Source organism: Ostrea edulis, chromosome 5, assembly GCF_947568905.1.
Source record: "Ostrea edulis chromosome 5, xbOstEdul1.1, whole genome shotgun sequence".
Taxonomy (NCBI): Eukaryota; Metazoa; Mollusca; class Bivalvia; order Ostreida; family Ostreidae; genus Ostrea; species Ostrea edulis.
This window is the reverse complement of record NC_079168.1, coordinates 74680871-74752959: the sequence shown is the minus strand read 5'-3', so window position 1 is coordinate 74752959 and position 72089 is coordinate 74680871. Positions and strand designations below refer to the sequence as shown.

Genomic DNA, 72089 nt, shown 5'->3' with positions numbered 1-72089 from the left:
AGAATCCCAGTGTCTGTCCATTTAACATGAAACACTGGCAATGAACATGCATTGATTCAGTTTGAATTTAATGTTATTGAATAATAGATTTGGCGATACAGATGTAACATTTTATCCTGAGATATTCACTGGAGTTCATTTTCTTGTTTTTCCGTAGGTGGTCCCGGACAACAGGCACATTTAGCCCCGACCTATGCTGCAGTGAACGCGTTATGTATTCTGGGTACAGAGGATGCTTTCAGGGTCATAGAAAGGTGGGTAGTGAGTTGGAGAGAAGCAGTACAAAATTGAACTACCTTTTTTAGCTGGAAGGTATTTCCTCTGTATTTCAGATTGATATACACTGTACATATATGCAGAGGCCTATAAATTACTTATTTTTCATTTAGGGAAAAGCTTCAGTCATTTCTAATGAGAATGAGGACAAAGGATGGTTCCTTCAAAATGCACGAAGGTGGAGAGGTAGACATAAGGTAAGATAACTCTAGGTGGGCTATACATTTGTAGCGTAAAATAGACAAATTTATTGTTTTTAGCCTGAGACTAAGGTTCAAGTGAGCTTTTCTGATAAAAATTTGTCCGTTTTTGTCAATGTCAGCGGCGTTGTAAAATTTTCACAATTTCATCATCTTCTACATTACCATTGGGACAATTCTTAACAAACTTTGTACAGAGTATTCATGGTTGAAGGGATTCAAGTTTGTTCAAAGGGGAAATAACCTCCCCCCCACCCCCCCCAGGAAAAAATAGGGTGAGGTAATTTAAAGATCTTCTTCATGAACCAATAGGTCAGAAAAGATGAAACTTGTGTGGAAGCTTCCTGACATAATGAAGATTCAAGATTGTCCAAATCATGGCCCTCAGGGTAGGATGGGGCTTCAATAAGGGATTATTATTACATGGAGATATACAGGAAAAATCTTTTAAGAACAGCAGGGCCATGATTAGTCATATCAATATGCAAGCATCTTCAAGTAGTATATATTCCATTGTGTTCAAATCATGGCCACCAGGGGTAGGATTGGTTCACAGTAAGGGGAACAAAGTTTGGGAATATACATGTATACAGTCAAAACTGCCATAGTGACTCACTGTATTAAGTGACTCACCGTCGTATATGACCATAAAAAGTTTCCCCTAAGACGTTACTCTATATATTGTACCTGTATTAAACGACCACAATTATTCTGGGAATTATCGCCCCTAACACTTTCGTTTTAAAATGCAGTCTGGCGGTGTTCTTGTTTAGTCGGCCCTCTGAATCAATTATACCCAAGCTGTCAACATGCAGGGCCGTGTATTTGAAGGTATGAATTTCGACAAACTTTAAGAAGCGCGGGTAGATCAGAAATGAAAATCTACCACTTGTTATACCATCATGTTCAACAGAGTGAAAAATTAACAGGATTACATTTAGAAAATAGCGAGTAAAAATAGTGGGCACTCGAAAATCTTAGCGAGTGGTGATCTACAAACCATGATCGTATCGTATCCGTTTTATACGGTGATGCGCTATTCGCTTTTCTTTAACTTGCACTCAGAATCATACAAACGCTTACATAAACGACCGATTTCAACAACCGTTTCTATCCAGATTTTTCTCTTATGATTTTTTGAGAAACTCGGCATCAAACAAATGCTTTAGAGGTCGGACATCGCGTTATGATGAAAAATATAGACATCTGCTACGAGTCCTGTTCACTTATAGGGGAGATGAAATTGAATTCCAAGTATGAGGTTTTTAGTCAATTTTATCAGAATGTCCTATCTACATTACTGTGGATTTACAGTAAGTGTGAACGAGACATATCGGCAAGTACATGACGTGCTTCAGATAGTTCATTTGGAAAGTCCCCGAGTGATTTTAAAGAGCGCTTTTGATAGGTCGGTTAAATTATAGGTAGGCGGTCCCAAGTATTTGGCATTATATTATCTCGTGCCTAACAAGTGTAAGTTTCAATATTCGATTTCAGTGTAAATTGCACCGTACATAGCGTGAGATTCAATATCGGTTTTGATTTGACAACGGAGATTTGAGATTACGTTAATAAAATGTCTTGTAAAGTTTATCTTATATATACTAGATATCTGCATGTATAAGAGTGATGGGATATCTTATAAAGAAAAAAATATAAGATGTCTTATAAAAGATACAAGATATCTCGTAAACTTTAGAAGATATACCTTATAAATTTTATCTTTTAAACAGGAATAACCGTGTTATACTTATAATCCATCGCAGTATCAATAGGTATGGGAGGGGGAATACAGGGTGAAAAAGGCGAGCTCCGATATGTAAAGAAAAGGCAGGATAGCAATATCCCAGAATTCAAATAGTGCTGAATATTGAAAAGAAAAGAAAAAGACGGGATCGAAAATGCTGCGGGAAAAGGCAGGATCCGCAGTTGCCTCTATATCCCAATAAAAATTGAAAGGTTACTCCCTTAAATTCCTGTAGATACTTGTCAGTTCTAAGTGATCAGAAATGTCAGTACATGTTTCTATAGGCGATTTTATCCGTTTAAGAACAATGCTTTTGTTTTGTTGTCTCTTTCACATTCGCAATTTCCATATCGTTATTTTAAAATAAATCTCTCAGAGGATATTTTCGAAATCTTGCAAAGCATTGGAAAAGATCATGTCGGAAAAATTTCTAAATTCAAATAGTTAGGGGGAAGAGGGGGTAAAAACTCGTAAGTTTCTGTCATCCGACATCGATTACACGTTAGTGGGAAAAAAAGACAACTGACTTTAAAACCACATAATAATACATTTTAATAAACGTTTAATAGTTTCAATGTACACTTTCATTTGTTTTACTTGTTAATCGATTAGTTTCAACATACTTCATATTTAGTTTTGTATTGGGGGGGGGGGGGGGGGGGGGGGGGTGGCGTCTTGGTGAGAACTATGTGAACTCAGTTTTCTCTAACATTGAACATTTGATCTCGCCCCTAAAATAATTTGTCAGATTAAGTAATAAGATCAATAGATATTCTGCTTCGAGAAAACATTTATTTTCAACACATGGCATGCTTTGATGTCTTTTACTGTTATATATACCCACATTTTCGTAAGAAATTCGGAAGTAACCATCGCTAGATACTGTTAATTGAATGAACAACGGCAAGTTCTGTGAATTCTAGCAAATACTAAATTCCCCAAACCACCCCTCTCCTGTACATGTAACACATTATTAAAGAAATTCAGCATTTCGTTAGCATTCTATAACGTCATAATAAACAACAGCAAAGGTCGATTGTTAATGTTGCGATACTGGCGTACCTTTGAACCTATATCACTGGTCCACCCCTAACTGTATGTCCATAGGAGTTTGAAATTTTATCAATAAAGTTAATAAAATGTACTTGATTGACCAAGCCTTGAGCTATGGTCAATCAAGTACATTTTATTAACTTTATTGATAAAATTTCAAGTTCCTATGGTATGTCCATGATTGCGATTACCCGTTGTACGAACGCGACACTCGCTTCGTCAATATATATATATATATATATATATAAAGTCTCTTTTTTGGAAGTAAAATACAGAAAAAACTCTAAACACTTTGTTGAAATATTTCGACCGTGTTACCGGTCTTCTTCACGAAAACACGACTGAAGAAAACCGGTAACCCGGTCGAAATATTTCAATAAAGCGTTTAGAATTTCTCTTTCTTTCTCTCTCTCTCTCTATATATATATATCTATCTATCTATCTATCTATATATATATATATAACTGACTCGGCCTAAATTGCAATAAAATCAGTAGCAAAGAAATTTTCAACACTTCGTTCGTGTTCAGACCACAGGGGCTCGTCACGAATTGACCCTCTCTATTCTATATTTACATTTATTTGTAAATATAGAATAGACGATGTCAAATTTTAAAAAGACAAATATTTCGTGACGAGTCCCTGTGTTCAGACGAAATATGCTTCTCTTGGATTTTCTTTGCAGTTTCTTGAAAGTCATTTCCCTAAAAATTTCTCGCAGTTCTACAAATTAAAGACACCTTTGGTACATTGTCAGGGGTACAAATATTTCTTCTTAATAAATTTTGTCTGATTTCTCTATTAATATACACTTGATTTCTTTTTAATTTCATACTCGATTAACAAAAGTACATCCGGTGTGAGCATTGCCGGTGTGAGCTTCGTTGGCGACATTTTCGGTGCAAGAGTTCCCATGATTGACAATTTTATAACGTGGCTTTTGCGACGCCTAATTTCTTACTGATTTTACCATAAAATAAACTCTCGGCATGTAATTTTAAAATCAACGTCATTGTTTTTTAGTTGGTATTGGTTTTCCCTTTTCGCAGTCTCTTCCATCGTGCTAAAAGATTATGTAATGACACGCCAGTGTAAAGACACGTGTGACCATCTAAAATTATTTTTATTCCCGCCCCTTTAAATATTGGTCCAATCGCAGTGATTATTCTTTCCTTGATGCGTCAACATTGACAGATTTGTTATGAAACCAACTATCCGAGACCTCGAATGATCTTGAGAAGCTGAGTCGTTCACACTTACTGTAAATTCACAGTAATTCATTCTCGGGTTGTACTACAACTTGTAGTGATGAAACGAGTGCACTGCTCACCGCATAGATGATTATCAAAAAAGTTCATGGGACTCATGATCGTGCTGCTTATAAACCATGAGTCCGGGATTCGCTTTGAAAAATCACTAGTGACACCCCTGATGTGGCGTGAAATTGGAAGACTTTGGATTTAGACAGGTCTGCGGTAAACAGGTTGTGGATTAGAGGTGCGATTGTCAAGAGACCTAAACATTGCACCATTTGACCTACGTAACTTAGTGTCTTGTCCAAACGATGTCTGTTGACCCACTAAGCTCAGTAATGATGGGGAAAATAATTGATTTTAAAAAAGCATGAAAAAAGAGCACTGCTTCATTATTTTTATTTTAGCTAGTAGGTTTTCATTTTAGCCTGTGGATTTTTTACCCACAGGCTAAAATTAGCCTGTGGTAGAAAAAGTTAATTTCAACCCCTGATGAGTGTATCACTGTGAGACAATGTGTCGTGTACCTTCATGACCTCCATATGACCTTGACCTCAAGGTCAAAATTAAAGGTTTTTATAATGGATTCGTGTCAGGGCCATGACTTCTTTGTTCTTTGACATAGGCATACCATATTTGACACATGAGTGTATCACCATGAGACAATGTGCTGGGTACCTTCATGACCTCTATATGACCTTGAACTTTGACCTCAAGGTCAAAATTGATTATAGGGTTTTGACATAGTCATACCATAAGACATGGGTGTATCACCATGAGACGATGTGTCATGTACATTCATGACCTCTTTATGACCTTGACCTTTGATCTCAAGGTCAAAATTATAGGTTTATGCCATGGATTTGTGTTCGGACTATATTTTCCATTTTCTTCTACAAAGGCATACTTTATTTTTACACTCAGGAATGAGGTAATTTATACCTATTAACAACACCCTTTGGGTGATTGGGGTAAGCGGGGGGTATTCTTAGTGAGCATTGCTCACAGTACCTTTTGTTTATAAGTAAAATGAATCAATTTTCCATATGGAATGCAATTTTTATGCCCTCCTTTGAAAAAGAGGGGTCATATTGTTTTGCACCTGTCGGTCTGTAGATCCAAATTTGTCAGTCTGTAGACCCAGATCTGTTGGTCTATAGACCCGTATTTGTCGGTCTGTAGATCCAGATCTGTTGGTCTGTAGACCCAGATCTGTCGGTCTGTAGACCCAGATTTGTCGGTCTGTAGACCCAAATTTGTCAGTGCATGGGAGGATCTAGGTAACAAATATTTTTTGGATTAGTCACTAAAAGTCCTGGAAGGATGAAAATATTGATGAGAGAGTTTGCCCTACATACAGATTATATTTGTTGAAATGAGCTCTGATTTCTGTAACATTGTGCTTTGATTTATTAAGGGGAGCTTACTGTGCTGCCAGTGTAGCCAGACTGACTAACATCATCACTCCCCAGATGTTTGATGGAACCCCCGAGTGGATCACAAGGTCAATTTTGCAAGATTTTTCTCATACAAGCTTTGTCACAGTGAATTTACTTTCCACAAAAATTGTAACGGTCCTTTATAAATCATCACAATTTGATCGGGAATTTCTGATTAGATGAATTCACATGAAAGTCCTTAGGTGATGATTAATATGTAAAAAGTACTGCACTAATTTTTTAAACAGCTGCCAGACATACGAGGGTGGATTTGGGGGTTACCCAGGACTCGAGGCTCATGGAGGGTACTCATTCTGTGGACTAGCAGCCCTGGTTATACTGGGACACGGGAAGCTGTGCAATATAGAAAAACTAATGGTGAGATTTCTGTTCTATACTGTAGAGTTGTCAGAGAAAAAGCTTAACAATGTTAATTTGGTAGAATAAAAATGTTAATTTTCTTTTGTTATTTAAAAGCATAATTGGGGGTTGGGGGAGGGGGGTTACAAAGTTTCACAATAATATCTTTTTATGCCCCCGAGATCGAAGATCGGGGAGCATATTGTTTTTGTCCTGTCTGTCATTCTGTAATTCTGTCTGAAACTTTAACAGTTTTTAAAAAAAATTAGCATGTTTTAAGGTAAACCATGATTATTAGATGATGTGATTGCAGTCAACACACCTTGGAAAACTTAAGTTTTCAAATCATGCAAGTTCAATTTCCAAAACATGAATATTCATGTACATGGATCGTTTTAATTTGCTTTGCAGCAGTGGACAGTAAACCGACAGATGAGATACGAGGGTGGCTTCCAGGGGCGGACCAATAAACTTGTAGACGGCTGTTATTCCTTCTGGCAGGGGGGAGCCCTGCCAATTATCCACATGATACTAGCTCAGGGTCAGAATTTCCTTTTCAAGTATTTTCATTAACCAATGTTTTGTCATTGATAAAACCTATGCTATAAAGTACATGTATATCATAGTATTGTATTTTATTTCTTGATAAAAAAAGATTTGTCCTTTCAACTTCACATGACGACCTATTTGTCAAGTAGATAGAAGGAAGAAATGTCTAGTTGTTTGCATGAAATGGAAGATATTATAAAATGATGGAAGTATAGGGTATGAATTCATTTTTGCATAATACACTGTAGGCTGTGCCCATTATTCATATCACCTCATGTTTCATTGTTTTTATACCTCCAAACTACGAATAGTCTAAATGTTCCTGAAAAGTGAACATTAGAAGTAAATATCTGTGTATATTTTGCTGGTTCCTTCAAAACAAACTTAATGGCAATGAAAGATGATTACATACAATTTCTTTTCTTTAACTGCATAATTTTTTATTACTGTTTGAATTCTGCTAGAACACATTCAGCATCAAAGCTAATAATTTAACACGTCTCTTTTAGAAGATAAAATGAACTATACACACAATGAATTTCAGATGATTTGAACACAGTACAGTAAAACATGCTTATAATGAACATGCTTATAATGAATTCACACTTATTGCGATGATATTTATTCCCCTATGCGAGGAAAATAAGCAAAATTTTCTTGAATATAACGAAGTTTGATGATAACAGTGTTTTTCGCTGGTCCTGGAGGTTCACTTTAACCGTGTTTTACTGTATAATGAAATTTGGTTATAAAAAACTGTTTTTCGCCAACCCTGAAGGTTCACTTTAACCGTGTTTTACTGTATATTGAAGTTTGGTTATAATGAACTGTTTTTTGCCGTCCCTGTAGGTTCATTATGAACGTGTTTTACTGTATAATGAAGTTTGGTTATAAAAAACTGTTTTTCACCAACCCCAAAGGTTCACTATAACCGTGTTTTACTGTATATTGAAGTTTGGTTATAATGAACTGTTTTTCGCCGTCCCTGTAGGTTCACTATAACCATGTTTCACTGTATAATGAAGTTTGGTTTTCGCTGGCCCTGGATATTCACTATGAGCATGTTTTGCTGTATAATGAAGTTTGGTTTTCGCTGGCCCTGGAGGTTCACTATAACTATGTTTTACTGTATAATGAAGTTTGGTTTTCGCTGGCCCTGGATATTCACTATAACCGTGTTTTACTGTATAATAAAGTTTGGTTTTCGCTGGCCCTGAGGTTCACTATAACCGTGTTTTACTGTAAAATGAAGTTTGGTTTTCGCTGGCCCTGGATATTCACTATGAGCATGTTTTGCTGTATAATGAAGTTTGGTTTTAGCTGGCCCTGGAGGTTCACTATAACTGTGTTTTACTGTATAATGAAGTTTAGTTTTCGCTGGCCCTGGAGGTTCATTATAACCGTGTTTTACTGTATAATGAAGTTTGGTTTTTGCTGGCCCTGGAGGTTCACTATAACTGTGTTTTACTGTATAATGAAGTTTGGTTTTCGCTGACTCTGAGGTTCACTATAACTGTGTTTTACTGTATAATGAAGGTTGGTTTTTGCTGACCCTGGAGGTTCGCTATAACCGTGTTTTACTGTATAATGAATTTTAGTATTTGCTGGCCCTGAGGTTCACTATAACCGTGTTTCACTGTATAATGAAGTTTAGTTTTCGCTGGCCCTGGAGGTTCACTATAACCATGTTTTACTGTATTTCTTTTTGCATGTACAGTGCTTGTGTATTATCAATTGGAACATATTAATTTGTAGACCACAATGACTGCCTCAGCTCTGAGAAATGGATGTTTGACCAGGATGCTTTACAGGAATATCTTCTCCTCTGTTGTCAGCATGCTGGGGGAGGACTGATTGACAAACCAGGAAAGTAGGTCACGCAACTCCTCAATCTCTTGCATGTAGATGTTATGATTATTTCATGTTTTCTTTCATTTTCTCTTTGTTGATGAAAACTGTTTTATTTGGTTACTGTATAGCAGGTTTTTATGCCCCCGAGATCGAAGATTGGGGGGCATATTGTTTTTGTCCTGTCTGTAATTCTGTCTGAAACTTTAACCTTGCTAATAACTTTTGAACAGTAAGTGATAGAGCTTTGATATTTCACATGAGTATTCCTTATGAAAAGACCTTTCTGTGGGTATCAACATTTTTATACCCCCCGTGGGGGGGTATACTGGAATCAGGCTGTCCGTCCGTCTGTCTGTAGACGCAATGGTTTCCGGGCTCTAAAGCATTATCCTTTCCACCTACCGTCACCATATCATATATATATGGACTACCCATGGGATGAAGATGTTCCCTATCGATTTTGGGGTCAAAAGGTCAAAGGTCAAGTGCACTGGACATCGAAGTAGCAATATGGTTTCCGGGCTCTAAAGCATTATCCTTTCCACCTACAATCACCATAACATACATATGGACTACCCATGGGATGAAGATGTTCCCTATTGATTTTGGGGTCAAAAGGTCAAAGGTCAAGCGCACTGGACATTGAAGTAGCAATATGGTTTCCGGGCTCTAAAGCGTTATCCTTTCCACCTACAGTCACCATATCATACATATGGACTACCCATATGAAGATGTTCCCTATTGATTTTGGGGTCAAAAGGTCAAAGGTCACGCGCACTGGACATTGAAGTAGCAATATGGTTTCCATTTAAGTTCTTTAACGGCTTTTTTCATCGCATGGAGATCCTGTGTTCCTAGATAATCCATTTCTCCCTACAAACGAGAATACCCAAGGTTTGTCATGCCATTTGTTTTTTACACTCAGAAAAGAGGTAGTTTATACCTATTACCAACACCCTTTGGGTGATTGGGGTAAGCGGGGGGTATTCTTAGTGAGCATTGTTCACAGTACCTCTTGTTTACCCTGTGACTTCGACCTTGGAGTTTGACCTACTTTTTAAAAACTTTAACCTTGCTAATAACTTTTGAACAGTAAGTGATAGAGCTTTGATATTTCACATGGGTATTCCTTGTGACAAGACCTTTCCCTTGGTACTAAACCTTTTGACCTTGACATTTGACCTACTTTTTAAAAAATTGACATTGGTCCTAACTTCTAGATGGTAAATATTAGAGCTTTCATATTGCACATGAACATTTCTTGTGACAAGATCCCACTTTCTACTGGTACCAAGATATTTGTCTTTGTGACCTTGGCCATCTTCGGAATTGTCCATTATTGGGGGCATTTGTGTTTCACAAACACATCTTGTTTCAGTGGGGTGATAATTAGATTTGGATTATTTTAGCAATTAGATAGCTTTCCACCAAAATTTCACTCGCCATATATGCATCATGTTGCGACTTTGGTATTTGCAAGAGATATAACGCTTCTTGTCCACCAAAATTTATCCCGCTAAAATTATTAACATATCTTTGAGCCAGCAAATCGCCAAATTTTCGACCCATGGAAAAAAAACCGCTATACGGTATTATATTTCGGGCGAAAAATTAAAAATTGAATTTGTTAATGTGGGCATGTCCCTAATATCAAAGACAGGGGCATAATATACAATTATGGACTGTTTAGCAGGGAGACATCACACTTTATCAGGTCTTAGTAGGGTTATTACCCGAGGGCACCTATGCCTTAATCTTGTGACATTGTATCATGGTTATATTGTGATCTTATGGAGTAGGTTGGAGCCACAATATGGGGTCAAAAATAATCATGGGAATAAAGGTTGCAATTCTTTTTTTAAAATCACAATAGCTGAATAAAAGCAGGGCCAAGGTGACTCATATTAGCAATGTGGCCCATGGGCCTCTTGTTTCAGTTGCCCCATCCCTACCATTGACAGGTTGGGTTTGAAATACATTTTCCCACAGTCAGTTACAAGTTATTATAATAGATGAGTCACATTGTGTATTTTTCATCAGGGCTCGTGATTTTTACCACACCTGTTACTGTCTGAGTGGAATGGCCATAGCACAGCACTTTGCTGGTGGAAAAATTGCCCACCTGCAAGTACTAGGAGATCCTCGAAATGAATTGGTAAGTTGGATAAGGTTATTCAGATTTAGTGCATGTTCTAACATAAAATATCATGCTACAACTGCCACAGTCAGTTTTAAAATGCATTAAATCTTAGAAAAAATCCTTTTCTTTACTTCCACCATAGTGAAAGATAAACTGAATGCATGATTATGAAGCCTTAATCTACATGTACTTATATTGTGAAATGTATTGCCCCCAGCCGGGTCAGGGGTTCACACCTAGAATGGGGCCAATGTTATGGCTAGATATAGTGAAAATGCATTAAATCTTAGAAAATCTTTTTCTCTACTTCTGCAGCATAAATCTCCTTTAATCTTATGTTACTATTTTGTTCATAATGATTATGATGATATCCATGGCCTTAATGGTCAGGTCAGTTGAGAAGTGGGGGGTGGCTAACTTGGTCATTTGGCCATATTATATTGAATATTGTGCATTGTAGGATTGTAGAAATGAATTGTAAGCATGTTGTGTGCATTAATTATTAATGAAATTGTGAATAAGGGAATGAAAATTTACACAATTTTATACTGGAAATATTTTTATCTAAAACTTATAGAGTATATAATGCTTAAGAAATCTTCTTTTGTTCCTCTGATGTTCAACGAAAGATAGAATACACACATTTATTTAGAGGAGAGGATGCATCAGCTGTCTATCAAAATTACAGATATAAATCCTTGTGAAAGGGGGGTTTGAATAAGGGCTGATTTAAATGCTTAAAACCCCATCTTTCCTTCTATTGTAATTGAATGGGAATTGTTCTGCACAAAAGACTTCAGAATGAGGCTTAAAAAATGCAAATACGAGACTCCCTGACATGTCATTGTATGGGCTATGGTACTCAGATGACCGTTAAAGTTAATAGCCCTCAGTCTGAATTTTTTTTTTATAAAAATGTTCTGTTACTATAGTTTTGTATGTAACTTGAACCACAGTCATTGATAAAATCAAAATTAAGTTTCAGATTTTATCAAAATAAAGATCTTGGTTTTATTGAATGTATAGAATTATATAGAAATCAATTTTTGTACAGGAAGACAATAATAATATTTTATTTCATTCGATAGGTTTTCTAACACAAATACATTGTATTAATAACAGAAGTTCATAAACCTAATTTTTTCTGTCATTGAAATAGTAAATTACAATTTTGCAACAAAAATTTTCAACACAAAAATTGACAGTATAAATTTAAGGCCTATGGGCCTCTTGTTTAGCTCAGCTGAGCTGAAAGCTTTGATCTATTTTTGTCTGGTGTCTGTTTGTCCAATCTAATTTCGTAAACTTTTTACATTTTCGACTTGTTCTAATGTAGGGCCAGGCCCCCTTTAAAGGGGAGATAATCACAAAAATAAGTAATAGGATGGGATCATTTAAAAATCTTCTCAAGTATCTAAGGGCCAGAAAAAGTTCAAATTTATATGAAAGCTTCCTGGTATAGTGCAGATTCTTGATTCAAATCATGGTCCCCAGGGGTAGGGTGGGGCCACAATGGGGATCAAAGATTTAAGTGCTGATATATATGGAAAATATTTTTTCAAATATCTCTTGAACTATTCAAGCTAGGGCTTTCATATTTTGTATATACATTCTTTACAACAAGACCTTTCATGTGATCCAATGATGTGTGATCTTGACCCGGAAGTTTGACCTACATCTTGACCCGGAAGTTTGACCTACTTTTAATGAAAATATGACCTATTCAGTATGTCCTGAACTATTTAAGGTAGACCTTTCATGCTTTGTATATAAATTTCATATGGCAAGACATTTCTTATCATGTCCTTAAACTTTGAACTCGGAGTTTGACCTACATTTTAAGAAAGCATAACATATTAAGTATCCAGAACTATTTTAGGTAGGACTTTCACATTTTTAGCTCTTCTGAGCCAAAGGCTCAAAGAGCTAATGCTATGGCCATTTGTGCGGTGTGCGTAAACTTTTTAGAAAAAGGGCTATAACTCAAGAACCCCTTGGCCAATTTTTTTCAAATTTGTTACAGGGTATCATTGGCCCAAAGGCTTTCATACATACTAAATAGAGGGATGTGACCCTTTAACAAGGGGAGATAATCAGGAAAATACAAACAAAAGTAGTGGTTGCTAAAAAATCTTCTTCTCAAGAACCACAGGGCAGATTATCACCAAACTTACACATAAGGATGAGGATATGTTGTAGATTAAAAATTGTTCAAGGCATTACCCTGGGGCAAAGGGCGTGGTCTCGAGGTCACTTCAAAGTTGACCTAAATTAAAAAAATTTTTAAATTCCTTAAATCTTAGATATTTTAGTCATTATAAGGACTAGGATCATCAAATTTTGACAGTTGATGCATCTTAGGACCTTGTGTTAAGTTGTCTCAAAAGTAGGTCACTGTGACCTACTTTTTGAATTTTTCAGGTATTTATTTTAAAATTAATTTTGATGCATATCTTGGACACTTTGAAGCCTATGATTATCAAAACTTGTCAGTTGGTGGATCATGAGACCTTGAAATGCGTCAACTGAAAAATAGGTCACCGTGACCTACTTTCTGAATTTTATGGCTTATCATTTATAGATATATTTTAAGTTGTTATTTCAAATACCGAGAGGTTTAGAATCATCAAATCTTGTAAGTTGATGCATCTTGAGGCCTTGAAACATATTTATAAAAAAGTAGGTCACAGTGACCTACTTTTTGAATTTTGCAGATATTCAAATTTCACATTTTCAATTTGAGATGCATATTTTGGGCACTGTAAAACCTAGGATCATCAAACTTTGTCAGTTGATGCGTCTTCAGTCTTTGGTTTGTGTCGACCAAAAAGTAGGTCACCATGACCTACTTTTGGTATTTGACAGCTAAATTACTATATTTCAGACACTATTTGACCTACAATCATCAAACTTTGTCAGTTGATGCATCTTGAGTCTTCGGAGTGTATCGACCAAAAAGTAGGTCACTGTGACCTACTTTTGGCATTTGACAGTTATATTTATATATTTCAGTCACTAATTGACCTACAATCATCAAACTTTGACAGTTGATGCATCTTGAGTCAACGGAGTGTGTCGACCAAAAAGTAGGTCACCTTGACCTACTTTTGGAATTTGACAGCTATATTTATATATTTCAGATACTATTTGACCTACAGTCATCAAACTTTGTCAGTTGATGGGTCTTGCATGTTCGAAAGGGTGTTGACTAAAAAGTAGGTCAGCTTGACCTACTTTTGGAATTGGATGGCTATATTTACATAATTCAGATACTATTTGACCTACAGTCATCAAACTTTGTCAGTTGTTGGGTCTTGCATGTTTGAAGGGTGTTGACGAAAAAGTAGGTCACCTTGACCTACTTTTGGAATTTGACGGTTATATTTATATATTTCAGATACTATTTGACCTACAGTCATCAAACTTTGTCAGTTGATGGGTCTTGCATGTTCGGAGTTCGCTGACCAAAAAGTAGGTCACCATGACCTACGATTGGAATTTGACAGCTATATTTCAATATTCAGATACTAAATGGCTTAAAATCATCAAACTTTGTCAGTTGATATTTCTTGGGTTCTCAAAATGTGTAAACCAAAAAGTAGGTCACATTGACCTACTTTTTTTGAATTCTTAGGATTTAACTAAAGATTTAGAATACTAAGAGGCTGAGAATAAAAATGGTGGGGTTGTACAATTTATCAGAAGAGCGATTCTAGGCCCTTGGGCCTCTTGTTTATATAGATTCTTTATGGCAAAACCTCGTGACACAATGGTGTGTTTTATCTTTTGACCTAAGAGTTTGACCTACTTTTAAAAAACTTACCTATTTACCATCTCCTGAACTATTTAAGGTAGGTCTTTCATATTTTTTGTATAGATTCTTTATGGCAAGACCTTGTTATACATTGGTGATTGACCTTGAACAATGGCAGGCCAAGGTGGCTCAGGTGACAGATGTGGCCCATGGGTCTCTTGCCTTAATATAAATTAGAGGACAAACAAGCAGATAGTGAATACTGGGAGCTGGTTCATCACTAACAGAAAAAGCAGAGGTCTTAAAGAATATAGTAAAAGTTTCTTCATTGATTTAACTATTAGAAACTACCCTGCCATCTTATCATTTTGTTATAAACTAAATCTTTCAGTCAAAAAAAAATTATTTCAGTCATTAGGCTTGGATTAATTTACCAACAAAACAAAAGAGACCTGAAGAATTATTCACCAGCCATGATCACCAAAATGTAGAGATCAATTCTTGATTGTGGCAAAGTCATTGCTTATAAATATGTATATCTTCTATTGAACAGAAACCCACCCATCCAGTATTCAATATAGGACTAGAGGCTTTCACCCATGCCACACTCTTCTTCAACAAGCTACCAGTACCGTCCATGTCGTAAAGAAGCCCAGCTTTTAATATCCTTCCAGCACAGTTGTACATTTGCGATTGGTCAGTGAACAGGGAACATTATTGTTGTGGTACCCGCATGTGTGTGCATGTAACAAAGCATGTGAAGAGGGGCTGTACTTATTTTGAAGATCTGGGTTGTTGCACTTCGATATTTGACAAGAAAGTAATCTTTAGATGATACCTAGCCAATATATGATTTATTTCTTCATTGTTGATTTTGAAATATTTTCTGAATTTTTGTATCAATTTACCAGATCAATGGTGAATGTGACCTTAAGATTAGAGCATTTTTATTTATTTTTTTTTTTTTACTTATTTGTACTTATTAAAATATTGCATCATTATACACTTGATAAGTTGGTATTATATTGTTTTCTTTTTTATCAAGATTGTGAGAATATTGTTTGACATTTTGTTCATTGAAGCAGGTTTTAAGTTAATTTACAAAACAATAAGAACTGTAATGTAACATTGCTAAAATAAGGCCTAACACATTGCAAATGGATATGATACATACAAGTGTAAACTGACTTTTTTAGTAGCGTGGATCGAAAGAAAATAAAAAAATCAAAGAGCTATGATAGAAGTTTTGTGTCCTGCACAGGAATAATGATGTTTGATGTATCATGATTAAGAGTGAACTCTAATTTGTGAGTTTATTTCATTACTGTAAGAAAAAATTTTTAACCATCTTTTTTTTTTTTTTTTAATTCATAGAGATCCTGGTACAATACGAGTACTCTCCCTTTATGTAGGCTGTACAAGGAGATTTCTCTCATACTATAAGAGCATTGTTGTAATTGTTAGGTATGCAAGTATATTACTTGCAGTTTATCGACAGACATTGTACAATGTATTTCATGGCAATATTCTTCTCATCTCTGTTCAGGAGCACCATAGTAGTGCATTTCGTACTGGTACCCCTCCTCTGCCACATTGAAGGAGCTTGCCATCATTTGCTCATTACACCATGATAGAAGACGAACTTTCCATGGCATCATTTCATTTTTGCCCTGGATTACTATCAGAATGTGTTGTAGGTTATTAGTGCCATAAGTGTGTAAACATGTCGTGAATTGATGTCATTTTATTCCTATCTCTTTGTAAACCAGAACCAAAATACAAATCAATCCTTCAGGCTTCTGTTATCATTTCAGTGTGCAAAATTATATACTCAGTCCAGTCAGTTTATATAATCTGTAGAATCTACACAGTCAGTTTATATAATCTGTAGAATATACTCAATCCAGTCAGTTTATATAATCTGTAGAATCTACAGTCCAGTCAGTTTATATAATATGTAGAATCTACACAGTCAGTTTATATAATATGTAGAATCTACACAGTCAGTTTATATAATCTGTACAATCTACAGTCCAGTCAGTTTATATAATCTGTACAATCTACAGTCCAGTCAGTTTATATAATCTGTAGAATCTACAGTCTAGTCAGTTTATACAATCTGTAGACCACACAGTCAGTTTATATAATCTGTAGAATCTAGTCTAGTCAGTTTATACAATCTGTAGACCACACAGTCAGTTTATATAATCTGTACAATCTACAGTCAGTTTATACAATCTACAGTCCAGTAAGTTTATACAACCTACAGTCCAGTCAGTTTATACAACCTACAGTCCAATCAATTTATACAATCTGTAGAATCTACAGTCCAGTCAGTTTATATAATCTGTAGAATATACTCAATCCAGTCAATTTATATAATCTGTGGAATCTACACAGTCAGGTTATACAATCTGTAGAATTTACAGTCCAGTCAGTTTCTACAATCTGTAGAATCTACAGTCCAGTCAGTTTATAGAATCTACAGTCCAGTCAGTTTGTAGAATCTACACAGTCAGTTTATATAATCTGTAGAATCTACAATCAGTTTATATATTCTGTAGAATCTACAGTCCAGTCGGTTTATGCAATCTGTAGAATCTACTGAGTTTATACAGTGAACTAGGCTTTGTGGCCACCAACTCATCAAAATCTCAAACTCGGACTCAAATTCACGTTTTTCACCTCGGCAGAAATTTTGCTAAAATGCGACGCCACCAAACTTTCTCGCGCAAGTTGAGATTTGAGCTGAGTTCAAAAATATTTTGGTGGCGCATGAATTTTAGAAAATTATCAAATGTGAGAAAAGACTAAAAAACATATCCGAGTTTGAGAAAATATTCATTTGGTGGCACAGTTGGGTGAGTAAAACTCAATTTTTGTGAGAAATCTCAGATTTGAGAAAATCTGTGTTGGTGGCCCCGAAGCCTGGAATGTTATGGCTATATTTACTCTCTAAGTCTCGTCTGCTCAGTATCAAAACAATCCTATGCTTGACGGTGCCAGTAACTTGGTACAGTGGTTGTCCCTAGAGAGTGTACCTCTATTGTTTTTCAGGTCACAAGGTCAAACTGAACATAGTAAGATCTTTTCTGCTTGGTATCTTAAAATTAATTTGCTTGAAATATGTCAAACACTGGTACTACTTAAAGGGACTGGTTCACGATTTTTGATAAAAATATTTTTCAGTTTCTTCTGAATGCAAGAATAAAAGCAATATTTTAACCTTAAATCTGTGTTATGTAAACTAAGACTCGAGTCTTTTTATGTAAACAAACAAACAAGTGAAATATTGATTTTGTAATATAAAGCAATTCAATTTTGCATAGTCTCAAATTTTAACTTTTAGATGACATATTTTACCCCAAAATGCTTGAAATGTGAAAGAAATGATAAACTTGGATCAATATCCATTTCTTTTGAAAATTTTGTAAACAGTAACATACCGCAATCTTTGTTTACAAAACAAATAATACTCTCTAAAATGAGCTTCTGTGATAATGTATAACCTTAATTTTTATGTGAAATTTTTAAACACATTAGACAGTAGATTTTGATCATTAAAAGTGAAAAAGAAAATTTTGTGGAAAATCGTGAATCAATCGCAATCCCTTTAAGAAGTAGATGTCTCATCAATTATGAGATACAAGGGTCAAACTGGACAAAAGTTGGTCTTTTTCGATATTGCCACATACGTTTTTAAAATGTTTCTCGTTTCTTAATAATTATTAATCAAATGTTTTTCTAAACAGACCCGGAATTATATAGAATGAAAGCAATTTCAACTCAATTTATGTGATATAAAGTAAATTGGCACTTCTACAGTTTTATAAATTATGAATGCGTTTTAAAATTATATCATAAAATTAGTAGAAATTACATTAATTCCATAAGTTGAAACCTTCAAGGCATATTTCTAATCTACAGTTACAGGGCATACCGAAGTGCTTCAGAATATGGTAAAATCACTGTAGGAAAAGGGCCATAGAATGAACAAGTTAAATCTTAAATACCTGAGGATGCTTATACATCAAATGGACAATTTCATATCTTGTGGTAAAACAGAACCTATACTGTGGCCCACCACATTATTTCACTTCCCTTTTTAAGAGGTAATGTGGTCTTTTATTTGAGGTGTAGTAGTTGGGGCTATATATACTGTGGATATCAGCCTGGGTAGCTCAGTGGTTAGAGCACCTGACTAGTAATGCAGGGGTCCTGGGTTTGATTCCTGGTCCAGCCATAGATTTTCTCACTCTCCTATACTACAATTGGTGCTGTTGACCATCCCTGCACTGCAGGTTGTCCTGCCAGGGGTGAAAAGAATTTGGTTTGTACGTGTTTGAGAGAGAATGACGAATTAAAGGAGGGAGGTGTGAGGTAGTTTGGGCTATATCTTTTCGACGTGAAGAATGTTCCGCTGAAGGAGCAGGCAGAAAAAATATATAACCACTGATCAATACATACTCTGCATCAAGGAAAGGTGTTTAATGTCCTACAGAATGAACATTGGGATCGGTCCTCTGGTGCTCCCAAAAGAAGTGTGCGTGAAAAAGACCCCTTTTCTTTTAGGATGTGATTTTTTTCACCTTTCATCCTCCCCTTTCTTTTGTCACCTATCAAGTTTTCTCTTGCCACCTGGATTGTGTGTATGCCTATTAAGCGGAACCTATACCAGTCTAATTTTGAAGGGTATGTAAATCCAGAAAATGCTTTCATGAAATTCCTCTGCTTGTCTCGCATTTAAAGATCAATAGAATGGGACAGAATAAAAACAGACCTTTGAAATTTTTACAACCAATAGAATACAACTTCCCCTTCCGAACTATGACAAATATGTTATATCATCCTCCTCCGGGGCCCACAATCTGTTTTTGGTCATTATGCATTTATATGCTACGGCTGTTGAAAGGATATGGACCATGAATATCGGCATGCTTAGTTCAGTGGTTAGAGTACCCGATTGGTAATGCAGGAGTCCCAGTTCGATTCCTGGTCCATATGAGCCATAGATTTTCTCTTCCCTTATACAACAGTTGGTGCTGTTGACCACTGCAGGATGGGGCAAAAGGAATCTGGGTTGTGTGTCTTTGAGGGTGAAGACATGAGGAGTGTAGTAGTTAAGGCTATACGGACCGTGGATATTGGCCTGGTTAGAGCACCTAACTATTCTAATGCAGGGGTCCTGTGTTCGATTCCTGGTTCACCCATAGATTTCCTCCTTTCCTTTACAACAGAACTAACTTGAATCCCCTTTTAATACCCAAAAATGCTTAAAGTTTGGTTAAAATTGGTCATGCAGTTTTTGAAAATGTTGAAAGTTCAATAATGACAAGAGAAGATCTTGTTTTAATTTGATTGGTATGAAACATGTCCAGTTTTGAGCAAGGTTCATTGTACATGAAGTAAATTTGAATTTCAAGAGGAAAATCTCCAAAAATCAAACAGATCCATGCCAGTACGAATCAATATTTATTGCTACACATGACATTAAACAATGATGAATTGATAACAGACATAAAATGAAAATGTATGTAAACTTGTATAACATGTAAACAACACTCTGTCAGCATTCATAGAATTAAGATGGATTTCAGTGGAGGCCACGTTTAAAGTACTAGCTACTATTTCAGTTGTATCCCTGTTCTCCTGGGAACCCTTCACAGTGAATACAAAAAAAAAATCCTAGGTGGGATTAAAGTACAAACTGCTAACTCTCTCCTTACTGAAATTAGCTGGCCTATTTCCTTTGTAGCATTACTATGCTGGTTGTACTGTTTTGTTGTATGTAAAACTGAACCAGATTACGATGCAGTTAACTTTCCAAAACCCTGAAAAGTTCACACAAAATAAAACCTGGAGTAAAATAACCAAGAAACAAATAGATATATATATTGATTATATGACCTTAAAACAATGAAAAACCTACTTCAACATATATATCTTTGTATTACTGTATAAAACAAAACAGTTTTCTTATATACAAATATTTCTCCCATTCACTTTAGATTCCTAAATATTAGTGGGAAGAACCCTTTCGAAATTAAATTACTCGATTTTTTTTCATATTGTGAAATAAATGTAAAAATTCTTGATAATCAGTCCACCTGCGATTTCATGTTCTCGCAATTTGACATCTACGAGTCATTTTTCATGATAAACTCTCGTAAAATAAGGAATCTACTGAAAGTCTCCGAAGGTGTACCTAGGAAACCTGTCTGTTCATGACATTTCTTAAAATAAAATTTTATTCAGTCACTGTAATGTGAAATGTTTCCAATGGTACTTCTTCCCAGATCCCTAGTGAAATGACGTAACATGGGATGATATATTAACAATTTTCAATCACACACATGCACCAATACGCTATGACATCTAGAAATGATGCACTGTTGTGGCATATGACAGATCGTTATTCACAAATCTTTTGTACGCTGCCGACTAAGAATTTCCAGACGTTAATCTGACGTTTTTAACTTTTTCCGACGTCCATGACTTATATCCCCATCGATTGAGCTTTCAGATTCTGATTCCTCAAAAGCTCCTGCTTGTGCATTGACAGCTGATGACACTGCAAACTGCCCTGTGCTTTTAGCTTTCTCTAAAGCTCGAACTGCAAAAACATAAATAAATTACAAAGTGAAAATTAGGACAGAAATATCAATTCAAACTGAAGTTCAGCCACCCCTGTTGGGCTCCAGACATGAAATTTCACTGTTAAGATTACTCTCCCTTTACTGCAATGAGATAGGATTCTTCCTAGCTGAAATAATAGCCCTCCCTGATTCATAACATTCTGACTCTTCAAATCAGGGAGGGCTATATTTCTTGCAGCTAGGTTCTCCCACATAAGACAGTTTCTCGAGATTGAACCGATCAGCTCACCTCGCATAGCCATATCATTCATCATGACGGAATGAATTTTGACACCTCATGATATTTCAACTTTTTAATCTAGAGATACCCAATACGTTAATCCTACAAGTAATAAAGAGTTTCTGTTAAGATTTCCTTATATAGCTCAAATGAGGGATTCAAATATATATACATAATAACTAGCATTGATAACACAGAATATAAGTGTCGCCATAGAACCTCTAGGGCTGGAATACGTGTTCTAGGAACAACTAGGGTTCATACATCCAGTAAAACACACTCATCAGTGAAATGCTGGGGACAAATAATTCTGATTCAATAACTTTATAATGCTGCATTTTACAACTATGGGGAATGTAAATTACTTTGCTGCAAGCATTTATTCATTATATTAAGCATGTTTGCTGTAACCATGTATTACTGCACACAAAAATATGTGTTAATTTTGTACCATGTGTTTCGCTTTCAAAGTCAGTTTTGAAAATGGAATCTTGGAAGAATCGTTTTATTATAGAAGAAACAATGCCACGGTAACACTCCAAAAAGTATCCATTACTGAAATATCTTGGTTTAAACTTTAGATTTAAAATAAAATGACACTAAAATTTGAATATTCTCATGCAGATATCAAATAATCATTTACACGCAATTTCATTAACATTTACTTTATTCACATGTTTGTAAAATCAAGAACCATGCATATTGAATTAACTATATATGCTAGCAAGAAGTTTCATCATCTTAGGCAACTATAACCGGAATGAAATATTTATCATGACTGCTGCATCGTGTATTCGCAATGTCTTTGTATGTTACACGTTAAAACAGGACATCTTGGCCCTTCAGTACCTCATATAACATATAGTTCCAGACAAGTAAAAACCATAAATCTTTATTTCACAACTGAGCAGATCTAAAATCATAGGAGCCAATTTTTTGAGGTGTGTAATGTAATGCGCTATGTTGTGTATATACTTACTTTGTTGTTCTAGAATAGCATTATGTTTTTTGAGATCATCTATATCTTGTTGATGACTATGATTTTTTCTTCTCATAAATGAAATATAATCTGCTGCCTTTTTAAGGATTTGAGCTCTGGATACCTGAAAGAAATTGAAATAGAAATTTACATGAAATTTTGGCCATAAAAGATGTTTTTTTCTGAATCCTCAATGGATTCCCTCATTTTATCAACATATCTAAATTTCATTACTTTCATATTATGCATACTCAGAAAATGTTTGTCCATGTTTTCATTTTCCCCATTTATCTTTATCCTTAATTGGCCAATTTAAAAAATGACCCAATACAAAATAAATAATTAGTCTAAAAATACCCCAGTAAGATTGATTGATTGATTATTGTTTAACGTCCCTCTCGAGAATATTTCACTCATATGGAGACGTCACCACTGTCGGTGAAGGGCTGCAAAATTTAGACCAATGCTCGGCGCTTAGGGCCATTGAGCAGGGAGGGATCTTTATCATGCCACACCTGCTGTGACACAGGACCTTGGTTTTTGTGGTCTCATCCGAAGGACCGCCCCATTTAGTCGCCTCTTACAACAAGCAAGGGGTACTGAGGACCTATTCTAACTCGGATCCCCACGGGATAAAAAAAAACAGTAAGAAACAAGATGTGTTTGTGAAACACAAATGCCCCCGATAATGGCCAATTCTGAAGATGGCCAAGGTCACAAGGACAGATATCTTGGTACCAGTAGAAAGATCTTGTCACAAGAAAAGCTCATGTGCAACATGAAAGCTCTAATATTTACCATTTAGAAGTTATGACCAATGTCAATTTCTTTTTAAAAAGTAGGTCCAAGGTCAAAAGGTTAGGTACCAACAGAAAGGTCTTGTCACAAGGAATACTCATGTGAAATATCAAACCTCCATCACTTACTGTTCAGAAGTTATTAGCAAGGTTAAAGTTTTCAAAAAGTAGGTCAAACTCCAAGGTCAAGGGTCAAAAATGTTGGTACCCACGCAAAGGTCTTGTCACAAGGACTACTCATGTGAAATATCAAAGCTCTATCACTTACTATTCAGAAGTTATTAGCAAGGTTAAAGTTTTCAAAAAGTAGGTCAAACTCCAAGGTCAAAGGGTCAAAAATGTTGGTACCCACGGAAAGCTCTTGTCATAAGGAATACTCATGTGAAATATCAAAGCTCTAGCACTTACTGTTCAAAAGTTATTAGCAAGGTCAAAGTTTCAGACAGAATGACAGACAGGACTAAAACAATATCCCCCCCCCCCCCCCCCTCCGAATCTTCGATCTCTGGGGTATAAAAATTGCTGTAAGTGAATGAAGGTAGTCAATACACAACAATATTTTGTTATTGTTTAATGGCATCATATCTTTGGGATCAATTTGAAGAATTAGCAAACAGAAATAATCCCCAAGAGATTATTCAAAATTACCCCTAAAAATTATCAAACAGCTGCAACATTCATGTTATTAAATAGGAAAAACATAATTTCTGCAATTATCTCCGAAACAAAGCCAAAGTATAAACACGAAAAATAAATCTCCTGGTAAAATGTTGCAAATAGCCATTATTTACTTAATTTCAAAATGATATAAGAAGGTTGTCATACAAAAATATAGGTGAAATTTGTAAGTTTTAGTTCACCAGAACTGAAAATTTGTGAGCATGTCTGATCATAGTCTATTTGTCGTCTGTCATCTGTATACTTTTCACATTTTAGGCATCTTCAGACCTACTTGATCACTTTCAACTTAATTTGGCACCAAGTATCTTTGCATTAAGAGTATTTCATTTTGTTGAAATGAATGCCAGATTCCATCCATAGGAATACTGTATAATTAAGGAAATAGTGAAAAATTGGGTCAGGTCCTCTCAATAACCACTATGCCAGAAAAGCTTGAATTCAATATTTAAAGTTTGTTTGAACCTTGACTCCTGGGGCCAGGGTGGGGACTTTGTAGAGGTAACCACAGGGTACCTTCATTTATTGTAGGTTCCAGGTAACAAGATCAAGATTTGGTCTAAAGTTTTACATATGAATGTAAAAAGCAGAGAAAAGTTCTATTGCTGTCTGAGATGTGTCATATGAGCAAGTCTGGTTTGTATTACACTTGATCTAAAACTGGGAGCAGACCAAAATGCTGTTCTTAACTGCATCACTAAATTAAGCCTATAATTATCAAACTATTAGTCAAGCATAGCATCTCAAGATGTCACATCAGTTAGTGTTGGTTGTTCTTCACACATACCACAAGATGAGCACAAACCTAAACAATGACCTTATTCTCTTGTTCACAGGTCACTTCACACACATCCCCCCCAGGCCAATTTCAAATACCAACAATTTCAGTTGCAGTAATGCAGTAAATTGAGTACTGCTGACTAAAGGCTTCACTCACCAACAACAGAAAAAATACTCACATGATTAACTGATTTAATATATTTTCATTGATGATTACTGAGCTTGAAATGTTAAATTAATGAAGTGATTATTTACACAATCAGCAACCAAGTTCCCTCATCTGCCTCTATTCAGATGTCCTACTTTTACAGCCTTTCCATTGGAACACGATCCCAATGAATATAAAACGTAACAATATAAAAATTACATTCTTTTACACCTGTCCATCAAACGCTATGAACTTGATATATAATTTGCCACTCTAAAACTAAACTGCATGATTCAAATGAATCCTAGCAGGCATAATGGAAAAAAAATCTGAAAACCAACAAGATAGACTGACTGACGAACAATGAAATAGGAGAAGACACCTATAGTCCCTATTGATTTTACAAACCGGTAGGGGAATAAAAATGTATATAATCCTTGTATCAGCCATATTCTTAAAAAAATCAATCTGCTACATACAGAGGCATTAACTGATATTTGCATATCATGACATGTCGGACTGTCAGTGTAATGTCCACATAGTGAAAAACAGCCAAGGTGTGCATCTCAACACAAGTCCTTCATTACCAGTGTGTTGTACTCATCCCATGTGCAATATTATTTAAGGAATGAAAATCTTCCAAATTTTTACAAAGCAGTTTATGAAATAGTGTAAACTGTACCAACTTACTTTAAATATCGTATAAAATGAGGAGAAATTACTTTCATTCCTTCTAGTTTAATCTAGTAAATCATGTTTGATATTATTTGATGAGTAATTCTAAATAAAATTTTACTTTTATATTACGTGAACCAATACCGCTGTAGCAACAAAATGGAAACAGAACAGCCAAACATATTGTGACGTCATATAGCGGGACTTTATACAATAAAGGGAATGTTGATAAAAGTCAAATGATCCAATCAAATTGCATGTCACAAGTAAAACCATATCATAATCAAAAGAATTACTATGGTACCCCCTGCAGCTTTGACTGTCCACGTCATGAAATGTCAATGATATTTTGCAGTTGAACTTTGGTATCTCGAAAAGCGATTATCTCAAATACCTTGGAATGTTGAAGTTGTTGGAAGTCGCAACTACATTTTCTTTAAATACATTTTAACCTAAACATCTTGAACCCTCATATACCTCAAATTTTTTTCTCTATCCCAATGAGTTCCAGATAATGAGGTTTGACTGTATAATCAGACAGAATGTGCAAAAGAGATAATCATAAAATCTGTTTCAGCATAAATGAGAAACTTTAACTGGGTATTCTCACATTATCACCAGTGTGAGATCAACTTTACCTATGTGATACAGCCATGTTTTCTGTCTCACACTGCTGCGATGTCATTTGATTATTTTCTATGATTTACGTTACACAGTGAAAATTTACGTTACACGGTGAAGTAAAACAATTTCGCCACCTTTTTGGAACATGCAAAATTTTACCAATATCTTAGACCCTATGCCTTTAAATCTTAATGTAGTATAGTTTTCTGGTGGACAACCTTGGGTTTTTTTAGTTTACACAGTAAATTACACTTAAAGTGTAAACCATTTCTGGGTATGCTCTTTCTGCCTTAGTATCTAATTAGTTTTTGCATAATTGAAGATCAAATGAGGATTTTGATAATTTAAAATTTTCTCAAAGCTCTTAAATTTATGCACTAAACAGTAGGTAAAATGTGAAAAAAATAATTCTTCATTATATAGTCGTGTGAGATGGGGAAATTCTACCGAGGGGACAAGATTCACAGTCTAAGACTCGGCAAAGCCTCATCCTAGACTGCGAATCTTGTCCCCTCAGTGGAATTTCCCTATCCCACACTCATACTAATGAAGGATTTATATATTAATCCCGGTTTAGAAACACGACATCATGAAATTACTCCAAACAGTAAATATCCTCATGTAGTGTAAATTCAAGTTTGTTCAAACCATGAGCCCAGAGTCCAAGAATTAGATGGGGGCCATAATTGGTGTTTAAAGTTTTATAAAAGAATACAAAATCTCTTTAAAAATAATCTTCACAAAATCTATCAGTTTATATAATTTGTCTCCAAGTATAAAATGTAGTGAAAAAATAAGCTTGTAAAATTTACATACAAGCATCTAGAGTTTTTTTTTTTAAATTCAAGAACAACGTTCAGTTTGTCAAATTAAATTGTAAGCATCCTCATGTAGTGCATTCTCACAAATTTGGTCTACATTTACCCTCCTCTGACCCTCTCGATCAATCCATTTGACATGCGCAGTAGATAGAAACTAAAGGATCCATCAAATACAGCGCAACAAAATCTTCCAAATCCAGAGCCACGTTCTTTGCTAATTAGGCATGTTCAGTTTGTAATCTCAATAATCTCACCACAAAAGAAGCTGTCCACAAAAATATTGTCTGCTTTAAAGTTCTTCCATTGGTGTTAGTCTTATTACGCAGATCCTTGAAATGGTTCATTTTGCATATCAATGAAGTGTATTATGATGTCATAGATGCATTTCTGTTTAACAGAGAAATTTTCACTCGGTCACAAGGTTGAGCAATTTGTATAAATTTAACATGGTTTTCCTTGCCTTCCTAACAATGATAAGACTGTTCCAGAGGGTTGACGGAGGGTAAAGGTAGACCGAGACTCTGGTAAGTGAGAATGCACGTAGTGTAGATTCAACTTTGTTCATACCATGGTCCTGGCGCCACTGGAGTGGGGCTGCAAGAAAGGGTTAAAGTATGAGAATGTATGAACAAGGTGATTCAGGTGAGTGTTGTGGCCCATGGGCCTCCTGATTCAATTTTTTTTTATCAAGGGCAAACAAATCATGAAAATCTAGGTAAGCACAAGTTGACAATATACTTGGACCCCAATATCTAACTAATAAACTGTACATAATTTTTCATTTTTATTTAACAATATCTATATTTGTTCAAACAATATTCATTATGGATAGACTCCCCTAAAATGGGACAAAATATTTTTGAGTTTTGTCCTTGTACAGGCAATATGACTGCTACATTAATCTAGTATATACTATATAATCATTTTATGAGCTCTCATATGCAAGACTTGGTCCCATCTGACACTAATCAATCAACACTACTTTCTATAGTTTGTTTAAAACGGCAACTTCATATACTTATAACCATTCTAGAACACAGTCTGTACACTGTAAGAATATCTACATTCTCCCATGCCATGTCTCCAACAAACCTGAAATTTCTAAATATAGGCACTATGACATGCACAGAGGTCTTTCAACTTGAAAATAAATTTTGTGTTTCTGTTAACATCCAAGTCAAAATTAAGGTAGATTGCAAGGAAATTGATTATTTCCTTGAACTTTATTTTGAAAATGTACTATTAAAAGAAACACTTTGATCACAATCTCCAATTAAGTTGCTGGTATATCAATATAACTAAGATGAGGGGCTCATTTTCACTAATTATGCAATTTTTAAATAAAACATGCTTTGATATAAATTACCCACAAAGTCATTACAAGTGCAAACTCCAAATATTTAAAATTAACAAGTTGTGTTTGTGAAGAACCTTTGTCCCAGTATGCCAATTAAGTAATATAGGAACCAACAGAAAGATCTTGTTACAAGGAATTCACAAGTGAATTATGAAAGCCCCATCACTAAGCATTCAAAAGAGTTATGGTCAAGGTTAAAGTGTATTAAAAGCAGGTCAAACTTCAAGGTCAAACATTTTGGTACTAAAAGAAAGGTCTTGTCACAAGGAACACACATGTATAAGAAATATGAAAGTCTTATCACTAAGCATTTATAAGTTTTTGAAAAGTAGGTGAAATTCTCCAAGGTCATGAGGTCAAAAATTCTAATACCAAGAAAAAGATCTTGTCACAAGGAATACACATATGAAAGTCACATCTCCATTCAAAAATTATGGCCAAGGTTAACATTTTTGTACACAAACAAAAAACTGCATGATCCCTAATCTCTGATTATAGGTGCAAGAAAAAAGTTTCTTCAATGATCTCTTGAACAATATGTTAAAATCAAATTTTGGGTAGGGGGGATATTCAGGATTGGTCAGGTTAGCGGAAACAGCAATTCTTATTTAAGGCCTTATTACAAAATATTTTCTTTTATGATTACCTTGTGTTTCCATTGCATTCATATCCCCCAAATACAATCAAGCAGTAATTAAAATACATACAGCATCATTATTACTAGTTATAAAACATGTATTACCCCAACCCCCATGTCATCTGCAATCGTATTACTGTGAAAGTGCGACTCCATCAGATCATAGATGGATGAACAGATGCCAGAAAGTGCACTGTGTTCTGCTGGCGACACAAACAATGACAGCGAATTCTCAGGTTTGAACATTTACCTTTTCCCCTTGTAGTGATGGCACTGAGTCCCTGAGACTGTGAAAGCTGTCTTTGATGTGATCCCGACGCTTCCTCTCCAATGCATTGTGATGAGCCCGTTTTTCAGCCTAAATCAACACAAAGCACCCATCTTAAATGATTGCATGTAAACATGTACAAATGGGTAACAGTGTTTACTGTTTTCTCCAATTTCAAATTGCTAGAACATGTGTCCTGTGTATTCGTACAGACATTTGGTTCTTATATGAGAATTTAGAAATTAAGTAAAACATTTAGGCTTTAATTCTTCATGGAGAAATTTAAATCTATTGGCTGTGTGATCCCATTACATGTATTATACTGTAGTAGGATATGGCAATATATTATATAATGATGTAAAATATTTCTGAATCAACCCTGTACATGTAATAAATCACGCAGTGATGTTAAAATTATACAATCGTCATAGGATACGGTTTCTCATCCTTTTGATTATGTATTACAAGCATCGTGTGTACGTGGAAATTATTTGACCAGACCCAGAGAAAACATACACACAAGATAATCGACAACTATGTAATTTTTGGGCTTTTCTATCCCCAAAATGAAATCTAATATACTGATAATTTTTTTAAAACAGGTCTTTGTTTTAAATATGTGCCCTATTTATTACCTTTGGGTGCAACAAAGTTGGTTTTAAATGCATTTTTTTTCACTCCAATCTTACAACAAAAAAATGATAATTATAAATACCAGGAAACATGTCTGCCCAAGGTTGTTGTGCAGTCAATTAAGCAGACAAAACTTAAGAGAGGTCTTCTTTTGAGTAACAACCCAGGGAGTGCATATTTCCCAATATTAGAGTTTTGGAAATCTAAACCAGGCAATAGCATGTAAGCAAATGTGACATCACAATTGAGTTGAAAGTTGTCTTTGGACATATATATAGTGTGGGCTTTTATGGCCCAGTAAAAGCACCTGTACTCTCTATACTAAGAATGGATAAGAAAAATGATCAAACTACTTAGTGAAATGAATACTGAATGTTGTACGGTTGTTGAAATCAACAGTTACTGTAGTGCTAAAACTAGCATATATCTGTTGTCACCTTAGCAATATATAGCAGGTTTAGTTGAGTATTTTCACAACTTAATACTATTTTAAAATGTACACAAAAGTACCAGAAATGGTACATACTATGCCCATCACTAGCCTGTTTGTAGGGTGTATTAATAAATTAAAGTGTTTGTTTTCTATGGCCTTGATTAGCAACCTGGCCAAAATGTCAAAACTTGTAGAATTTAACGCAAATAGTATCAGAGCCACCTGCAACATAATCTTTGTGAAATATTTCCTCAAAACTGATCAAGTCCAAAAACCTGAATTTTTTCCTAAGAAAATCAAAATCCTTGCATATCTATATATAACAATACAACACTGTAAATTAAGAAGGACTGTGGGAGAAGTTAGATAGACAAACCATGTATAGGTGACTCTTGATAACTTGGAAGTCCAAAGGACCTTGATAAAACTTCCGAGAAATCAAGATTTGAAGTCAACTCCAGAAATTAAAGGTCCAACCATTATGGTTCAGATTTTATAACAACTGGAATGCATATTTACAATATCCTGGCATTGTTTTGATACATGGTCCTTCATGTTCTAGATACATGTAATTTACTTGAATTCAAGAACACACAGGACTCCATGTGTACTGACAAGTGACCAGATGAAAAATCAACAAGAGACTGGAGCTGAGATTGAACACTGTCATAACAGTGACAAAAGTCTTTCCATGGAAACAAATTCCAAAAATTTTACTTCTATTTCTGAAAATGACAAAGGAAAGATTCAGTTCTGATGATTCAGATGAGGAAGAAATCGTCATATCATCAGCCACTGCTTGCATCGAACCCGATCCTTATTTCTTTTGGTAAAATCCAACATGGACTCTGCCTTAGGTCATGGCTTTAATAGAACAATTCCATCTTTCTAAATGAAGATAAATCAATACCAAACTTATTAACTAATATTTGGTCTTTGATTCTGCCGCAGTTTTAATATCTAGTATGTCTATCGAGATCTCGTTTTCTATGTTAACTTGAACAATTTTTCAGTAAACAAGCACACTAAATGTATAAGATATAATGAGTTAAGATACTTAGTATCATTTTTGGAGGTGGAACTTGTTTTCCAACCACAAATAAACATGCACCATATAAGCAGTGAGAATTTTGATGTTAATAACTCAGTCAAAAAAATTATAAAGTTTACAAAATATGATCAGGTTTAGCTAGTGATAAAACGATAGTCACCGATGATCGATTGTCGGTCGTTCCGAGATCTATGATGCCCTTAATCAATTACAAAATAAAAGTCACCAACATCGTTGACCAAAAAAAAAAAAAAAAAAATAAAACCTGGAAATCATTTCAATTTTCTTCAGATTTTATTTTTGCCGATGTCAAATTCGATCAAAAAACAAGCAAACAAAATGACAGGAGACGTGAAGGACAGCAACATAAACGACATTGCAAGAAACAGTCAGATAAAGGAGTCTATCACTTTGAGACGTTGTGATTATAATTAACTTCCATTGCTTGATAAATTGATGAAATTCTGATTTATTAACCACGTTTAGCTGTGAAAAAAAAACAACAACAACCAAACGAACAAAGAAAAATTCAAATGTTGTTTCCATATGTTTAATGATTATCTTATGCTATTTTGAGGAAGAAGGAAAAAAAAACCATTACAATGACTATATTCCAATTATAATCGATTTAAAGTACATGTGTCCGAATATTACTGATTATCGATTTATATGGTTTTTGGTCGGATTGCCCATCACTAGGTTCAGCACAATCTCTATATTAAGCTAAACAGCTTTATAAAGCTATTTGAAATAGCTTGACGTAATTATTTTAAATCCTTAATCAAATCAACTTCTAAAAGCATAAAAATTTAATTTCAGTGCATGAAAATATTTCATCCTTGTACTCCATACAACAAATACTTAAATGATGTACCTTAGGAAGACTTTTGATACAATATTGTCAAATGTTTAGAATTATCAAGTTTGTGAGCAACAGTTATCCAATCTTTGAAGCATAGCATAAAAGTCAATGAGGATCAAGAGAATAATGGACTGGCAATCATATTCTACATAATGGAATGGCAATCATATTCCACATTGTAAAGTTACAGTCTGAGAATTTAACGGTAGACCGATAGACCGCGCCTACCATGCCAAATAAGGTCGGGCCATGCCAAATAAGATATCCCAAATTGTCTATGTCAAATTCTAAGAAACAAAGGAATAATTATGATACGTGTGTGAGATAATGAACTTAAAATAAATATTTTCCCTTACAGTCGTCAAAATCTATTTTCGTGACCTGGATTTCCCTCCGTTAATTTTTAAGTATACAACCTAAGCGTCTAGGCGATTTGAAGATTATGACTAGTGGTCTAGACAAATTGTCCAGCATACAATTCGTATGTCTTTAAATGTCAATGCTTTATTTTTTTTTAAATTGTGTTGATGAATTTTATTGGGATCGATTTTCAAATTAGAATTTTCCTCAACAATATAACTAAAGTTATCCTATTTTTTCTTTATTTCCTAAATATTCAAGTATTGCAAGAATGTCAAAACAAAATAATATACGTTCGACTTAGAAAAAATAATTTTGATTGATTGATTGATTGTATCTTGCTTAAAGGAGTAAGGGTTCTTTAGCGTGCCACACCTACTGTGACAAGGAATATCCGTTTTTAAGGTCATCTCCAAGGACCCGTGACATTCACACCTAATGCTGAGCGTTTGGCGATGGAACTGTTACTACCTGTTTTAACGATTTAGGTCTGTCACGGCTGGAATTCAAACTCTGGCCTTCCGCATGTGGGGTGAACGCTCTAACCTCTCGGCCACCGCGGTGGTTTTGACGTGAAATTCAAACAGTGTGTATATGATTCCACATTTATTTTCTGGACAGTGATTATGATTATGATGAGCAAAAGAAAAAAAGGACAATATAAATAGATTAAATGTAGAATTGGAAATGGAGTACGAAGTTGAATAAAAAACATGAAGTTTGTTAACTCTATGTATGTTATTTTTGTCGTCAACTTTTGGTCAGGTCTATGCCAAATGCCATAGGTCTATGCCACATCAAAAAGATATAGACCTATTTTCTATGCCATTCAAAAAGTTAAATTCTCAGACTGAAGTTATCATACTTATCTATGCTTCAATGCACACAGGGTAGTGGACAGTTAACAACACAAATGAAATTCTCTTTTTAGGAAAATTCTTAAAATGTAGTATTTTATATTAAAACTCTACTTTGAACAGTATTGTGGTTAGCTCAAAGTATAAACACTTTCAATATCGTGCAACTTTTAGGCTATGCCATTGTACTTAAGAAATTCAATCTAAACTAGCTTAATCAAGCTATTTCAAATAGCTTTATAAAACTATATTGCTTAATAAAGCAATATTGCTAATTATAGATATTTCAAATACCTTTATATAGCTATGTAGATTGTGCTGGACCTGGAGATAACGAATGTAAATAGTTTCTGTCAGAAAATAGAGACAGCTCTAATTGGTTTAGATGATCAACTGGAGTTTATCAGACTCCACACTGCATGCATTTACGATTAAATGTATTTGGCACATTTGCAAAGATATCATGACCAGTTGGTTAGTGAACTCTGTGCGAGTGTCACGTGTTTCGTGTTTGCCAACAAACATCAAGACATGCGCATTCTGCAACATGGCTACCGTGCAAACCAAGCCCTAAAAATAGCGTTCAATTCCTTCATAATAAAATTTGCACATGAAACAAAATAAGGAAATCCATATGTCTGTCCTACCTGGCTCATAAACTGTGTAGCAGTTCCATCAGAGTTAATTGACCCCCCAAGTTCGTCGTCTTCTTCCTAAATTCGAAACGAAAACGAGACTCATATATTGACCTAGAATATATAGTTGAGCTTTATCAAAAACATGGTTAAAATAATATATATATAGCATTTGAAAATGGTTGCGAGAAACATACATCACTTTCTATCTCTATATCTCTGTCCTCATCGCTCATGATCGGTTATACGCCCATTCAAGTCAGTATCCCCTTCTCCCACAGCCCACTGATAGGTCAATATGGCGTCAACAAACAATGCCACGAGATCGTCCCACGTGCGACTTCCGGATACATGCTGTGCTTATTTGTCGTAAAACGTCACGCGTGCAATTATTGAAAATGTGCTTTCTTTTTTAAGTGAAATTACAAAAATTTTTGAAACAAGTAAAAATATTTCGTTACAATTATTTTGCATGATGATTTTGCGACATTATGAGCCACACCCATTTTAGCTCACCTGATCTGAATCTAATTTTGACTGCTAATATTTAAGTCCCCCCCCCCCCCCCAACCCCACTAAAATTTTCAAACTTAAGGTAAATCGTGGTCTCTTGTTTAGAAAAATGTACTAAACGATAATTTAAGATGCAATTTAATTTCTTCCACTCCTAGAGAAATAAATGACAAAAGCGATTATTTGTTGGGAGGTTTTTTTCTTCAAAAAACCCTTAAAATTTGCGTCATTGTATTAATTTCACATTTTTAATAATGATAGAAAATAGTACAAATAACTAAATAAGAGACATATTTCAAGCCCTATAAAATCTGTAAAATCAGGAACTTACGGGGGCTTCACCCCCTGGGCCTTCACCAGGGCTTCGCTCTGGCCCCACTGGGAGCCTCAAGGCGGCCCTAGACCCCCTGCCTCATAAAGTTGCGCCCCATTGTAACCGCAATTCCTGGATCCACCCCCTGGTAAATATTGTCGGTTTGTACTAAAAAAACAACATAGGTTGAGCTAAATACATGAAGAATTAAGGATACCTTGACATCTAGATCAGTTACACAAGGAATATGAGAGCGCATCCAGAGGGGAAGGGATCCAGACCCACCCACCCACCTTTTTTACGGATTAATAATTCAATTTTAACGATACTTTGGGTCAAAATGATATGAAAGGACGTGGATACTTACATCTAATTGCATAATTCAAATTTATCAAAACCAGTATATCATTTAATTCTACGATAAATAAGACGAAACACCGATTTATATTTACGATATTTTCGTCAGCTACACGTATCACTTTAGAATTCTTAAGAAGTATATGTGTAACTTAAAAGTTTTGTTTAAGAAGCTGACAATTTTAAAGTGAAAAAGAAGTGCCATGAAATGCTCAGAATGCTGGAGATTGCACCATTTACCGCAAAGCTTCTGGGGGCCTGTGCGGCCCCAGAACCCTGACCTATTGAAAATAATCTTTAAATAAGTTTTTTTAAAATTCAAAATCAGATCTGAGTAACAAGTAGGCTGATACATGTTCAGGACTTGATGTTATGTACACAAGCAAAAAGGTGTAAATAAGGGGGGGGGGGGGGGGGTGATTGTGGAAAGTGGCTGAAGGATTAAGTGTTTGACACCCCCCCCCCCTCCCCCTTCACAAATCCTGGATCCACCTATGTATATATACTGTATGGTTCCAGTTGACAAAGCTTGCAACAACGTTAGCATAGTCATTGTAAGGTTCATTTTAATTCCATATTTGCAATATGAGTTACATTGTCGTATCTATATACCGCGCCAGCAATTATATTGCTTGGGTTCGAATTTACTATTAAAGAGTTATACATGTAGTAAATTCGAACTCAAGCGATATAATTGACTGTGATATATAGTGTATTCTAAAACTTCTCATAAATCCATACCAAGACACAAATTGCACTACGATCCAGTACCGATATAAGCCCTTATCTTTACTTCTCAGGAACTTCTTTGAAGGGGAAACTTGAGGCGTACCGTGCCACAACATATGCAAGAATTGGATGGATTCTCAAAACTTTCAAGGAACGTTTATAGTAAATTTGAAGTGATAAAACTTTTTCTTAAAATCGACAGCATTAAAACGTACTTTTCAACTTTTATACACGTACTACGTACATGCATCATGATAAATTATATACTAGGCTTTTTGAAATCATAGGTATCTGTTTCTTTAATTAAAATGGAACTCATATTCATATTTTGTGATCACTCATCCAAAAAAAAAAACAACAACAACAACATACTGAATCTACGCATAAGTACTCTGAAATTGATATTTAAAAAAAATTGATAGAATTTCTTCATTGACAACGTCAATATGTAAACTTTGGAACTCCCATGGGCATAAATTGTGTTCCCTCATTCTGTTTTTGTGCTTGTATGAAACATAATTCATTCAAAACCCTATATATGAAAAGAATAAAATTCTTGCCGTGACATTCAAGTGAGGACGTTTTGATACTTTGTTAAACACTACTCTGATTCTACGCACAAGTATTCTGAAGTTGATATCAAACAGATGCTGGAGTTCCTCATTGACGATATCTTCGTAGTCTTTGGTGATCAGGTCTACCAACAGTATGTTGGAATTCCCAAGGGTACGAATTGCGCTCCTTCATTAGATGACCTTTTCATATTCTTCCGAGGCAGAAATGATTTAAAAGCTTCTACACGAGAAGAAAAAAATCTCTTGCTGTGGCCTTCAACTCGAAATTTAGATACATCGTCAACGTTTTATCTATTAACAATAATCATTTTCATTCTCATGCCGATTCGATATATCCCAGTGAACACGAAATAAGACAACACATAGTCTTCCACATTTGCATTGCACTTAGAATATTCTATTGAAGATATGTAATGTTACCGGCAGACTAACAATTCAACTTTATGACAAAATGGATATAACTTCAGCTTCTCCATCGTCAACTTCCCCATTTATTGTAGCATTGTTCCATAATTACCTGTATATGGTGTTTATATCTTTAAATTATTTAACAACTGTGTCGATTTCTTCATTCATTTTTTGACATTATATATATATAAATCGCAAGAACAAAAATTCGCGAATGCTCTGTTGAGCATTGACATATATTTTAGCTGTATAAAAATAAACGCGACTAATTTTAATTCGCGAGTGAATGCTTCTCGCGAAATTACTTGATAATTTTTTCCGCGTATATTTGGGAGTCTACAGTATGGCGGATCCAGGGTTACGGGGGGCGCCACTTTATGGGGCAGGGGGCCACCTTGAGGCCCCCAGTGGGTCCAGGGCGAAGACCTGGTGGGGGTCCAAAGGGCAAAGCCCCCGGAAGCTCTTGGATTTTACAGATTTTATAGGGCTTGAAATATTTCTCCTATTTAAGTCATTTGTACTATTTTTTATCATTTTTTATATGGTGAAATTAGTAGAATGACGCCGATTTTGAGGGGTTTTTTGGGGGGTGGGTGGGTGATAAGTTCTCCCAATATAGTAATTCAAGAAATCAAAAGATTTTGTCATTTATTTCTCCGGGAGTGGAGAAATTATTGCTTCTTTTATCGTTTAGTACATTTTTTCTACACAAGATACCACGATTTACCTTAAATTTGAAAATTTCAGGAGGGGGGGGGGGGGGCGCAGCGTGCGCCCCCCTTAAATCGCCAATGATATAAATACAGGTGTATTTATAAGTACTAATTTTAGTTCGCGAGTGATGCTTCTCGCGAAATTACGTGACAATTTTTTTCCGCGTATATCTAGGAATCTACAGTATATAAATACAGGGGTATTTATATGTATTGATAGAGTTTTCTCTGTATTTATGGATTAAAATTAGAAACAGTTAACGTTCGTGTAGTACAGGGTGATCTTCAGTTAGAGTTCACGGTAGTTGCTGGGTTCAGCGTAAGGTGCTTTGATATCTAAGGGGTTCAAAGTTTTACATTTTACAAGGTATAAGGTAAATCGTTATGGTCGTATATTAATTTGAAAGTTTTAGCAAGTAAAAGTGATTCACTGACAAACAGGTCACTTATTCCTATGTGTGAGTGTCTGTCTTCGTTTGTCACGCGTGATTTGAGCATTCTCAATTTCTTCTCAGAATTACTTCTCTACCATTGAAATGAGTTGCAATTTTTTGGGGGGTAGAAAAGTAAAAAATTATGAATTTCGTGGTCACTGTCTCTTGGGGTCAATTAAAACATTTTAAAAAATGATGCAATATTAAACATTTAAATCTTATTTTAAATTTCTAAACACACAACATACAGAGTACATATAATCTAAGGCCTCTGCCAACATTGTGAAATATTGACGGTTCCAGCCCAGAGTGGGGGTTTTATTTTTACTTCTATTTGAAAATTGTTCTGTGTATATATATATATATATATATATAAAAGCACCAAAAACCCAACAACATCCTACTTTCTTAAAGTGTCGGATCTAAGAAGATACAAGGCCAGTAAAGAAATTTATAAAAGCACTGAAAAGGCCACGACACTGTGTCTCTTGATAAAGACCTGGGTTGCGTTGAAAATTTGAGTTTTAAAAAACAAACAGTGTCGTGGCCTTTTTAGTGCTTTTATATATATATATATACACACACACACACATATATATATATATAGGTCAGGGTAGGGTTAAATAGGTCTGTGTATGGAGTGCCAAATAAACATAAAGATATCATTTCACTAGTTTGACAACATGCAAATAGTTAAAAGTAACATTACTCATTTTGTATTTCTAAAAATACAGCATTAGGGGAATTTTTCTTCTTGTGAAGAATTGAGGTGGTTTTAACTTTTTTTATGGTGACAATATAAAAATTGGATTCAATTTTTATGCAAAGTACAACAAAGTTTGAGTTGGAATACACTTTTTGTTGAAAAAAAAAGAACCAGAGCAAGTGTTTTGTCAGATCCCCCCCCCCCACCCTGACACATTTTATTGTAAGTAAGGTAACCTTTGTACTAAGTGTTCTAAACTGTTAGAGCAGCAAGCATTCCTTTTAACATCACAATCTGGTTACTCGAGTCACTGATGATTTGAAGGCTAAAATTTGGATGAAAAATACTGAAGGATGTACATGCAGTAAGTTACCACCCAGTGACTCACTGTTCTTGAATAGATGGCTATGCCTCTTACCCAATTTCGATCAAACTTGCAGGAATGTTACAACGTATAAAGACCTGGGTGCCTATGACTTTTTAAGATGACAGGTAAAAGGTCAAGAAAAGGGAAATTCCAAAACTTTTTATGCAATAGATTTCGGCTAAATTTTGTCTGACTTGCAAGAAAGGTGAAGGTCATTGAGACAGATATTTCTACAGTTTATGTGTACAAGATTCAAAATTATTTTCAATACAAATTTTGTTAAAACTTTCAAGAATAATCACATGTACATTAAGTTCTTGGTTCAATTTGATCTCAAATGTTACAAACAAAATGTCACGGTCACTGAATAAGGAAATTCCTTTTCTCAGATTATAGAGGAATGGTACATTGCAAACAAAGATTTTATGCACCATACCATTCCCACAACTGTTAGTAATAAAATTTGGATGTACAATCTTGTACATAAATTTTTTTTCCTCTCTGTGACCTTTAACCTTTCACTTATAACATTGAAAAGCAATAGGAACCAAGGTCCTAAAGGAACATGGACACGGAAAATTTTATTTTTCCATTTTCAACATTCAAATTTTTGCTGACCTAATAGTTAAGCATTCTAAACATTAAAAATTGAAAATTTTAACTCAAATCATGTCCATGCCCCTTAATGCAAAATACTGTATAGTGTTTTTTTCTGCAGGGTTATAATTTTCTTTTGGCTTATTTTAGCGGTTAGATAGCTTACCGCCAAACTTGCGACTTCAGTACTTGAAAGAGAGACAACTCTTCCCTGTCCGCTAAAATTCATTCTAGGAAAAATTAGCATACTTTTCAGCCAGCAAATCGCCAAATTTTAGACCTGCGGAATAAACACGCTATACGGTATGCAAAAATAATGTACGCAAAACTGCACAAACAATCAATGTACAGTGTGTCATGGTCGTCAAAGGTGATTAATAAACCAGTCTTTTCTACACCGTAGTTTGAAAGACACGCTTATTGCATCATCATAATGTAACACTTCTATAAAGTTTTTCACTGCGTGACCGTTGAGGCCAGTGGACCTCTTGTTGATTGTTGTATTGGGTCACTAAATTGAAAACATTCCCCACACACTTTTATTTTACGTGCGTTCACTGAGATTTTGATCATCCTTGTGATAAACAATTCTGAAATATTTAATTTGGAACAAAAATATAAGTAAAATGTGATATCAATAATACACACCATCAATAACAATAAATGTACATGAATTCATATATATGAAGGAGATTAAAAAAGAACAAATCTATATACATCATATTTCCCTTTCAACAAATACTCAAATGTTAGACAAAATTTAAAACCACTAACATCATCATGTAAAATGAATCAGAAATAAGCCAACAAAATTCACAGCAAGAAAACCTACTGCAGAAAATGACAAATTGTTCAACCTCACATTTCCTTGCATTATTTTATAGTATCCATATTTTATGTTACTTCATTTAGAGTAAAGAAAAACTGAAAACATTAGTTACACTACCACAAGAAAACTCTGATATAGCTATTATTCCAATAAGATTATGTCAAATTCGCAGACAAGAAATAAATTATATAAATATTTATATTCATAAGTAATTATATTCATATGAGACTAGCCTTTACTTAGAAATATACTGTGTTGTTTTTAAAGATTTTCACCAGAAAAAATATGATTTTCTTTGTGATATTCTGCACATGATCTCTACATATTGATACCCAGTTAACATTTTCTCTCATGGTGTGCAGAAAATAAAACTTAATACTTGTAACATCATCAGATATCCCACAATGTCCATTGCAGAAAATAAAACCTTATACTTGTAAGTACAAAGCATTGTTCCCTTCTGCACTAAATCATGATTTGCATACTTGCTCGAGGAATGGATTAATGTTTGATTGCCCAGAGCACCAGGTGTAGGAGTCAATATTTTGTTGCAGCAGAATCCTCCACATTCTCATGATCATGTTTTTCTACATTTTGTTGAATCTCCACTTTCACTTGAGATAATTTCTTTTCTTCAAACATCTCTTGGGATTTTTTCTCTCTAGCCTTGTCCTTTTCCTCCTGAAAACAAAGTACATGACGTCAAAGAATATTAAACATGCAATATCACTGATGTACAACAGCAATGTCATTTTACATTTACATGTACTAGTATACACAAATAATTTAATTTTATTTGTTACATGCAATTTGATTGTTTTATTTCACTTTATCAATGTTCTATATATCGTATAAACAAAGTTGCCCTTTAGTCCCGCTATATGACGTTATAGGAATGACGTCACAATACGTTTGGCTGTTCAGTTACCATTTTGCTGTTATTGCGATATTGGTCCGCGTCATACAATATTGATATTTTCTTTTCAATCATCTATCAAATAATATCAAACGTGGTTTACTAATTTAAATTATAAGAAATGAAAATAATTTTTATTTGTTTTATATGATATAAAGTAAGTTGGGACAGTTTACACAATTTTATAAACCGCTTTGCAGTTTATAATGCGTAAACTGTCCCAACTTACTTTATATTGTATAAAACAAATAAAAAGTACTTTCATTCCTGAAGTAATTGTACAATAGCAATGTTATTTCCTTATATACACATGTAATAACCCTGATGTATAATAGTAATTTTATTTACTTCAGATACACACATAATGTCCATGTAGAAAATGACTTTTGACTGGTCTTTAATACCTCAGAGGCCATCAATAACCAGAGTGGTGGTCTGATGGATTTGTTCACAAGTGCCAGATAGCTCTGTTGGCAGAGTACCTGTTTGGAGATTAAGGGGGTGGGGGGGGGGGGGGGTAGGGCTGAGTTTGAATCGAGGTCTATTTCATTTTAGTTCTTCCTGTTAGAAAAGTATCAACTATGTTTCTAAATTCAGCTATGAGTATTTTCCATTGATTTGTAATTGTCATACCTCTTCCTTAAGACGATAGTATTCATCAATAGCATGCTGATATTTTGGTGTGGTGATTCCAAAGAACCAAGCCAGCTTTTCTCCACAACTGTCTGCCACTGGAACCAAAGCAAACATGAAAATGTGTAATTCTTATTTCACTTTATCATTCCCACAATCTCTCAAAATAATTTCAAAGAATTCACAACTGTATTTCACAAGGAAAGTGAACATTAGGCCTTATGATTTGTACAGAAAAAGGCGTGAACCAATACATTATGTATTATACATGTATTGCGATTATCAATTCTGAATTTTTTGTATATTATTTCATAGAGGGTACATATCTCATGAGATTTGAGGTACAGAAATTAACCAATAATTAAGTAAAATAAAACAAGCTTATGTTGATTAATAAATATACAAACACACATGCTGACAAAAGTGTATTTAACTGCTATCTAATAGCTCTAAAGTGAACAACACTTAAACATAATTCTAAGATTTTTCACACAAATTTTCAGGTACAAAGATGTAAAAATGTATCAAATGCTGACACCTTACAACATTTTAATTAAGTTAGCTTAAACCAGAATTTTAACAACAACAGTTCATAATGTATTACCAAAGAGTGTTCCTCTGGCTGCAGTCACCATGTAATACCAAAACCATGGCAACCAAGTTAGCTCTTTCTGAAATGGAAAACAAAAAAATCCTCATTATCATAATACTTTTATGTACACTGTATGTTACTGTTGATGTCGTGATTCTTGCAAATAACCTTACATTTTGTTATTTATAAATTTCATTATGAAGAACCACAATATCTAAATACCCTACTGTTACCACAGTGGCTTTATTTGCTCTTATTCTAAAATAGAATGTGTCTCTTCACAATGTAGATTTAGCTGCAGAACTGTAGCTTTATGGGGAAAATGCGGATAGATTTCCCAGAAAGCTATAGTTCTAAAGCCAATTTCGATCCTAATGAATCAGTAAAACACAGAAATATAGTGAATCTTCAGGGCCAGCAAAAATATTTCGTTATAACCAAATTTCCTCTGATAGGGGATAGCTATCACTTTGCAATAAGCTTGATTTTTTTTATAAGTGTGTTCGTTCTGAGCGTGTTTTACTATGGAGGCTCCTTGTACTCTTGACAAACAGTTGCATTGTAAAGTGCACCACAATTCTTACTGGATTAACTGTTGGTTCTGGGGGTTTCTCCTCCTCTTCATCTGTTGAGTATTCTTCTAGAACTCCATCACTACAATAGATCAATCTTCTTGGTACTTTCTTTTTGGGGGGCTGTTCAGGGTCTCCCGCCAATGAAATATTTGTAAAGTCACCTTTCTCCTGTTTAAAATATGATACATCTAATGATATCAATACTCAATATATCTTCGAAAAATTAATTTCCTCTTCATTAGAAACAGAAGCTTTCCCCATAAGCATGAAGCTTTCATGACACAAAAAAGATGTGGGGCTTAAGAAGCCCTGGAGATCTTTTTGTTAATCATATAATTAAGTAGTATTAGCATAAATTGAGATAAAAGTTACAGTTTTACTACTACCAACTGGGTAAAGTCAATGTAATAAAACCCTTTCAATCTAATTGAAATCAGATCCAAGGATACGCTCGGTCTCACAATCGCTATAATAGGATCTGACATAACCCCATTGGGGGTCATGTCCACATGACCATTTGCTTGGAATATTCATGAGAAGTATCAGCCAGTCAGATTGCGCCATACAGATAATGATGGCTATTCAGGTGGTTCCCGGCAATTCGTAAACAAGATTCAGTAATCGCTTTCCCACGAAGTTTATTGCACACTATAGAATTGTTGTTCTCGCATAAGGAATTCTAAACTTTTGCAATAATGCTGAATCTATTCCGTTCATACAAACAACAAAACATACGATATAAAATACACCCAAATTGAATTAATTGTGAATTGCGATTTATGTATGAATAGGGAAGGGTATGATTTGAATAGTTTTGAAGATGGTTTACTTAATTAAGGCGAGGAATATAACACCAGTCGACGTAAATGGTGCATTGTGACGTCACCTCTAGCTGCGATGTTTTTTTTCCAAACCAAACAATGGCAGCCATTTTCCTTGAATTGTGAACACCGACAACTTCATAGGTGACGCGCTGATTGGCTAACATAAAGTTCACATGAACATGACCCTTAATCGGGTTATGTCAGATCTTCTTACGCAAAGTATACGGCGCGGATCTAAAAAGTCTGATTTTATTTAGATTGTCAATCATTCAATTTAAAACTTGGGAGCTGGGATATTCCCTGGCAATCCATAAGTAAAATTTCAACTATGTAAGACTTTCAGTTAGTGACTGGAAGAGTGCAAAAGACTTCAGATTCCCTTTTACTTTTTTACTACCCTTACATTCTGAACATTACCTATTCAAAACACTATATTGAAGAGTAATGAATCTTCATATATTTTGAAATGAAAGACAGACAAATTTTACAACAATGTGTCACTTGTCTGCTTGGATGTTGATATGATGGGTCATTGGTGTAGGAGGAAATCAGATTACCAGGGGGAACCCCACACCATACTCTCTCACACATGACCTTTCGAGGATCAACACCGCAAGTTTCCTAACCAAACACCAACATATACATGTATGCATACTGTATCCAATCTGTGGGAATGAAATAGAATAAAAAAGCTGTTCAATTCACATTTTGTATAAAAGGGCTTTCAACATTCTTTCCAAGGACTTCCCAAAATTATCTCACTGAGGGATTTGCGAAAGAATTCCTTCCTATCAGTACTAGACTACACAGACTTGTCATTTCTGTGTATTTCAAATAGATGATATACTAATATTTAATATATGTTTTAATAAATGAGTATATTTTCTCTAGTCCCCTCATACATTCATTTTACCAGTTACAAATATTTGCCAGTATCAAATAATTTTGTTTTCAAATATCTTAGAAATATGTAGTTTACAGGTTTAAAAACCAGGTTTAAAACAGGTTTATTGGTGTAATTCTAATATAACCATTAACAGGTTGAAAACACTTCCCCTATAGCGAGATCATCTCGCTAAAATGCGATTATCCCTCTTTAGCGAGATAGTAAACATTACCATAAGCAGGTGTTCTGGTGGTTTATTGAAAATAATGGCAGATTCTGTGCAATGCTGAATAAGCACAACATACACTCAACATGAAGCGAATTGTCTCTATAAAATTGAGAACACAGTTAAGAAATTTCATATCATTGTTGCTGCGTAATAGGGAAGGAGGCTGAAATCCAGTGCACATTGTGAGTGTTTTGTTTTGATTTATATATTTGCAGAAGTCAGTGATTTTTCTATATTTTTTACAAAGGTCCTGTGGCTTTCGAATTGGGAAAAATTGTCGACATTTCAGTCAAATTAGGAAAAATCAATTTTATTGTAAATAAGTTTTAAAATCATGTTTGATACATTACATGTACATTATCTTTATTTTACACATCTAATTTTCTTTAACCTTCTAAAATTTTAAACTATTCTATCCTAATCATCATTCCCATAACTCTTTGTCTTATGTATATAATTCACATCGAATGTTTATTTTTTTCAAATATGTTTTCCTTTCATAATTTTATTATTGGGAAAAATGCAAGCTAAATTGAGAAAATTTTTACAATTTTTAGGAGGGGAAAGGGCCGAAATTTGGACCCAAAATGGGCCTTCAAAAATCACTGGAAGTACCAGACATTTCAGCACGTTTTCTTCTTTTCACGTGAAACACGAAGAGATGTACTCCATGTGTTTTTCCTCAGTTGTACGGGATATATTTACTCTCGCTAGAGAGGAATAATCACGATTTAGCGAGATGATCTCGCTATAGGGGAAGTGTTCCCAGCCTGGTTAACGGTGGGTACACTACCCGAGTGTAGTGTTTTGTACATTTACACACACTTTATATTTCCCACACTGTTTACAATTTGAATTGATGACCTAGATTTAAGCCCAAGATATACAAGTTGGAGAAACAGAAAATATACCGGTATGAACAACCAGATTCTTATCAACCTAGATCAAACAAGATATATATCTATATATGCTACATGTAAAAATATTAAATTAATAGAGGGCGAAGCCCTCTCACGGCCCGAAGGGCCCAAAGGGCCGTGAGAGCGGAGCTCTCCCTATAGGTAACACGTATATACATGTTTAAAAGGAAAATATAGGAAAATAATGAAAAATTAAACCATACCTATGGAACTTGAAAAGTTTGGTACCAATGGCGTCGGTTCGAATATTAGCGCGTGGACATGTATTTCTCCATTTTGAATCTCGTCTACCCTAGTTCACGCCGTTCTGAGATGTTACACATAAAATCCGTAAAAGCATGTAAATCTTATTTTCTTAATCATATATAATCACTCCACGATTAACGCCATGTTTTTTGTTGTAGTTCAAACGCTATGTTTGTAAATTTGCTAAATAACGACGCTGAATATGACGTCACAATGTACTGTTTACATCAATTGCGTTATATTTCCCGCGTTCAATATTTAGGCGGATCAAATGTCCAAAATTAGGATGCTTTGATACAGTTCCGTCCGCGTGCTAACTTCAGGTTGTTTTTGTCCTGCTTTGGATACAGATACTAATGCCAAAACGTTTTTGCTTCGCCCTCAAACACGGTCACACCGTAAAACATATTAATGGAATTTTAGAAAAAATAACCACATGAAAATGAAACATATAACTGCTGTTTTCCTAGTTAAAGTTCATAAACTCTCACATAATCAAAGTGCTACACCAATATATAAAATTGAAAGTAAAACATTACTACAGTGAAGTACAAGTCACTGATGTTCAAGTAATTCACAAAACTAAACTAATTTTCAGGCTGGCGGTGTGACATTGTGTACGAGAAGTCATTAGTATTACAGAATAACATGATGATGCATAGATTCTATAAAATATAAACAGATATAATAAAGAATTACCACTGGATTTGCTGACGAGTAAGAATCGGTAGCCATCGTTGTTGTCAATTCACAATGTTTTTGATGTTTGAAAACTATATACAATACCCGTGATTTCAAACGTTCATCTCACATAGAAAGGCGCGTTCAGTTATAAGCAAGTCGGTCACCATTTAACAGACGGTTCCCAAACGTTTCGGCCCTAGACTGAAAATTACTCAAAGCAACCCAACTTATAATATGACTTCCGATTTTAATTTATCTTCTGATACATGAAAATGAAAAACGATTTTTTATCAAAAAATATATGTATAGGTTACCTTTTTACTCTGCATTTACCTATATACTATATTTAGGCCATATAGAAAAAGGTATATGGTCAATAAATAAAAGTTTTTAATATTTCTCGAAGTGACAGAGGGGCGATCCATCGATGTGATTTTTTTCCAACAGGGTGTCAAACTTCCACTCTACATGTATCTAAAATTTGAAAAATATACATTGACTAATTTTAAGGTGATGTGTGCCAATCCCTGGCTTGAATTTCTCGAAAAAATCTGGAACATAAGTTTGGGTTTTCTTTTCTATGAGCAGCCAAATTTTGAGTAAAATCTCAGAATCAGGTCCAAGTTTCGACTAAGTTTATTTCGAGAAATCCAGGTCAAGACACACCTAAACAAAAGTGCGTACCATCTACCCTTCTGTGTTTAGTGATAAAAGAATTAGATCTATATGTTACATGAGGAATATGTTTAGGTTCCAGTTTATAAAGCTTGTAACAACATGGTCTTTGTTTTGAAACTCATTTTTACATCTGTATTTTAAACGAGGTTGGCATTAATTCCACTTTTGGTAATCTTACTTATACTCCAATTGCCCTTTCAAAAGATGAAATTCTTCAAAACCATACTTTAGTTTAAAACACATTTAATATCCCAGTCAATGGGACGAATTAATTTGAGCTAGTTACCGTGCCTACACTGGATTCCTAAACTTAAAAAAAACACCAACAAATATACATTGCTGCATCCAGTAAATGTTTTGCCAAACCACAATGTATTTTCCTCCTCACGAAACTATTAACTGCTGTGAAAGAGAAACGTCAAACGTATTGCGACACAACATCTGCCAGAAGTGGTTTAAATCAAATTTGGATTCTAAAAGAAACATTATAGAACTTTCAGTTTTGAAATCACAAAACGTTTCTGATTTATAAACAACATCAAAACGTATGACTTTTCAACACTTTACATGAATATGCCTCACGGTAAATTAAAGACTAGGCTTTTTGACAACATAGAACGTTGCGCAACTTCTTCAATAAAAATGGAAAAAGGAAATATTCATATCAATCATTCAAAAAATTACTTTGTTGATATCAAAAATATGCTGGAGTTCCTCATTGACAATATTTTGTAGTCTTTGGCACGGATCGTACTCCTTTTATTAGCTGACATTCTAATGAGGTATAATTTATTCAAAAGTCTCTACATGAAAAGAGAAGAAAAAATATGCGGCGTTCAAATCGACATTTAGATATATTGATGACGTTTTATCTATTAACAATACCAGTGATAATTTTCATTCATATGTCGAGGTCGATATATTACGATGAACTCAAAATAAAATACACAACAGAGTCTTCCACATCTGCTTAATACTTAGATATTTTATTGAACGTAGACGTTAACGGCAAACTAACAACTCATCTTTATGACAAAAGGGATGACTTCAGCTCCTCCATCGTCATCGTCGTAAGCCTTGGCTGAAATGTAGATTCCTCATACATGTCAGTCATGGATTGCGATGATGCTCCATCGTCAACTTCCCCTTATTTATGTAGCAATATCCCGTAATCACCTTCATATGGCGTTTATGTCTCTCAACTGATCTTGTTCTGCGTATGATCATTTTTTAAATCAAGGCAGGCTACTGACAAACAAGTTGATGTTATAGGGGTATCAAAAATCTCGTTTTGTAAACTCTTTGATCGTTGTAACGATATACTTTGCCAATACAACTTGTCATTGGGTCAAATGCATTACGCAATTTCCGAGTTGCCCAATAGTTCTTTTCCTCTGAGGATCTCTTAAGCACAGTGAGACGCAAAACATACTATCGTCCACACGGGGTGGGTACAAATGCTTATGGCTGCCTTCATATATTGCCTAGAGGCCGATTATCGGACATCATGCAACCACCCAAACTGCAGGGACACACAATAGTAGTAAGTTTATTAGTATTTAATGACAGAATAGCTAAAACAAAAAATCGATAACCACCATTTATCTTTGAAATATCACTCGTGCTGAAGAGGAAATAAAAATAATTTAATATTTAATTAAATAGCCTAATGCTATCAAATATTATTCTTGATATGGTCAGTTTAATGTATACCAATGGCTGATATAAACAAAAATTACACTTTCATTACTTTTATCCGTATTTACATAGCTAGTCTATAGTGTATGTATACATCTTGTACCCACCCAAGCGTTCAACAGAACACTGAACGTACCTCTATCACAGAAGAGCTGAATTCTCGGAAGTTGCGTATTGAATTGTTGCTCTCTTTATACACTGATCTTGAATAGAATGTTAAAGTACAATATCTGCCATGCAAACTAATTTACCAGAAGAGCTTCTTCGTTCTGATATGACTGGACTTATGATACTCAACTCGAACAGGAAAACTTAATAAGAAAAAGCGTTGATTATGGCATGCATTTCTTTACAATGAAAATGTGAAGATAACGAACAGTGACCAATTTCGTAATTTCTATAATGAATACAAAATTAAGAGTTGGGCAAACATGGACCTCTGGATATACCAGAAGAGGGATCAGTTGCCTAGGAGGAGTAAGCATCCACTGTCGACCGGTCACACCCGCCATGAGTCCTGTATCCTGATGAGATAAACGGAGTAATCCGTAGTCAAAATCAGTGTGCCAAGAACGGTCTAACAATTAGCATGAAACACGTACGTCAGAGAGCACCCGACTCAATGACAGGCTGCACCGGCAAACCAGACCACCACAACGACAACAGAATCTGTGAAACGCTCACCCCAAACCATACCACCATAACGACAAAAGGATCTGTGAAACGCTCACCCCAAACCATACCACCATAACGACAAAAGGATCTGTGAAACGCTCACCCCAAACCATACCACCATAACGACAACAGGATCTGTGAAACTCTCACCCCAAACCATACCACCATAACGACAACAGAATCTGCGAAACTCTCACCCCAAACCATACCACCATAACGACAACAGAATCTGCGAAACTCTCACCCCAAACCATACCACCATAACGACAACAGAATCTGCGAAACTCTCACCCCAAACCATACCACCATAACGACAACAGAATCTGCGAAACTCTCACCCCAAACCATACCACCATAACGACAACAGAATCTGCGAAACTCTCACCCCAAACCATACCACCATAACGACAAAAGGATCTGTGAAACGCTCACCCCAAACCATACCACCATAACGACAAAAGGATCTGTGAAACGCTCACCCCAAACCATACCACCATAACGACAACAGAATCTGCGAAACTCTCACCCCAAACCATACCACCATAACGACAAAAGGATCTGTGAAACGCTCACCCCAAACCATACCACCATAACGACAACAGAATCTGCGAAACGCTCACCCCAAACCATACCACCATAACGACAAAAGGATCTGTGAAACGCTCACCCCAAACCATACCACCATAACGACAACAGAATCTGCGAAACGCTCACCCCAAACCATACCACCATAACGACAAAAGGATCTGTGAAACGCTCACCCCAAACCATACCACCATAACGACAACAGAATCTGCGAAACGCTCACCCCAAACCATACCACCATAACGACAAAAGGATCTGTGAAACTCTCACCCCAAACCATACCACCATAACGACAACAGAATCTGCGAAACGCTCACCCCAAACCATACCACCATAACGACAACAGGATCTGTGAAACGCTGACCCTAAACCATACCACCATAACGGCAACAGAATCTGCGAAACGCTGACCCAATGACAGGCTGCACCGGCAAACCAGACCACCATAACGACAACAGGATCTGTGAAACGCTGACACCAAACAAAACTGCCGCAATATCAACCAGTCTGTCGGCAGTCCGCTACATTTAAAAACTGATCATATGCAGAACAAGCCCCTGCGCACCGAACCAGCCGAGAAACATAAACACCATATTCAGGTGACAATGGAACATTGCCACACAGGCATGGGAATCCGGCGACGGAGAAGCCGAAACCACCCCATGTGACAGCTACATGTACGAGGGCTGTTCGATATGTAATGTGCATTGTATTGTACGATATCTCAAAAACATTCGACTCAAATAGTGAAATGAACATTACATCCCTTCAAGGTATTCTCCGCGGTTTGAAATACATAATTTCATCTCTGAATCCATTTCTGAAATGCGTCACGGTACGCTGATTTAGATAGACCTCTGAGGCATTGACTGATGGCTGAGCCAAGGGCTTGTCGGAACTTGTAACGACGACCAGAGAAGTACTTTTCAAGTTTTGGAAAAAAGGAAAAAGTTGCATGGGGCTAGATCTGGAGAGTATGGTGGGTGTGGCAAGACGGTAGCCTTTTCCGACGTCAAAAATTGCTTCACAAGGTCAGATGTATGTGATGGAGCATTACCATGAAGTAGACGAACATGCCTAAATCCTGACACAGGGCGTCATTTATGATGATATTTCTTGAGCTTTTTTAGTATAACATGTTTGCCCAACTATCTATTTTGTACTGCTTGTAGGAGTTATGAAATTGATCACTATTCGTTATCTTCACCTTGCATCTCGGTAATACCGACCTGCAACACTTTGCCCTTCAGCACCGGAATTTGTATGGCTATCCATCATATGAGAAGAATACGCAATAAAGAACATTCTTTGTGCTTATGGTTCTTTTGACAACTACAGGCCGTGTTTAGTTAGCCATATTTTGTTTCCAATTTTTCTTACTGGTTCGAAATAGTGAACCCATGTTTCGTCACTAGTAACAATGTTTGCAGATTGTCTTTGATTGCATTTGGGAAACATTTTGAGCAATTGCTCAGTGATTTGTAATGGTACCCGTTTTTGGTCATCTGTCACTATATGCGGTATCCATCTGGCAGAAATCTTTCGTACTTTCAAAATACGCTTCAAATGAAATGCACCCGCGATAGCGATATGCCAACAACTTTGGCAATATCACGAATCGTGTATCTGCCATCACTTTCAATTATTTCCCTGACTTTTGCCTTGCCTGTTACAGTCACAGGTCGGCCAGATTTTGCTGCATCTTTGACGGACTCTGTGCCAGTCAGAAATTTCTTTCTCCATCTACCAACTGTCTCATAAGATACCTTATCAGACCCATAAACTTCCCCCAATTCAGTAAAAATCTGCATTACCGAATGACCGAGTTTTGTACGAACTTTTATATAAGCCCTAATTTCTTCAATATTCTCAACCTGTTTCCCAACCATTTTCACAACAGTGGTCAACGACTAGCTCTGTTGAAATGACTATAGGTTTAAAACTATGTGGACCTAAATACTCGTGTTTATACAGTTGGAAAGGTATTGAATGGAGCTATTCAAGACTCATCATCCACGAAATCGTGCAAAGCATTATCGCTCTGTGGTACAATACACATTACATATCGAACAGCCCTTGTATAGTCAGAGGAGTTGATACCTGTAAAAGAAGAGGATCCAATTGTCCTTCCACAATTTTTCACAACAACAATGCTCAAACCATGGAAACCATCTGAAAGACGAAGAACAGGAACGTATAAAGTGCATTTCTGTCTTAAATTGTTGACAGAATACAATTCGTTGATACAATTCAGTTTCTGATAATGGAGAACTATATCAAACAAGATATCTTATAAAGTTTATGAAATATCTTATAAAAAGATCGAAGATATCAAATAAAATCATTTTCATACGATATCTTATAAAACATGTAAAATATTTTATAAGATATCTCATACACTTTATAAGATATCTTATACATTTTTATGAGATATCTCATAAATGAATTTTTATAAGATATTTCATAAACTTTATAAGATATCTTATAACTTTTAAAAGACATCTCATATAATTTACAGGTTATAAGATACTTCATAAAATATATAAGATATCTTATAAACTGAATAAGATATATCATAAACTTTACAAGATATTTTATATATTAAGCAAAATATATCATAAATTTTATAAGATATCTTATTAAATATATGATATATCTTATAAACTTTCTTTTATAAGATATCTTATCAATGTTATAAGATATCTTATAAAGTTTATGAGATATCTTATAAAAATTCATTTATGAGCTATCTTATAAAATATTTAAGATATCTTATAAAGTTTATGATATATCTTATAAAACATAATATATCTTATATGTTTCATAAGATATCTTATAAAGAAAAAATATAAACTATCTCATATCTTTTATAATAATCTGATAAAGGATATAAGATATCTCACAAACTTTAGAAAATATCTTATAACTTTTATAAGATTCTTATAAAATTTATGAGGTATCTTTAAAGTTTGGAATACATGTAAAAGTGGCGTGCCATAATGGACTCCCTAGTATTGACAATACATGCGCATGAACTCCCTCGTACTTGCAATCCGTGTGCATGAACTAGTAATGCGCTCCTTCGGATTAGAGATCGGGAAATGAATAACTATACCGTGCACGCCAATAACCAATTCAAGTGAACAGATTGCCAAATTTCTTTTCATAATGGACTTCATGGTTTTCGCAAGAATATGATCCGGTTTGGTATACATGTATATCATAGAAATGTTTTAAGTGAATGAAACCCTCCACAATCCAACTCATCTCCCTTTAACATCTTAAAATTACACGAAATGCCACCTTGAAATTACTTTTTAATTATTTCATTTCAATATTATTTCTATCCAGCTCTTATTTTAGGCATGCAGCAACCTGTAAGAGCATGGTGTTGTTTAAGAATTATTAGCACGATAAATGTTCATTATTTTTTTAAGGTGAAGGGGATTGTTCACAATCGATTTTCATTGTTTATGAAGACAAATAAACTGACAGAAAATATGTGAACTGCCAGCAGAAATCGCTGTAATTACTGTTTAGCATTATAAAGTCCTCCGACTGGGAGCTGGACCCGAAGAGGAGAATAATTGCTCTGTCATTGTGATCACTCAGTAATGAAAATGGCTGACGGGGACTGATTTTTCTGTCTTCGGTCACATGCCATGAGACCCACTTCCGTCATTCTAACAATGCGGGCGGTATCATGTTCCTAATGTGAAAAGATAGTAACAGAGATTTTTTGGCTTTAATTGATATTATAGAGAAGTTTCATGTCTAATTTACTAATTTGATTAATGCCCAATGTACAGCGACTCGTAACAAGCACTTGCTTCCACACTTTGATTGAGTAACAATCTTATGTTAAACAATTGAATGGTGCTTCTCTGTCCCTTAGAATGCGTTCATAGGACGAATCGATCATTTCTGTTTGTATTGGCTTTCATATTTGTCAAGCTGTTTTAAGTCTAATTTTCAACTGATGCCCCATTAAGATGGTTTCTGAAGATAAGTCAGACAAGCTTAACAGTTTGATGCCAGGACAAACCTTTTTAGGATATATCAACAATGGATAGAAAACTATCACTACTAAAACAGATCAAAATAGAAACCTACAAGTTAGAATACGTTTATCACTGTACTAAAACAGATCAAAGTAGAAACCTACAAGTTAGAATACGTGCAAGCATACGTATTCATCCATTGATATATATATGGAACTTACAGCTAAATCTACGTATGGCACGTCATATAAGATGACATTGTTAGCTATAGGGAATAGAGTTAATGCTGAATATGAACAATCCAAGAACATGTCGAATGTGGACAAACTATTAAGTCTGACGAACAACGTAATTGAAAGCCAGTTTAATCTGGATAAAAATAGTATTGTACTGGAATGTATCGGCTGTGTTCTGTTACCTATCTCTATTAATGGCTGCATTACATGTATGACAATGAGAAGATAAAGAACAGTGCTCAGTGAAACCCATAACTCCTATAAATAGAATACTAAATTAAGAGTAGGGCAAACACGGACCCCTGGACACACTAGAGGTAGGATCAGGTGTCTATTGGAGGAGTATATTGTATATTGAGGAGCACACTGGATGCGGTCTGCCTGATAGTTATTTTACAATGTATTTCTTATGAAACATTTTTCCTCTTCGAAACTTGAATGTAGCTCTGTTCTTACAAAGATTTTGGTGGAAATTGTACTCGATAAACGGATTGCTTTGTATGAGTGTCTTTAATGTGTAGCGGTCAGCCGGGTTCGATCGCCGATGGCCAGATAGCTCAGTTGGTAGAGCACCCGACTATAGAGATTTAGGACTCCGGTTTGGATTCACTTCCTGTAAGGTCCTGTCTGGGGCAAAAGAATCTAGGTTGTGTATTTTCGAGAGCGAAGACAAGTTAAGGAGGAAAGAATGTAGCGGTCAGCCGGGTTCGATCACCGGTGGCCAGACAGTTCAGTTGTTAGAGCAACTCACTAGAGATTCAGGGGTCCCGGGTTCGAATCCCGGTCTGGTCCATAGCATTTTCTCCCTTCCTGGTCACGGCACCAAATGTAATAGGAAGGGAGAAAACTGACCGATATCAATGTAAAGTTATGCAAAATATGTAATAAACGGACGATAGTCGGACAGGGTGTACACGTTATACATGTATGATCAAAATTGAGACCTCACTATGAATTGTATATTCACTCTTGTTTTTGAAAAACTTTAGTTTGATCATATAATTTCTAGAGACTATCCTTGTTCATATATGTGTTCTGATGAGCACATGAAAAGAAAAAAAAATTACAAAAGGAATTAATTTGTTCATCTGAAAATTATTTTGCCGATTACACATACTTCTACATTCATCAACTTTCAATGTCAGTTGTAGTTGGTAAAAGACTCATTGTTTCAAAGTGTTTTTCATGAAACAGAGATAAAGAAAGGCGTCTCTAATATGATTAATGATTCCTGAGAGTGTAAGCTCAATGTTCTGTTTCTGGTAAATGAACAGTGCATGCGTTGTCAGCAGAGATATCGCTCGGATTTGCTGTTCTGTAAGGTCTGAACCTTACAAATAAATGCAGTGACATTGAGATTATACTACGGGCGACTGCTCCTTCCGGTTTCCATTAAATCTCAGCTCCCGCCATTCCAACAATGGGGAGATAGTAATGTCACTGAATGTAAAAGATAGTTCCATAGATTTTATTTTGTATAATGCCTTAATTGACATTTGAGAGACGGCATTTGCCTTTTTAAGTTCATTAGCTAACTAATTTGATTAATGTTTAATATACAGTCACCCTCGACAAGCATTCACTGCCATATCCAGGTCGACACCTCGCCATTTGGTAATATCTCCCCATCACTTTGATCGTGTTCGGATGAGGAATTAATTACTTGCATTAATTACTTGCATTGCAGTTCACAATTTTGTAACACATACTTGGAGCTCGGACAGAAGTGACGCAATGAAAGTTTTAACAAAATATCAAGACATTTGTTAATCAAATCAAAGACGTCAATTGATTAACACAAAACAGATAAAAACAGAATTCGTCTGTATGGAAGCACGTTATAGAGTGTAATGTGACGAAATAAACTGGTCAAGCCTTCAGAAAGAAGTCAGATATAGAAAAATATTCCTCGAACAAAACAAATTGTCATCAAGCCTCTGTCATTTATGATCTCTAATTACAGGAAGGTTACATTTTGTTATAAATTTCTTACCACAGGATCATTTAATAGTCAAACAGGCGTAATTTTAATAGTTTCATTTTTCTCTTTGTTCTGTGGCCTCGATTTTTTGTGTGCTTGTTTTTAGATGCTCACTTCATAGTAAAATTACCCATAGTTCATTCTAAATGTGCCATCTAACGAAAGTTTATATATAGTGACAAAGAACTGAATGCCTGGTCCGTATTAAGGGCCTTCGATTTTCAATTTCATCGAAATGATTTTTATCTTTTCAGTCGATTACATTTAAGAATAATGTTCCAGAAGAACAAAAGACTAGAATATCCAAAAACAATGTGAAACTTATAAAAACCACATAAAATCTAAACCATTGCATGAGCTTTGATGACAATGCAACACTATCTGTATCATGGACCATATAGTGCAGCGACAAACAATTACAAAACACCACTGGCTCACGGTCTAGATAATTTCTTTTAGATAATGGTATCAAACCGTTTTATGATGACCAATAATTTGAATAACCATCAATTTGGGAATGGAAGCGAAATTTATTGCTTTGGTGATATTATGTAAAAGAAGATCAAAACACAAATTCATTGAACCTCTAAATAATACTTTCTGGAAGAAGCGTATGATTCAGTGAATACCAGATAACCAACTCAATCAACACATCCTTCTTATTTTTGTTAACATGAGAATTGCAGAGTCATTTTTGTGACTAAACTCCCAATTAAAAAGCTAAAATGAAGGTAGTCAATACATAAAATATTTTATTTTTGTTCATTAATGATGGAGATCACACCATCCTTCATATCAAACGCGTCTCAGTCATGAATCATTCCGAGAGTAATCAAACCAAATGATAGGATTAAATGTGTCGATGTTAAACGTTAACCTCCTCTATACCATCATGCCCAATTAGGTTTCCCACCCTCACCAAGATTTTCATAGCGCGATGTATTCCTTTGATGTGACATACAGGTAACAGTTTCAAAGTTCAAGTTCATTTAATTTTTCAGAAACATTAGTAACATGTGGTATATGATGGCAATAAGTAACACACAGACATGCACTTTCGGTCAGAGGTATAGGATATAAAATTCAGAGTGTGGAAGTAAGAAGAAAAAAAGGGCAAACATACATAGATTTTTCAGTGACTTATGATCTTGTTTTGTCATAAGATCGGGAAATTTGAGTATGTTTGGTCGTACAAAACAATGCTTGCTTAAATAGTGTATGTGAGAAAGTGCACTGACATCGTAGACTTCTGCAGTATTTCCCGTGTTAAGATGTGTATACAATCTTTCATCTAGTGGTATACCTAACAACCTTCGCAGCTCGACTGGTAGACGGGGATTTAGAGTACGAAATTTTACTAGTATTTTCCGAAATTAAGTGGTAATTCACTGGAGTACTTTTTCACATTCAAAGTTCGATTTAAAAAGCTTCTACACAACGTTCTTAGATAAAGTAACAATTTAGAATGCCACTTTTGTATGAATTGGTCCTGTTTAATAGAAACAGCAATCCATTTCTTATCCTGATTATATACAAAAACTTATCATTTCGAATATATGTAACATATAACAGTATTCGTCATATATCCATTACATGATGTAAAACTTATACGGTACCAATTTTGATGCACCAGATGCGCATTTCGACAAATAATGTCTCTTCAGTGATGCTCAACTGAAATGTTTGAAATCCGAAATAACTATGAAGTTGATGAATCAAATATATCTAGATCCCATTAAAAAAAAACAAAATTAAAAGTAGGGCTAGCATCAGCCCCTGGACACACCATAGGTGAGATGAGGTGCCTGGCATGAGTAAGCATCTCATGTTGACCTGTCACACTCGCTGTGAACTGCATACCTTAATCAGGTAAATGGAGTAATCCGTAGTCAAAGTCAGTATGTAAAGTACGGCCTAACAATGGACATGAAACACGTCAAACAGCATTCGACCTAATGACAGGTTGTTTGCCCTGCTCTCAATTTTGTATATTCTTTATATGATTTATGAGAATGATCACTCCTTGTTATCTTCACTTTTCATACACAGGATCCTTTAAGAAAAAATCAATGTTATAAGTTTTATCTTTATATTAACTTTCATTTTCCACAATGTACAATCGTGAAACACATTCAAAACGTTCTGCTGATCATCGGTAGTTTCTGCTCAAATTACAGTATAAACAGGATACAAAAGTATAAAATTACAGTATAATCAGGTTACAGAAGTATAAAATTACAGTATAATCAGGATACAGAAGTATAAAATTACAGTATCAACAGCATACAGAAGTATAAAATTACAGTACCATCAGGATACAGAGGTATAAAATTACAGTATCAACAGCATACAGAAGTATAAAATTACAGTATCATCAGGATACAGAAGTATAAAATTACAGTATCAACAGCATACAGAAGTATAAATTACAGTATCATCAGGATACAGAGGTATAAAATTACAGTATCAACAGCATACAGAAGTATAAAATTACAGTATCATCAGGATACAGAAGTATAAAATTACAGTATCAACAGCATACAGAAGTATAAAATTACATTATAACCAGCATACAGAAATGTAAAATTACAGTATCAACAGCATACAGAAGTACAATGACTAATATCTTTGCTATTTTAAGAAACTATGGATTGAAAGGCATGCAAGTAGTTAAAAAAAAATTTATGCGAGGAAAACGACAAATTACACATAGCTAACCTAGTTTAAGAATTTGTAAGCATTTGAAGGAGTGGTTAGTTTTTTTTATCTGTGTCAGAGTTAGACCCCTTTCTATATTTATGGCATCACAGAGTTCGGGCCCAAAACGGGCTTAACCCCTGTATTAATGGCTATTATGATAATTCGTAGAGATATCAAAGGCAAAAACATTGGGACTGTAAATAGTAAGGGATTTCCATCGTGTGGGAATGCACATTGTTGTAAAATATTCTGGATTCAGGTAACTGTGAAAACAGGAATTGCGGTTACGGGGGCGCCACTTTATGAGGCAGGAGGTCTGGGGGCCGCCTTGAAGCCCCCGTAAGCTCCAGGATTTTATAGGGCTTGAAATATGTCTCCTATTTAGTCATTTGTACTATTTCTTTTATCATTTTTAATAAAGTGAAATTAATAAAATGATGTACATTTTAAGGATTTTTGGATATTTTTTTATTTAAAGTTCTCCCAATAATTTAATTCAAGAAATCAAAAGATTTTGTCATTTATTTCTCCAGGAGTGGAAGAAATTATTGCTTTTTTTTTGTCGTTTAGTACATTTTTCTAAACAAGATACCATGATTTACCTTAAAATTAGAAAATTTTATGGGGGGGGGGGGGGCTGCGCCCCCTTAACCACTGCATGAACTAAATGAATATTGTCAAAAAAAGTAAATAAGTTGCAATTAAGCAGTTGGGTGTGAGTACCTTCATTACAGGTTTTCCGAAATGACAACAAATTGTCTAGCATATCAGTTTGAAATGAGTTTTGTAAAACATGTGATGCATGTAACTCGTACATGTATCGTCGTTTTTTCTAAATTGAATCACCATCATCTATCTTTAGGGCGGATAGGAGGTGCAATCAAAACATTGATTTATATATTCTTTAAAAAGTAATATCCTGATCTGAGATGTGTGACCTTCTTTCAACGAAAAATGCATGGCCTCCAGAAAGTACCAGGTTGTACGACATTTAATTCCGTTCGGTTTTTAGAATTGAAAATACCCTGAAGACAGAGCGATGCTGTGTAGATTAAGCTGAAAAGCTAGGTCTATTCAATTTAGTAATTATGTAGCTGAAGGATCTTTAATAACCCACGTGTGTTCATTCAAGAACAATTTGTTTTTAAAAAAAGGGAAAACGATCTTGATACAATCAATGTGTCCTACATTTGATGACACTATTACAGACGACAGACAAGGAGCACCACTGCACACACCATCTTGCGATAGACTGAACCACGTTTTGATTTTATTCTTCCATTATTGATATTATAAAGGTTATTCCCTATAGTTAGAAACGTTATTCACGAGTCATCAACGTTATCACACGTTCAACAAACGCAATGTCATTTTTGGTGAATATTCTAGACCCTATTCCTGTCCATTAGGACTGATTGTTTAAAGGCAAACAACAAAAATTTATATAAAAAAACAACAACATACAAATTGCAATATTACAAACCGGCTTGGTTTTATAAAAAAGAACTCTCGGGAGAGAAAATGCTTATGATTTTATCGACCAATGAAAAAAGGGCTATCCCAAAATTATGTCATCTTTCGTTCTTCCTTCGCCGATTTGTCGCTTTTGAGAAACAGTAGACGATGTTTGACGGTTGATTATAGCCAATAAATGGACTTTATTTCCAGTTCACCATGACGATGCGAGAGGTAAGACCTTGACAGAGTTGTTTCTAAACGGTAGGGGTCTAATCATCATAATATATCAAACTTTTCGTAGAAAATTGCAAGCGATGTAGCTGGTAAAAAAGAAAACCAAGATGGCGGCGTGATATACCTTTTGAATGTTTTGTTTATAGGATGACATATTCTTATTTTAGACATTTAAAACGTCGATTGCCTATGAACGTTTACTAGCAAAACAGAGTTTGATGATCCAGCGCCGACACGCTGGGTGCCCCTTCCTTATAAATATGATCCAATTTTAAAGAAATATCTCTTAAAACACTGTATTAAATATAATTATAGGGCTACGTCTTATATTGAGAAAAGTGTTGAAGTAGGTACAAAGAATTTGAATACTTCAGACACGGTACATCATATAGGCTCCACAGAAACACATCGCACCGATCAAGTCTGGTTTGCAAGACTTAGAGTTATAAGCAGAAAGCTACCCCCAACAATTGAAATTCTTCAAAACCGTGTATTTATTGGTGCATTTCATCAATGACCGATTTACATTTTTGTTTGGCAAAATGATAGACAATGCCATGCACGTAAACACAGCAAATTCCTACTTCATTTGATGCGTTCAAAATCTTGAGTATCCTATGACCCTAACCACGATGAAGAATTACAAGAGAGAAAGGGGATCGAGATCTAAATATCATCTTTGACTGAATCCGCATTTTATGGTCAATCCCCCTTTTATTTCAAATATTTGAATTCTCTAAAGTAATTCTAATATTTTCAACAGCCCGTAGACATTTTTCTTCCTCCGCAAGGCTCTTTGCTTTATCGTACAGGAATTTCCAGCCTGTTAATGACGTAATGGAAAGGCATGGGGTCTCGGACAGACTTCAGGATCGGGTTTATTCTGTATTGGTGAACAATAACTGTCTTGGAATGAGCTTAAACTATCAATCCGATACCAAGAGAGACAGTGTTATATTTATGGTGGAAATAATGGACAGGATTTCCTAGGAGAGTTTTCCCCAAAGAACTATCTCGAACGGAAATCCACGGTACTCATTGTATTATGTGACCAACATTCATAAAAGACAGGTTAGTCCTACTTTAGATGGGCATTCAAGACATAATTAATGTACAAATTTTGGATTCATGAATGTAGGTATTTTTGTTCTGTGTTTGTATTGAGTGCTTATATAAGCGGTGTTCCACACTAGATACATGTACATTTTGTGCACTTCCCATGTTCAGGGTTTGTACATCATTACTTCACCAAGGTGCCATTACTTTTGTGTTTCAAATGAAGAACAACAATTGGGCGATTTAAATATAATTATAAGTTTTAATTCACTTAAAACATCAGAAACAATAAGTTACAAGCACAAAGAGACACGATAATTTATAATCATGTTTCCATCTCTACACACAGAAGTGTCATTATCGTTTTAAACATCCCTAGAACCCCAGGATACGTTCCCTCCATGTGGTCTTCCGTCTCGCCACCACACCGGGTTCCTCAGCAGGAGATACCCTGTGGTGCAGAGGAACCTCTACTGTACAAGACTGCGTTTCACTGATTTGGTCTCGTTTTGTGTGGTCTTGGGTAATCCTTGATCACGAGGTTCTGGTGCCGGTTTGAATGTTTCTACACTCGATAAGAGCAACTTCTGGGGAATGAATTTAGGTCTTGTGACTGGTTTCAATGCAGACAGAAATCCAGCATTGTCTAATCTACTTCTGATATCCTTGGTCCTTTCCTGAAGCTCTGCTAGAATAGGGTTCATTAGACTAGTATGTTTCTTCTGCCATTCATATTCCATTTCACACTGAAGGCCCGGATATGAATTATTTAAAGTCTTTTCAACCACAACGCTCTTGTCAACCGCATCTAATTTCAGGACTGTTGACTTTTGGCGAACTATTTCACTTGCCTTCTGAACAATACCCATAATGTATTCTAAAACATCTTTTGATTTTATGTACAGTTCTTCACCCCTGCATTTTGGGACCGCAGTCTACAATCTGACCTTGTTATCAATATTGTCTGCCTCTTCATTCGGCACTACCATTTCACTTTCTGTGGTTGTCTCAAATACATTACTCATGGTTTGCGTCGTTGTATGTAACTGCATGAAATACTTGTCATCTACCCATGGCGGCAAAAATGAACAAGTATTTGCATTGGTCGCTTTCAGGTTTTCAATTCTTAGGATTGTATCTCTGATCCTGTCATGGAGAACAAAATCAGTACTTAGTTCACTTCCAAATTTTTTCCCCATTTTTATTACCATGTGAATGTAGATATCCCAAGCAAGTTTTTGTTTTGGTTTGGTCGTGAGGAAGAATTTTAGATGTCTTGTGGATTATGACGTAATATACGTCGTGTTGATTATAACGTGATATACATTGTTACGTTCAAAAACTGTGACGTAGTTATGGTGTGAAAGGCCCCAAAAATTCTGTTTAATTAAAATGTGTCATGAATTATGCTTGATCTGTGTTTTAAGTAAGTTAAATATAGGCCTATCAACTTAAGGTACAGGTGTAGTACCAAACAGGTATCGAAAAAAAAATCTTATAGTTAATTTTTTTTTTTTATATTTACAGGACTTTTTTTTATCATATCAAACTGCATCTGTTTGCAAAATTTGAAAGAAATCTCACCTGTTGAATTCTTTTTATAAAGTTCACAAATCTTGTCTTGGACACCTCAGTCAGAAAAAGTTTTCATTTTTTATTATAAAGGTACATTCGTGATCTATTTATAACAGCCATGCAATGACAGGCGAAGATAACGAACAGTGATCAATCTCATAACTCCTATAATGTAAAACTTATACGGTACCAATTTTGATGCACCAGATGCGCATTTCGACAAATAATGTCTCTTCAGTGATGCTCAACCGAAATGTTTGAAATCCGAATTAACAATGAAGTTTTAGAGCTATTACAGCCAAAAACAGCGTGCCAAAAAAGTGGAGTCAAATTCGTCTAAGGATAAAAGCTATGCATGAGGGAGATAATCCTTAATTTTGAAATGAATTTCTAAATTTTATAACAGCAATTAAATATACATCCATATTTTCAAGCTTGTAACGGAGCACTTAGCTACTGGGCTGTAGAGACCCTCGGGGACTAACAGTCCACCAGCAGAGACCTCGACCCAGGGGTCATAATATAAAACTTATACGGTACCAATTTTGATGCACCAGATGCGCATTTCGACAAATAATGTCTCTTCAGTGATGCTCAACTGAAATGTTTGAAATTCGAAATAACATAGACAGTTGCTTCTTCAACAAAAACGGAAAACGGAAATATTCATATTTAGTGATCAGTCATTCAAAAACTTACTTTGTTAAACACCACTCTGATTCCACGCACAAGTACTCTGGAGTTGAAATAAAAAATATGCTAGAGTTCCTCATTGACAATATCTTCGTGGTCTTTGGTGATCAGGTCTTCCAACAGTCTGTTGGAATTCCCATGGGCACGAATTGTGCTCCTTTGTTAGCTGACCTGTTTTTATATTCACATGAAACAGAATTTATTCAAAAACTTCTACGTGAGAAGAAAAAATCTCTCGCTGTGACCTTCAATTCGACTTTTAGATATATCGATGACGTTTTGTCTATTAACAATGATAGCTTTCATTCATATGTCGATTTGATATATCCCTGTGAGCTCGAAATAAAGGACACCACAGAGTCGTCCACTTTTGCTTCATACTTAGATATTTTATTGAAAGTAGACATTAACGGCAAACTGACAACTCAACTGTATGACAAACGGGGTGATTTCAGCTTCTCCATCGTCAGCTTCCCACATTTATGTAGTATTATTCCATTATCACCTGCATATGGTGTTTATATATCTCAACTGATTCGATATATATATCTCAACTGATTCAAGAGCTTGTTCTGGGTATAGTCAGTTTTTAAATCGAGGTAAGCTACTGACAAACAAGTTGATGGTACAGGGATTTCAACAGTCTCGATTGAAGTCAGCATTTCGCAAATTCTATGGTCGTTATAACGATCTAGTTCGTCAATACAACCTCGCATTGGGTCAAATGCCGTCTGACGTGTTTCATACCGATTGTTAAGCCGTTCTTGGCACACTGATTTGACTGCGGATAACTCCGTTTACCTGATCAGAATATGGGGCTCACGGCGGGTGTGACCGGTCAACAGGGGATGCTTACTCCTCCTAGGCACCTGATCCCACCTCTGGTGTGTCCAGGGGTCCGTGTTTGCCCAACTATCTATTTTGTATTGCTTGTAGGAGTTATGAGATTGATCACTGTTCGTTATCTTCACCTTGCATAAGTAATACAAAACAGAGAGTTACACAAACACGGACCCCTGGATATACCAGGTGGGATCAGGTGCCTAGGAGGAGTAAACATCCTTCATACGGAAGCGCATATCTTATGTTGTCATGATACAAACTGTTCTCACACCCAAAATAGTTCTTAAAAATTAGTAGTTCCCTCCCTCTGTGTAGGACAGATTTTAAAACTGGTGCAGTTTACGCATGCATACATGGTGTATAACCTGTCTTAAGGTAATGTGAGAATCCATGTATTAATGCAATTATAAAGGGTGTTAAGAAAGTTCGTTCCATGATTCACATCATGCCTAAACTTATTTATAAACAACTCATATACAAGTTTTTATGTTTTTAATAACCAGACAGTCCACCTTTGTTTTTCAATACATTTTTAATTCTGTTTGGCATTGAATGAATTAAAGAAATCAAATGTTTCTGAGGTATCTCCCTCCATGTACGTTGAAGTCGGCGGCGTAATTGGCTCATTGTTGTTGGGCGCGGATCTTTGTAGGCCTCGCTGTTCAGAATACTCCAAAGATTTTCTATACAATTTAGGTCTGGGGAATTGCCTGGCCATTCTTGTTTCGAAATAAAGTTTGGTAAATTATTTTCACACCAATTTTGTGTTAGGAGGGCAGTGTGAGGTGTCACTCCATCTTGAACAAACGTAGCGTGTCCTGGATATTGAACCAACTTTCGTTCGTCAATCCTACCACTATTTTTCTGTCGATTCAGTTCTTTTTTGAAGAATTTTCTTCACATAATAGTCAGCATTAATAGTTTTGCCGGCTGGAACAATGTGAAGTTTGGACAAACCCTGAACTCCCATCGCACCCCATATCATGACTTTAGCGCTTGACTTGACACAGCTTACGTCTGGAACCTCATCTGACTGGGACCCCCATACAACATCGTCCTGTCGGTTCGGAACATGAAACAAATATTTTGTAGATTCATCACTAAAGATGTAGTTCTCCCAGTCTTCAGCCGTCAAATGCTTGTGATTACGAGCAAATTTCAATCTCTTTTGTCTCTGTTTTTTTTGTCAGTACTAGTTGATTTCTCGATCTTTTAAATGCCTTCCATTTTTTAACTTTTCGCAAATAATTATAAACAGTTACGTGACTTACATTAAAGCCTGAGTTCTTAAGTTCCTTGCTGCATTTTCTTGTTGATTTTCCTCTTTTGTATTTTATGTTCTCCACTTTTTTCTTTACTACCCCCACTATTTTCGATGGCCGACCGGATCTCGGTTGATCGGTTAGTTGTTTATTTTGCTCTCGCCTTCGTCTCCACTTTGTTACCCATCGCTCACTTTTACATAGTTGCTTAGCCACATCCTTCACACTTAATCCTGCATCTAATAAAGCCAAAGCTTGAGCTCGTTCATTAATTGTATCGACACTTGTACAGGACGTCTGCTTTTTCAACGAACTCGGCATATTTATTTCATGACGTAATAGACATTATGTTTACATCACTCCATAGTAACACGAGAGAGTGCACATAGGGAAAGATAACTATCGATATAATGGGAAAAAAATTCTAAAGTGTTCCCAGTAAAAATTTGAAACAAAAATATTTAGTTTTTCTATTTAATTTTTAAAATTTACAAACGGAACGAATTTTCTTAACACCCTTTATATTGTCGGTTTGTTGTTATTTCATGTTATCTTCTTTTATTGAATGCTACTATGTTGTGTTTTGATTCAACACATTTTTAATTCGAGGTGAGGAATAACTTACGATCGGTCATTATACTTATTGCAATGAATGTTTGAATACATTGTATATTTACTCTTAAGGAATTTCATGTAAATTACTTCACAAACGAGTTTCAAATGATGACGTTCTGGTTTCAGAACCCACAACGGTGTACATGGTCACGTTGTGCATGGAAGCCATTTGTAAATAATTTGTCACGTGATCATTCCGCGGTACTTTCAAGTCCTATTTTGTAGGAATTCTGTTGTACTATAATGTGAATTACTTGTATGCATTGAGAGTCATGGTGTTTTACGAAATATATTTGATCTTTTATGTGTTTTGTGTGAAACTTTGGGAGGGACTATTTCCCTGCCGTCGATCCTTCTGGGAGAACGGCATTACCGACATTCTGCCGTTGAAGCGGTTGTCCAAGTTTTTTTTTTTTGGGGGGGGGGGGTAGCCGTTTGCCGGGGACGCAGTGATTTACATCCCTACAGAGAGGATGCATTTGTTTGTCTCGGTAGGGATTCTATCAATTTTGATCATTTTAACTATAGGGAATTTCAAGTTAAGTATAGCTTGGTTTATTCTCAAGTAGTATACAATTTTATTTATACTGGTAAGCAGATTTTATTTGGCATTTCGAGTTACTCTCGTTGAGCCAGAGAAACCTTTAGCTGAGGATAATTTCCTTAGTGTATCTAAGGCAATTTTTGAGGTTTTCTTTAATGTAGTTTATCAGAAAGAATTTCGCTTGAGAAACGTCGTTTATATTATTAGTTCAAATAAGAAATTAATTTGGCTAGGAGTCAGACGTAAATAATAATTTTTACTGAATTTATTTTACTGATTTTCCGACAAGGTTATCTTATATTTTGGGGATACGTATTAAGCATTAGGGCTATTTTAAAAATCAGGTTACTCCTGACTAAGCGTGTTATTCTCGCTCAATGACATCCCTTTTATCTATTACGGTAGTTTGACCTTTTCAGAGTGTGAAAGCGAATGATTCTCGTTGCACTGCGGGTATTCATTGTCACACTCATAAGTAAAAGATTGTTATTCATTTTTTTATTGTTGTATTAAATTAATATTTAATGCAAAAATAAATATTGAAGCTACAGTAAATTTAAAATCATCTTAGTACTCATTACAACACCGAGTCGAATACAGCAGATCTGCAATTCCTGTAGCGGAAAGGGGCAGGTAAATCCTGCTATATTTCATATACATGGAAGGTACTTGTACATTACGACCAAATACAACCAATCGGTGACATTACATTTCATGGTGGCAGCGGTGGGATCTGCTTGAATTTCATGAGGCGCAGTGATACAGACTCTCGTCTGAAATATTCAAGATCACAAACTACAATAGAATTTCATCATTATATACACACAAGGCAGGGCCAAACGAGATGCTTCCACTGAGGCCAGTGGAACTGAACAAGAGTACAGCGACTGTCGGGATGATGACCGATTTAATGGGGTCCTAATAGAAAGCGACGATCAGCAATCGCTGTTGATGAGGGACCGTTTGCGGGAGATGTCTACATCTGCGGCATCAGGAAATGGAGATGTCACAATTGTGGAAAGGCTTACAACGCCATGTAGACGCAAAAGAAGGGTATCAAGGTCAATCGTGAGACCAAATATTGCTAGAATCCAGAGAGGCTCCCCTCTGCCAGATCATACAGGAAATGAAGGTGATCAACCTGTTCAAGACAACGGGGGAATGTTCAGTACGATGAAATCATTTCTGGAAACATTTACCTCAACAATGAAAGCCATGCAAAATATGATGAATGTCACTATGCACACAGTTCAGAGCCAGACACTAGCTGCATTGGGTCCTGCACTGAGAAAAAGTCCACGACAGCCACTAACTTCTCAAGAGAGAGGTTCTATATCCGGTGCGTTAAATCCTATAAGGAAGCAAGACTTGTGAATTCAAGACTGTATACTCATTAACTGTGTTAAATACTATTTCTTAAATGTTTCAAATCGTTATACATTAATACTTCATAACTGTATAATAATTATCTTAAATGTGCTATATCGATTCCCGCAATATGACGTCATACTTATGTATTGTGACGTCGTCACAAGAAGTTGGCAGTTCAAATCAAATAGTCAAAGTGAACAGTCGAGTTGTTCATTCAACATTATTCTCTAACACATTGTTGGTGCCGTGACCATGGAGAAACTAAAGACAATCCGATCAGGAAATAAAGCAGCTATTACGCGCTCTATAAATGCATTGTTAAAAGAAGACATGGACCCCGTCAACATACAGAAAACGTATGAAGGAATACTCAAGAAGAGGAAAGTTTTGGAGAAGCTTGATGAGGAAATTCTCGAGGCTATTTCCGCAGAGGACACTGAAACAGAGATTGTTAATTCAGATGAGTATTACTCTTTCTTAGACAAAGAACTTACATAAATAGAGACCCGCTTCAAGTTGAGTTAAAGAGTATCTCAGTCAATTTCTTCTGAATTAAACCCCAGTGCCACAGAATTTCACATGCCGTTACCGACATCGTCACAAAGTAACTCCTCATTTGCATCACAAAACCATAAACTTCCAAAATTAACACTCCCAAACCTTCACGGAAACATTCTAGATTGGCAAACTTTTTTGGGATTCTTTTGAGACGACTATTCATTTAAATCATACACTTAGATCTACGGATGTTCAGAAATTTCAAATAGCTGTTGGAATACGGTGCATCAAATGTTATTGCTGGTCTCGCTCTCACAAACAGCAATTATGAAAATGCTATCGCATTGTTGAAAGAAAGATATAGTCAGAAACACAAGATTATAAATATATACATGAAAATTAATCTTTGTTGGATTTATCACCCCCAAAATCAAACTTATTTAGTCTGAGGGAATTTTATGACACTGCTGAGTCATACATTCGTGGTCTTGAATCACTCGGACAAGAAGAAACATTTAAGAAATAGTATTTAACAAAGTTAATGAGTATACAGTCTTGAATTCACAACATCCTGGGGGCGCCGAAAAGAATTCACAACAGAGACATTTTCAGAAGACAAGAACCAATGCAAGAGACTTCTAGCGACACTGATGATCATTGATGATGAAAGGCGAAGTAGATACTCTTCCATCAGTACTAGCAAATTATTCACGAAATGCAGTGACAACTCAGCCAAGTTGCCTCCATATACAGGCTCAGAGAAGTGGAAGGTATGGATAAATAAATTGGAGTAAGTGACAGGTCTCTATGATTGGAGAAACTTCGCCAAATCACAGGCAGTTGCAGTAGAATTCGTGTTTAGCCAACTCAAGCCTACAGTACTATCAAGCTATGAACAACTCATCAAAGAAATGAAAGGGCGTTTTGATGTCATAGAAAATGTTAGGGTTTACAAGAGCCAGTTCAGCAACAGAAAACAGAGTAAAGAAGAAGGCACGGAGGAATATGCTGCTGACCTGAAGAGATTGTATGAATTAGCTCACCCTGACAGGGATGTTTCCACCAGACAAGAAGATTTGCTCGCAAAATTTCTACAAGGACTGTGGGATGACAAAATCAGACAGCACGTAGAGCTACACAGAGACCCAAAGTCAATTGAGGATGCGGTTCAAATGGCTGTGACTTATATATCAATGACCTCTGAGGAAAACAGCAACCTTAAACACGTGAGGCAAGTCAAACGATCGGATCAAGGAGGTAATCGACAGAACAGGAAAGGCAATAACAAGAGATATGGCAATTGTTTCAACTGCGGAAAGTTTAGACATTTTGCTAGGGATTGCACTGGGAAGCCTGATTCTGAGGAGTATAACCAAGTGACAGAAAGAGATAAAGACAAAATCCGATCAGATTGGAAGTCTAGAAGAAACAACGGTGAGACAGATTGGAAACCTAGTAGGAACAGTGCAGAGTTTGGCTGGAAACAAAGAGTGCAAACAAACCGCAAGCTGGATATTGAGAGGAGACAGCGAATGCTTGAGCCTAAATACTAGCAACGTAGCACATAATTGGCAGATTTAAATTATGGGGGAAAGCAAATTTTCAAATCTCGATGGGAGACCTGAAATTTCAACATGAGGTCATTGTGGCGAAAATTGAAGAAAAGCTCTTAGGATTGGATATTTTGGGTGGCAACACATTTGAACCAGTGATAATCAATTTGGGGGAAATTACATAGCAATGGGTGGTGTAGAGATACCATATAGCAGAGAGCCAAAGGAACAGCTTGAGACAAGTGACGTCGATGGATGATTACAAAATCCCGGCGAAGTCAGATAATAGTGAAAGCAATGATTCAACGTCAAGGAAGAGATGAAAGAAGAACAAACCTACATGATCAAAGGAGATCCTCTCGTTCGAAAGGAGATATGATATGGCAGTTGCGTCAACCTTGGCCGATAATCAAGCTTCGGTATCGGTACCTGTCAGACTTTTACACTTGTTCAATACAGAAGTAGAAATACTACAGGATGAAATAGTAGGCTTGGCAGAGAGATGCCCTGCAGAAGAAATCAAACTTCTGTCTATTGAGGAAAAGGGCAAGGATAATATTTTTTAAACAGCATCAACAAAATACAAGATGAAACAGTCAGAGATCATGGTAAAGAGTCAACCAAAGACATCAAAAGTGTACCTACGCACTTACAATACCTATTTGATTGAAATTGAAGCCATTTTCTGCGCGGA

General features: G+C 35.5%; 3 protein-coding genes across 5 annotated transcripts in view; 1 reads left to right on the top strand and 2 right to left on the bottom strand.

The window, feature by feature from the left end:
* The window catches only part of LOC125652536 (protein farnesyltransferase subunit beta-like), a 34645-nt gene extending 18228 nt beyond the window's left edge, over nt 1-16417 (top strand). For both annotated transcript variants that reach the window (XM_048881838.2, XM_048881837.2), the window contains exons 6-13: nt 158-254; nt 390-473; nt 5947-6033; nt 6217-6346; nt 6740-6869; nt 8633-8747; nt 10769-10883; nt 15176-16417. In XM_048881838.2, coding sequence (XP_048737795.1) covers nt 158-254; nt 390-473; nt 5947-6033; nt 6217-6346; nt 6740-6869; nt 8633-8747; nt 10769-10883; nt 15176-15268 — 851 coding nt within the window. In that variant the 3' untranslated portion in view covers nt 15269-16417. The remainder of the gene's footprint in view (nt 1-157; nt 255-389; nt 474-5946; nt 6034-6216; nt 6347-6739; nt 6870-8632; nt 8748-10768; nt 10884-15175) is intronic.
* A 3658-nt stretch (nt 16418-20075) lies between these two features.
* On the bottom strand, nt 20076-34473 carry LOC125652540 (protein max-like). Of its 2 annotated transcripts, XM_048881845.2 has the most exons (6): nt 34291-34473; nt 34106-34171; nt 29245-29352; nt 27568-27594; nt 22478-22601; nt 20076-21235 (listed from the first exon to the last, which is right to left on the bottom strand). In XM_048881845.2, the coding sequence occupies exons 1-6, from the start codon at nt 34327-34329 to the stop codon at nt 21081-21083; spliced, it is 519 nt and encodes a 172-aa protein (XP_048737802.1). In that variant the 5' UTR covers nt 34330-34473; the 3' UTR covers nt 20076-21080. The 2 variants fall into 2 exon arrangements, with proteins under 2 accessions (XP_048737802.1, XP_048737803.1); XM_048881846.2 differs by lacking the exon at nt 27568-27594 and having other exon boundaries at nt 34291-34442.
* Nucleotides 34474-40388: 5915 nt separating this feature from the next.
* On the bottom strand, nt 40389-47288 carry LOC125652539 (protein FAM177A1-like). The gene is made up of 5 exons (XM_048881844.2): nt 47155-47288; nt 43360-43518; nt 42788-42854; nt 42184-42281; nt 40389-41315 (listed from the first exon to the last, which is right to left on the bottom strand). Exons 1-5 carry the CDS (start codon nt 47188-47190, stop codon nt 41172-41174), a joined length of 504 nt encoding a protein of 167 aa, XP_048737801.2. The 5' UTR covers nt 47191-47288; the 3' UTR covers nt 40389-41171.
* Nucleotides 47289-72089: the final 24801 nt, after the last annotated feature.

What these genes read in the sequence shown, in the direction of transcription:
- LOC125652540 (XM_048881845.2), bottom strand. Translation starts at nt 34,329, where the DNA reads ATGAGCGATGAGGACAGAGATATAGAGATAGAAAGTGAT. An exon ending in ATATAGAGATAGAAAGTGAT is followed by an intron (nt 34,172 to 34,290) that starts GTATGTTTCTCG and finishes TTTCGAATTTAG; the next exon opens with GAAGAAGACGACGAACTTGG. An exon ending in CATCACTACAAGGGGAAAAG is followed by an intron (nt 27,595 to 29,244) that starts GTAAATGTTCAA and finishes CCTTTCTTGCAG; the next exon opens with CCCCACTCCAGTGGCGCCAG.
- LOC125652539 (XM_048881844.2), bottom strand. Translation starts at nt 47,190, where the DNA reads ATGGCTACCGATTCTTACTCGTCAGCAAATCCAGTG. An exon ending in ACTCGTCAGCAAATCCAGTG is followed by an intron (nt 43,519 to 47,154) that starts GTAATTCTTTAT and finishes TATTTTAAACAG; the next exon opens with GAGAAAGGTGACTTTACAAA. An exon ending in CAGAACCAACAGTTAATCCA is followed by an intron (nt 42,855 to 43,359) that starts GTAAGAATTGTG and finishes TTTCCATTTCAG; the next exon opens with AAAGAGCTAACTTGGTTGCC.